Source organism: Crocodylus siamensis, chromosome 13, assembly GCF_052110815.1.
Source record: "Crocodylus siamensis isolate JL-2025a chromosome 13, ASM5211081v1, whole genome shotgun sequence".
NCBI lineage: Eukaryota > Metazoa > Chordata > Crocodylia > Crocodylidae > Crocodylus > Crocodylus siamensis.
Window position 1 is genome coordinate 15,689,543 of NC_143407.1, and position 63,182 is coordinate 15,752,724.

The window sequence follows — 63,182 nt, forward strand, 5'->3', positions numbered from 1 at the left end:
CGCCACTGTCCCATGCTCTCTGCTTGGTGTACAGGGACTATAGGGGAAATTGCAGCCCGTAGTATCTACTGTGGGAAAAGAGAGTGTGCATGTGGCCTGGCTCTGCTGTCACCACAAACTCAGGGCCATTTGGTTTTTAAAGACAAGCCTACAGCTCAGGATTTCTTTTAGATTAAATTTAGATGCAAAATTAAATGATAGTTACAGTTTCCTTAATGCTTTACCCTTCCTGGTGATCTTCATTTCCTCTTGCAGACCGGGTGTTACTGACTTTTCCCAGTGAAGCCAAAACTCAGGTTGTGACTCTATGACTTCACCTGTGCTTTACCACAAAAAGTGGCAGGAAAGTGTAAACAGCCGCCCACTACACATCAGCTGATCAGGGCACTGCTTATGTTCCCCAGGTTACAGGTGCTTGGTATGTTGGCTGCTGACAGAAGAGGCAGTCTTTTACTGCTTAGACCCTGAAGCACAAGATTAAACACTCAGCCCAGCACCTATGTGGCTACTCGTGACAGTGCAATGTAGACTCTCACCCATAGTGGCTGGGGGACCTGGATGGAGGAGGACGGAGCACAGATGCGCAGCAGGTTTTCCTGAATTTGCTGAGTTCCCCAATTTCTCCTCCAGTTTACACTCAGTGGGAATGTCTACATGTGCTATTAATGCTATAAAGGTTTACTGCACAGCCAAATACTGCTCAGTAAGCATGGGCAACTGGTGCCACCTTAGTCAGGGGGTCCCCCCATGGCTGATTGCGCCAACCGGGATGCTGCAGTGCTCCCAGAAGTGGCCGCAGCACTTTATCTGGCGCCCTTACTTCCCAGCTGGTGCTCTCACGGGGGCACTGGCACTCCTGCCTGCCCCCCCGCCCGTTGCCTAAGTGGCGAGTGTGGCCTGTCCGGGGGTGCACCAGGGCTTTCACGCACTCCCTACACATCGCCACTGGCAGTAAGCCTTGTGGGAGAAATCTGCTCCCAGCAGCCATGTCCACTGAGCTACTACACAGTCAGTGTCACCAAAAAACCATTTGGAGACATTACTGCACCGTCACTCCAGTTAGAAGAGAGAGAGTTATCAGAGCGCCGACTCTGCTTCCAAACAAATGTCATTTATTGTGCCATTCCAGTTCCCTCTGTCCTCACTCGCACTTTCCTCTGCCCTCGCTGGGCCCATTCCTTTTCTCTGTCTGCCCTGGGACCTTCTCTCCCCAGTACCTCACCCTCATTCTCCTCAGGCTCAGTCAGCCATACTTGCAACAAAAGTTACAAAACTATAGTCTTAACCATAACCCACTCAGCACAATGAAACATGAGGAACCAATCAGGGGGCAGTCTCTGTGGCCTGCTGTCATGCCTAGACTGCAGTCTGCCCCAGGGGTGAAAAGGGTAGTCTCATCTAGATCAGTGTTTCCCAACCTTTTCCAGCCCAAGCCACACTTACATTAAGAAAGCTTTCCTGCGGCACACCTGTTAAGGTATTCCCTGTCCCCATCCTCCCCAGCCTCAATTGTCGTTCATTTCCGTGGCAAAATTCCGCGGCACACCCGTTCATTTCTGACGGCACACTATTATGCTGGGGCACACTGGTTGGGAAACACTGATCTGGATGACCCAGTTAGGGAATGATTTACAAGCAGTATTTACAGCAATGGTTTTCAACCCCTGGTCCACACTTTATGTCTAAGGGGTCTGTGAAAGATGGCAAAGATCAATCAAAAGTATGTGAATACCCCCACTTACAATTCAACACGGTCTGCACCTCCATTCAAAATTTCCAAAGGGATCCGCACCTCCATTCACAATTTTTTACGGGTCTGCAAATGAAAAAAGGTTGAAAACCACTGATTTACAGTAAAGCCTGCCCACACTGAGCCTCCCAAAGGGCTTCTCACTGGAACTGTAAGCAAGAGTCCAGCTTACCTAGCCTTCTTCATCATGATAGTATATTGGATGACCTATTTTAAGGCCTCCTTGTATAATATCACCTTTCAGACATTTTACTCTGTTTAATTTGATCTCATTACAGGGTTAGCTGGATGTGGTGACTGTTTCTTTACTTTTCTGACCAAGCTAGTTGCAGCATCTGCAAAGCCTCACTCTGCAGCCATTTAGAAATGGGGCTCGGGGACTTATGCTTTTGCCACACTTTGGCAGCTTGACTTAAGCCCCTTAAAAATAGCCAAGACTGGTAGCATTGCATTGTGAAGGTGAATTTCACTTCCTAGACATGGAGCTCAGCTACTCAGGCCTGTGCAAGAAAATTTCACTTGCTGTGGCTAGGAGCCCCGGGGTCAGACTCAGGGTAAAATGGAGATAGCAAAGCCCTAAGGGATTCCACTCTCCAAGTGAAAATGCCCTAAATGTCCTTGGCTGCCTCCTACATTGGACACTTCCACGGAAGAAGACTGCCTAATTGGCACATCACAGAGGAAAACTCTCCCAAAGGACTCTCAGATTCCTAGGGGAATACACTTCAAGCCTTTATCTCCCTTGTGTAAAATGGAAGTTTATGATCTACCTAGGAGGACTTTTACAATCTTTGATTTCTCCTCAGCCTGATGAAGGGTGTGTGTGTCTGAAAGCTTGCAAAGAAAGGGATTTTTTTGCGACTGTTTAGTTGGTCCAATAAAAAATATTGCCTCTGAACCAAGAGCTTTGTGTAGCGCCAAGGCTAGAGACAGCCATTCAAAAAGCGTAAGCCTGAATTGATTCAATTTTTGCGGGTTAGTTTAATCTGGCTAGGCGAAATCAGTTTGTAACTGCACAGACATCCCAGACATGCAGGCACACGCCTGCAGTGGCTTAGGCGAGAAGACGGGGAGCAGGGGCGGTAGAGCGGCTCCCTCCCTTTCCCAGTACTGAGCTGAGAAGGCGTGGCCAGGCCCTGGCAGGATGCTCTGATTAAACCAGCAGGGAATTGATAACAGTGTTTAGCACCCCTAACTCAGTGTTTATCAGCTCATTAAGAAAACAACAGAGGGACCTTACCAGTTACCTGTTGATTCTGCCTTTGTCCCCTTCTGCCACAGTATGACCAACCCAGCATGTGGTCTGCTAGCTAATACACAGACACCTCTCAGCAAGCCAGAGGGGAGGGGGGAATTCCTGCTTAGCAGGGAGTGGTGAGGGGGAGGCAGGGAGCAGCCTGCAGTCTCTGCCAGAGCTGCAGCCAGGAAGCCGAGAGCAGGGGCCAGCCCTGCTGTGAAGCAGAGAGCCCCAACCAGCTCAGAGAGCATGCCGGGATGCTGGGGGAGTCTGGTTAAACTTAAAGCATCAAGGGGTCTTGGACAGACATTACATAAACTGGTTTGAGCCAGATCAGTTAAGTCTGATACTACATTCAACCAGGTTTATCTCAGACTGGTTTCAGCCATTTCCAAACTGGTTTATGTGCACTGAACATGTGTTCTGTTACAAGTTGAAACCAGTTTCTGATAACTGAAACTGGTTTATGTGTAATGCCTGTCCCTAACCCAAATGTCTGTGAGCAGCTGATAGAGAGGCAAGGGATCCTAGACAGGCTCAGACTGGGGCACATTGCAAGGAGGTGCTAATGAGTCTTGTCACCTTGTTTAAAAATAAGTCTGGCCCATCTTGGTTGTTTATAGGAGAGAGCAGTTCTGGTTCCCATTGTAGCGTTTGTCTCTGCTTGTCATTTATGGGGCAAGGGCTCCCTCTGGTGAGTCTGAGCAGAGCACCAGGCCTGTTGACAAGTCCAAGTGCTTACTGTACCTTCAACTCTCTTGTGAAGTATGAACTTTCATTTCTCCTTAGGAGAACGTTTACAATCTTTTCTCCTAGGCCTGGTGAAGGGTGTTTGTGCCCAAAAGCTTGCAATTAAAGATTTGCTTTTTGGTAAAAAACTAGTTGGTCTAATAAAAAAGATCACCTCTACCATGAGTTGATTCCCTGAGAGCCTATAAGTTTGTGACTTCTTGGCACTGACACATCACTGCTTAGGGAGCAAAGCTGGAGGCTGTGTATACAGGCCCTTGCATTAAGCTCCCTGACCCATTACTCTGACAGCCTGCATGGACTGCCCCGCGCAATTTCACACGCTATGGTCAGCCAGGCTGCTAATGCGGAGGTCCTACGAGATTCACCAGAGGACAGTCCTGTTTTAATCCAGTTCAGCTTTCCTTTAGGAAACATTAGCAGTCTCCAAAGCAAAACAGAGGCACTCACCACTCAGAACCAGGGTGTGTGCAAAGTCACCATGGAGTTGGATACACATGGGTGGAGGCAGAGGGGGCTCCAATGGGTGGTATATTGGGTTGGGGCAGGTGTAAGGAAGAGAAGCAGCAGAAGCATCTCAGAAGTTTCTGAAAGCCAGGCCTTTCTACAGGAGCACTAACAGTGCCACTGGGTTGGGAGAAGAGGACTGCCTGACAGAGAGTCAGTCCAAGGCCAGGATGATATAAAAGGAGACGCTGTGAGCACCAGGGAGCAAGGGACCAGAGACAGCAAACCAGGTAGTGTGCAAGTCAGTTTGCTACTCTCCTCCCTTCCCCTCCCCCGTCTTTGAAGGGGAGCCTTTAAGGTAAGTTCTTTCTTTAATTAAGAGTAACTAACCTACATATTTAGTGTAAGTAGCTAAAACTCAGCAGTCAGATCCATACTTAAGTCCCTTGTTTAACTAGAGACTGGAGTAAGTGGGGAGCTCACTTGAGATTTTGCCCAGAAACTCCTTCTCGCCGTCCTTCACTGTAAGCTTAGTGAAAGGAAGATGAGTAGGGAAAAGGGAACCTTTCAGGACCAAGGAGCAGCAAGCGGGTCATATTGCAGGGGAGTTTGCTAGGGAAGTGCTGTGTGGAGAGAACTTCCCTAGCAGGAAGAAGTAGGCTGCAGTTTTAAGAGACGCCTGGAGGATGTCTGAATGCCAGAGCCGCTGCTGCTTGCGCTTGTAAGGTGCCTGTCCAGGCAGGTCTGGCCATTGTCGGGGCTTCCACCCAGATCCTGGTTTGGTGCTGTGGGGACTGTGGCTTGCAGGGTCCTTCCACTGAGAGCCAGGTGGGGGAATGCGTGAGATGTGAGCAGTGCCTCCTGGTAGTGTCCCTAAGGGAGTAGGTAAGAGATCTACAGGAAGAAGTGGCAAGGCTCTGAAGCATCCTCAGCCATGAGTTCATTGATTCAGTTCTGGAGGAGACCTCTAGGACTGCAGAGGAAGGACAGTCAGAGGTGGCACTGGAGAAGGAAGAGGACATGGACTCCCAGGAAGGTGGAAGCTGGAAGCCTGTGACCTCTGGCAGCAAGCAGAAGCTTTCATTCCTCAGTGCAGCAGTTTTCCTCATTTATGGAGCCCTAGCAACAGAGGAGAAGGAGCACATTCTTCCTCTGTCAGTGGAAGAGGCCAGGCCAGGCCTCCAAGGTTGCTGGAAAGATCGAGATCACTGCCATCAAAAGGAAGCAATGGACAGTGGTGGTTGGTGACTCCCTTCTTCAGGGGACAGAGGCCTCCATCCACTGGCCTGACCTGTTGTCTCAGAGGGTCTGCTGCTTGTCCTCTGACTGCCCCATGCTGCTCATCCATGTGGGCACCAATGACCCTGCTGAGGGGGACCCCGAACAGATCAAAAGTGACTACAGGGCTCTGGGTGCAAAGGTGAAGGGGACGGGGGCTCAGGTGGTGTTCACCTCAATCCTTCTGGTCAAAGGGAAGGGCCTGGGCAGGAGCAGGTGCACCTGCAGATCAGTGCATGGCTGCACAGATGGTGTCGCTAGCAGGGCTTTGACTTCTTTGACCTTGGGATGTTGTTCCAAGAAGAAGGATTGCTGGGAAGAGATGGGACCCACCTGATAAAGAGAGGGAAGAGCATCTTCACAGACAGGCTTGCTAGATATGAGGAGGGCTCTAAACAAGACTGGCGGGAGGATAAGCCCTGAGGTAAGTGGGGAAGCAGGTGCCCTGGAGGAAGCACAAGCAGGAGGAGGCAACGGGGAGGTCTCCGCATTCATCCTGAGAAAGTAGGGCAATCAGCTAGTTACCTCAGGGGTCTGTACACAAACTTACAGAGTTTGGGACGCAAGCAGGAAGAACTGGAAGTCCTTGCACAGTCATGCAATCGTGCTGTGACTGGAACAACAGAGACTTAGTGGGTGTGGGCGACTGGTGCCTCTCGAGTCTGGGGGGGGCACCCGCAGGTGCTGTTGCCAGCATCGGGGCCAGAGTTGGCGAGCGCCCACAGGTGCTGCCACCAGTGTCGGTGGCAGGGCCGGACCTGGTGAGCTCCTAAAGACACCAGCACTAGCGCTGGCAGCAGGGCCAGAGCTGGAGAGCTCCCACAGGTGCCGCTGGCAGTGTTGGCAGTGCGGCTGGAGTTGGTGAGCACCCATAGGTGCCGCTGCTGGTGTCGGCAGTGGGAGCAGAGATGGCGAGCTCCCACAGGTGCCACCGTCAGTGGCAGCGGTGGCCCTGTCAAGGGGAACATGTGCCCCCCCATGCCCTGCCTACACGGTGCCTGCGTTGGTGGGGAATCTTGTGTGACAGGAGTACTGTCAGGGAGGGGTATAAATAGGGACCTACCAAAATCGTGGTGGAAGTGCACTGTGCCATAGCTCCTTTAACTTTGCTCATTTTGCCATGTGCTCCTCCACCCACTCTCCACCCTGAGTGGTGGAGGGGCCATGGTAGCCCCATGCTATGGTGCTGATCAGCCAGGAGACAAAAACTGTGGCATATGTAAAGTGCGGTTTTTGCCTCTCGGCTGAACAACAGCAAGTAGCAGGGCTGCCAGGGCCCCTCTGCCAATCAGGGTGGGGAGGGGGAGAGGGTGGCACATGGACAGATGAGCAAGACTAAAGGAGCTGCTACTCAGCGCACTTCCGGTCATGCTTGCAGTAGGTCCCTACCTGTAAGGTAAGATTAGGGCCAGCAGGGCACAGATGCTGCCACCTGGGCATGAGGAGGGTAAGAAGAGAGAGTCTGGCTAACTAAGTGAAGTGAGGCTAAGGGCAGAACCCCCAGGATCACTCCAAGTATCTGGGGCAGCCTCCCAATGCAATATAACAGTTACATGACGTTGCGGCAGGTGAAATGGCAAGGGGGTACATTGAGAAGCTGGAGTGGGGTAGGTTTAGTGTGGCACCGCTTGCCCAGGGTGGGGTGTGTGCCATGGCCACCCTCAGGGACTAGTCCTGTCCTAAAACTGTTTAGTCTTCAGCAAGCTTCTAAATGGTGAATCTCATCCGAGGCTTGGGTGCCACATCGTACGTTTGCTCCCACCAGGATGAGCTTTCTCGGTTTTGAATTTCTTTCTCACCTTCAGTATTTTGCTGTTTCCTGTGTACTAAGTGCTCAGCATCCCTTTCCACTGAAGTCTTTCTACAGGTAACTTTGCAGGAGGACGTTATATTCCAGTAAGAATGGCCTGTTTTGACATACCAGCCTATCTTTGAGTCATCATGAATGACTGGGACTGGCTGTAGGACCTTCCTGTTTATCACCTCTGTGGGGGTAGTGGAACATGACAAGGCAGCGGACAAGTGATCCCAGATTCTGCTTGTCACCTCTGGGACTTGCAAAACTTCCAAACTTCAGCTTACGCCCCCAGCCACACTGCTATACTTGCTCTGTCCAGCACCCAGTCCTGCAGCTGATTCTACAGTATTGCAGCCAGGCAAGCTTCAGATAAACTGTCACAATTTATCACTATGTAGGGATTGCCTGGATGTGCAGGGATACTCATCGGACCCCAGCTGGTTATTAGAGAGATATGCGCAACACATCCATGTGTGAGTTCGTGCCGAATTATATAAGGCCTGAATTAAGCACAGGTTGAGACCTGGATGTTCAACTTAAAACTTTTATTGTTTCACAAAGCCATAAACGAAGGGGGTCTGTTGGTTCACGAGGTTCCCAAATCAAGCCCTTGCTTTCTAACCCGAAGGCTAGGTGCGGCTGCCTGATTCAGTAGTCCCGCAACTGGTCAACAGCTCATTTAAAAGGAGTCCCTTATCTTTTTTTAGGCAAAAGATACAAAACTGTCCACACTCTGTCTGAGAGTGAGGCAACTAACATACCTTTACTATCCCTTATGTACGTTAACAGATATACATACCTATTTCTAATTCCTACTTCTATTGGTTATTACTTAACTCATCTACATCATAACATCAGGTGATACGTTCTTTATTATAATTTTTTACACTTCTTATGCTAATTCCTAGTGACCTAAATACATTATTCATCCATATGTTTTGCTGTCCTTGGCAGGGTTAAAAGGTCAAGGCTTGCAGGTTGCTAGGGCAATTTTTATCACAGTAGCATTTTCATCTCAGGGTCAGATAGCGGTCACCAGAATGTCAATCACTGACTTCTCAACCTCCTTGAAGCATTCTGGGAGTTTTAGTGCATTGTTCATTATGCTAGGCCTTGCTTAGCTTAAGCACACTCACATCACCCCTTCCTCCTTGATAAAATTTGCTACTTCTGATTAAGAAAGCAGAGCATATCCTTTTAAAGATGGATAACAAAACTTTCACAGAACTCCAACTGCAATACAGACTACGAGAATACTTAAAATGATAACAAACATCCACATGTTGTCTCCCATCTGCCAATAAGATTAGACATTCCTTCCATAACTCTGTTTGAAGTCTGCATATGTTTGATAATTGTTTCCTTAGCTTGTTGGGCAATATCAACCCAGCCGATTCAAAGGTTTACTAAGTCCTTCCAAGATTGCTCTTAAATATTCGGGAATTTGACTAGTCATTGACACAGTTTGATAGATTATAGAAATAAACCTAGTTAAATTTTCTTTTATATATTCTCCTGAAGAGAGGCACATTTCTATTTCATTGCCTAACCTTTGTAATTTTAACACATCAATTCCTTGTTTATGTAATGCCAAATGTAAATCCTTTAACAAAATTTGCCAAAATTCTGCCTGCATTAAATTAGGTCCTTGTATTATCAGATGTGCTTTTCCATGATGAACATAAATACTTTGTCCTTTATATGTAATTAAAGAACTTCCCTGAATAATAGAACAATTAAAGTCTAGGCATAGGACTGTACCCGAAGTAAATTTCCATGTACGTATCCCTCTTTGTTTTAATTTTAGAGGCATCTGACAATCTCCCACAGCTGATACGGAAGCTATATCTGCTGTCCATTTCGGATTCTGATGCACACATAATGTGTAAGTAGTGTTAATCAAACACTTGGCCTTACTATCCTGATTGCATATTACTAATAATGGTTGTATCATTTGAGGAGTAAATAATCGAAACATTATCCCATCAGGAATTAAACGTTCAGTTGTTATTCGACCTGTTGATTCTTCTAAAATACCTTCTGGCGGGGTACAAAAATCTTAATGGATTTAACCTGTCTACTTTAGGGGTTCTTGCCATAACAGCTGTTAACAATAACTTGCGAACTGTAATATTTTGAACTAATTGATGACAAGGTTGTTCCTGAATTATTTTTCGTAATGTCCTTCCATATATCGAAGTTTGATTTGCTTTATCTAAATCAATAGAAACTAATTGTTGTACCTTTCTTTTCAAGTTTTGGGTATATGTAACAATACTCTGTAATAATGCAATATTATTTTTGGTCGATGTCAATTGGCTTATTTGAGCAAGTGATCTTTTCTGCTTACAGACTACTTCTAATGTAATCTTTTGTGGGGGGTTCATAGAACTTCGATAACAATCTCCAGTTGAATATAATTCTGTCAAATTATTATGAGGCAATATTAACGTCAAGTTTAATTTCCAGTGTTGTTGAGCATAGCATAATGAAGCATTCAAAGATGTCTCATTCTGGGTAGTACTCCATCCATCGACAGCTGAATCTATCTGCCACGTATCGGGTTCTATAACATAATATCCTTCCTTTGCCTTATCCGATATGGTTGATCCGCTCCTAATACCATACCAGTGGCTCCATGTACATACGTAAAATCATTTAAATAAAAGCATGAAGAACAATTATTATATTGTGAACAGTTATCCTTATTTTCTTCCCAACAGTTAGATTTATACCAGATCCATGATGAGTCTGTACTATTTACTACTGGATAACTACCTGAATAGTTTTTATTTTGTTCATACTTAGAAGTTCCTGCGATACGAGAAAAGTTATATATCCGACACCCTTTTCCTACTGGTAGATGAACTATTTTGATAGTAATATTGGCCTGTTGACACCACTTATGAGATAATACCTGTTCAAAGGTTGAATAACAGGTTTCAGGTAATTTAACAAAAGTACCTGTAGTATTTACATAGTTACAATTAATGACATTATATGAGCATAAAGGGTTCCAAGTACTATTACAATATCTTCTTATGGGGTCATTTTTTTGTTGAATCACTGGGACTGAACGTTGATAAAATGTCCAAGGAATCTTCCAATTCTGAAGAAGTGTATCAGTCATGTTACATTGGTTCATAGTCCAAAAAACTGTAAGCTTTCCAATGGGTGTATTTAAAGTCAGTCCATCCATTCCAGTAAGATTATAAATCAGAGTTCTATTCCCATCCAACTTACAGTAGAAATGTTCAAAACATCTAGCAGGAATACCCGAATTATTAATCCATTGCGTATCGAGATCGGTAGTAAAATTAGTGCCATTCATTACTGCAAAACATGTCGTATTAACCCAACATATCGAATCTTGTGTGCAGTCTGTACAACTATCTTCAGCCTTCGTTAGGACAAACAATTCCAGGATACACAGAAATATTCTAATACTCTTTCCATAATGACAATATCTTTCTGCTTCCTGCAATTTAAACACAAGGGAAACACTCGCTTCTTGATTATTTTTGGATGAATTTACATTTTGTAATATGTGCAATATGTTCCTTTCCTTCATAATCTTTGAGCCACACAATAGTAGGTGATAGCCATTTGAAAACTTGTCCCAATTGTCTTGCCTTTGACTGAGGAATACGAAACCAAGTTTCAGTATCAGGCGGAATTTTTACCTGATTTCTATGTTTTTGTACTTTTGTCTGAAGAAAAGGTACATAATTTAAACCATAACTTAAATTATAAATAATTACACACTCTAAATAAATTTTGGTCCACCCTTTAAAATTTTCAGAATTTAATTCTTTTCGCAGTAAAGTTTTAAAGATTCCATTAGCTCTCTCTCTTACCCCATTACTTTGCGGAGTATATGATGCAAAATATTGTATCTGGATTCGAGGATAAATGTTATCACAATAATTTCAAAATTTCTTAGAAGTAAAAGCTGGCCCATTATCGCATAAAATCTGCCCAGGTTGTCCTTTACTAGCTACACACAGTTGTAATGCTTTAATAGTATTAGAGGAACTTAAATTTCTTTGAGGCACTACCATTAGGGTACGCGTAGCTAAGTCGATACATATTAAGGCATATTTATAGTCTTTTGCTCCCTGTAATGGCCCTATGTGGTCTATGTGCCATACTTCATTCCAAGTATATTTAGCTGGGTCATAAACTCCTTTTTGCCATTTATTGTGGGTTCCTTGTATATTCCGTTTATTACAAATATCACACCATTTTTAATACATTCTTTACCTGTTGGACTGTAGGTACCGGTTTTCCAGTTTCATATCTCTTTATTAAACTGTACAATCTTCCTGGTCCCAGATGCCCTAATTTTTCATGAATAGCCATAATTCTATTGGCCAATTCAATATCAGAATCCAGTGTCATCATGCTCCAGGCTGGTTCTATTACCCGATCAAAGGTTTTATCTTTGTGTGTGTCACGGAGGCACTGGGGCGCTCCGTGCCTGAGATGAAGAAGAGGTGAGCTGCCAGTCACCAGGGCAGCTCAGGTGAGGGTTGTCAGAGCTGCCAATCATCAGGGCAGGGCAGCTGTGGGTTGCCAGGCCAACCAGCCGGTCAGGTGACTTCTCAACCTCCTTGAAGCATTCTGGGAGTTTTAGTGCCTTGCTTAGCATAAGCACTATCTTACAATCCATGCCTGCACCATGGGGTCCTATGCAAAAATCCCTTAAACCAAACCTCTTGGCCTTCTCTAACACTTACCCACCTTCTCCCTAGGATGGTCAGACATGTCCTTGGATGATGCACTGGCTATACCAATATGCTGGGTGTAGTCAAGCTACTCATTAAGATGGCCCATTTGTCCCTTCCCTCCATCCTGAAGACTTGTTAAACTATCCCCGTCTGCAATGCATGCAGTCCTACTTCATGAGTTTCTCACCGTGTTGTCTTGCACTATAGCACCTAGTGTGTCTCCTATTCCTGGCATGAGTTCAGGTGGGCTGGGATATAGGACCTCTCCTCTCCGGCCCATTTGCCTCTAGTAAATATGTTCTAGAACCCGTAACCAGATCCCTGGACAATACCTCCCGTTTTTGCAAAACTACACCCCAAACCATCATCTTCTTGGGTGTGCATGTGCCCACAATGACAGCACCCCTGCTTTGACCAGTTGGACCCATTCCTTCCTAACGAGGGCTTCCACTTCATTTCCACCAAAGAAGTTCTACATTGCTTTGGAACCTGCAGCGGGGTTGCCAGCCATTTGGACTCTCTGTAAATAACCAGGGTGAAAACATCTGTCTGTAAATTTTAAACAATCCACACCATCCACAAATCAGGAAGAAAAATCAGCTCACATTTATTAAAGCACAGATAGATCAGACACCAGGTAGAGCTGGAGTGCAGCACTTTGAAGGTAGCTGTTCTCAGGGCTCTGTGGTGCTGATCCTGCTCCTGGTGTTGCCTCCCACCTGCCTATAACACTGCTGGGTGGCAGGTAGAAAGATGCTTGTCTTTCTTTAGGGGTCTGCGCTAAGATGGGGGGAGTAGGGCTGGTGGGGCATTATGGTATGAGGTGTAGTGGGGGGTACCAAGGTGTGGGAGTGAATAAGGAATCACTGGAAGGGGACAGCCCAGTGTAAAACCATTGCTGTTGTCAAGTATGGCAGCCATCACACTAGCAAAGGCTCTGACAGGTGCCCGCTATCATGAGGGACAAGTGCGTTTCTTCTCGAAGAACATCCACCAAAATGTATAGTCTCTAGCTGGAGTCTATTCAGATCATCAGACAAGCAAACCCAGTGGCTTTCAAACTCCAAGTACCTGGAGCCCTGAACACACAGCCCGTGTTCCAAATATCCCTCCTACAAGCCCCCAACTTGCCTAGATCACCACAACCACTGCTCATAATTAATCAAGGACACGAAGAGTACAGAGAAATCAGATAAACGACACATCTTGGGCAATACATTTTTGTGTATTTGAAAATTGGGACAGAGGAACAATTGTAGGATCAGATACACCAAACTGATTATGCATGGTGGCCTACAAGAAACCCCCGGAGTGATGGGGGCGCTGTCAGGAAACCTAACAGTCAGCCTCAGGCAGTCTGATTGATTGGTCAGCTCAGCCGCATGCTGTCTGGTTGGATGAACATCCATTGCGGGCTGCTCCACTTGCACTCTCCGAGTGTGCTGCTGCTTCACACCTGAAGCCTTTCCTCCTGACTTCTGTTGGCAGATTTCAGGTCCTGATTCCTGGGGTCTGTCTTCAGTCCCAAACATTTGCATTGGGACCCAGGCTCCTGACTTCAGCTTCTGGCTTCGGTTGGTGGATTTGTCTTGGTTATCCCAGTTCTCTGGATCTTGTCAATCTTCCTCCACCCCAACTCTGGGATGCTTTTGACTCTCACACCTGTAGTGACAGAAATTACAATTTAGAGAGGCTCCCTAACTGGAAACTGAGAGAGTTGAGAATTTGGGGGGTGGTCTGTCAATTAGGTAGTTAGCTAGTCAGTATAGTGTGTGTGTTGTGTACGGCTCCAAGCAAAGTCAATGAAAGGGACTGGATTTTTCCAGTGGAAGTGCAAGGAATAATGGATTTATTTAAACTGGACATTGGAACTCCGGTTAATATTTTACCAGAGGATGAATAAAGAAAATTAAAATTGAGATTAAAAGTGAGTCCAACAAACATTGGACTAACTGGCTATTCAGGAACAAATACACCAGTGAAAGGGAGATGCATTGTTAGCATCTAGTATAAAAACAGAGCATGCAAACCCATTCATTGTATTACCTAGGGGAAGTGACACCAATTTTAGGTCTGGCAGCTTGTGAAAAATTGAATCTAGTCAAGCGTGTGCTTGCAGTACAAGATGACACAACATTCGTGCCTTTTGGTCACCACAGCTCAAATGTGGAAGATGTTCTTCGGAAGAAACCAATTGTTCCAGACCACAAGAAGCAACAGTGTCCTTATGGGAAAAAATGTACTTATGGACGCAGATGGAAATACAGTCATGCAGAAAGAGGCGACCAGCCTCAGTGTTCTGTAGCTATTGTAGTTTGTTTTATGTGCAGGAGCACGGCTGCCAAGTGGAAGTCAACTGAATCCCAGGGTGTGGTCTCAAGCCTATCAAGACTTGGAAGAAAAGTTTCCTACAAAAACCATATCAGAAACTGGATATGATATTTTGTTGGTGAGAGAAGAAACTTCCTGAAAGACTCATAGAGATGTGTCAAAATAGCTGCAGGAAAGGGAGAAAATGAATGGTAAAGGCTCACTTCAGAGTGAATTGCTAGTAACCTCTCCTCTGTAGATGAGTGTGAATTGATTTTTATATTAATTGATGATTTATTGTTAAGCAAACTGAGGGAGCTGGGAATTGGAAGACGATTCCTTAATTTATAGAACAGCCAGCTAGCTAGTTAGTGAGAGAGAGAGAGAGAGAGACCAAGGGTCTAATTTTTGTATGCTTGTGTTTACTGACCCCAGTGATCACCATGCCCTCCAACCCCTTGTTCAGGCCAGCCATGTTCCAGTCACATTATGACATGCAAGAAAAGTAACAACACCTTTGATAAACAATAAACAGCAGAAGGGATTGGGAATCCCTAACTGGTAAAGTACCAATGGCTTGCCTGACCAATCCTGCTCTGGATGAAGCTTTCTTCTGAAATAAAAGAATGACATTGGCAGCTGAACTACTGTCACTACCGAGCTACTGGGTGGGGGAATTTAAACTTGTAGGGAAGCAAAGATGGCAACAGTAGTACTTGTCTGTGCTCCACGCATTTACACACACACATCCAGAGAAGACTTTTAAAATCCCTGTACTCACTTGGTAGCAAAGTAGAATAGATCAGCCAAGGACAGCACACGGGGAGGGAAAAGGTCTCTTTGCCTCTCACTGGCCCATGTTGGAGACGGGATCCTAAAATACATGGATTAGAAAGGATGAAAGAGTATCAGTGGTGTAGTTCTCTCCTTATGTGTCAAGAGAGAATTAATAATTTCCACATTAATAATGTCCACATGAATAATTTCCCATGCCACTCTTTCCCAATAGGATCCGTATTAAACCACCTGCCTATATATTCACTGATGGCCTCCATGATGGACACCTGTCCCTACTTGGGGGAGAGATTTTGGCAGGATTACCACTGTACATTCAGAGAGATGTAGATCCTTGTCTGTACTTGCACCCAAAGCCCAATATGCAGCTTGGAGCAGAAAATGAGCTGGTCCCCTGAATTACCTGTGTTGACTCACACCTCTGTAAGCTGATTTCTTTGGCAGAAAGATGGCAGCCACTAGCCAAAAGGAAGAAGCTAATTTGCTTTGGCACTTCCAGGTGTTCTGGACAGGAGCGTTCATCCTGTAAGAAATGGAAAGGATGGAGCGTCAGCATTGGAGGAGCCAATCTGTCTCTGCACACTGGAAACATAAAACGGCAGACAAACGCCTAGTGAATTTCTTAACTAAACATTGCACCAGTAAAATCACTACTGGTAATTATTAATGAACAGTGAACTAAGGAGGGCTATGAGCAGGACCAGAGCAAAAGCACTGCTGACTCCAGTGTGGAGGGGAAACCCCATCAGACAGGCCTTCCTGAGGTTCTAGAGAAATCTCCAGATACGGACATGGAAGTGAACCCAGGCTTTCGACCACGTAGCAGCAAAGGAGTCTATAAGTAGAACGAATACACTAAACAACTAAGCAGACCTGCCTGCAGGGATATCTATGAGCTGTCAGTAGCTACATGCCCACCAGCTTGTGCCACAGACCTCCCCTTCCATCCCTAACAGAAAATACACACATACATATGTGCACATCCACACGTCTTACCAGGAAGCCACTGGTGGCGCTTTGTGGCATTGGCTGTTCTGTGCCAAGGAATTATCAAATCTAAAGGAATTAAAATAGAGACAGTCCCATTAGATATTGGGGAAATCATTTAGGCAGCTCAGGAGTGATGAACTAAGTCTACTAAAGCACCAGAAGACAAAATTCCCTCTGAAACTCCAGCTGCATAATAATCCCACCCAATATCTTGTGTTCTTTACTAGCAGAAGAACTTACCTTTGGGTGGTCAGAAAAAGAAACAGAAAACAGACCAGGCTGTTACTGAGCCCAGACCCCTGTGGCACCCTCAATTCAATTCCTATCTCATAGGCAGAGATCTGTTACATGAGCCAACATTGACTTACACCTTTGTGAGGTGAGACAGCCAGAACTGCAATCCAAATGGCATTTTCCTCTCAAGATCAGAGCTCAAACTAAGTCTTGTTAAGGCAAGTCTGAGCACTGCTGTGAGCTTCGCGCCCCGCAGTATATATGCTTGGGATATGGGTGACATAATAAAGGATGATTACCATGCGTACATGGTACTGTCTCCCAAAAAAGGAAATGTGCTGCCAGCTTTGTCTGGTTCACTCAGCCTGGTCTGTCCAAGCATTTGTGATGCTCGCTGTCCTGATGGCAAGCCCCAGAAGAGGGTAAAATTGGCCATATTAAATCATTTTTCTTCAGCTAAAATGGCCACGGCCTGTGTTTTAGAATCAATGGTCCTCAGTTTTGGTTCCCATACTAAAATAGCATGGCATGTGTGGTCTTTATATATATTCAGACTTGGATTCAGTAGAAGTAGTTGCCTACATATAGGGCAGCAGATAGCTCTGAAGAGGTTAGCACCAGAGCCGAGTTCAGAGAGCAGGTTCTCTGTGCGACTCTGGGATCCTTTAACCGTGAACTGCAGAAGAACGAATCTGTTTCTCTCTCTTATAGCCTGGCAAAAATATCTTAGCCACTTTCTCTGAAGGTTTATTGTTGGGGTTGTCAAAATAGGACCTGAGCCAGGTTTGGGAGCTCTGGAAACTGGGCAGGCCCTGAAGCTAGAGCCTAAGTAGACTTTGGCAGCAGAACAGGAGCTGGAGCTGGAGCTGGAGCTGGACTGGGCAGAGGCACCAAGAACAGAGTTGGAGCCAGAACTGGAATCAGAGCTGGCCCCAGATCCAGCCCTTGGCACCAGGTGCCTGTGATTCTGTATCTTAGCCTCCAGCCCACCTTGCTTTTCTGCCCTAGAAGTCTGGGTTTGCCAACAGTGCACTGGCGGAGGCGGACAGCAAGGCAGCATGGCTGTGTCTGGGTCACTGGAGCTCCTCCCAGTCATTGGCTGCCCTGACACCCTTGCAAGCTCCTTGCTGCTGCATGTGTGTGCGGTGCCAGGCACAGGGGTGCCTCAATCCCCGAACCATTCCTCATCTTATATCACCCTCATCTCCTGTGGGGACGTCCCCAGACAGCTGTGACAGAGTACTGTGATACCAAGAGGGTGCGCTTACTCCAAGGTGAGGAGAAGCAAAGGAGCTGCCAGGCACTTGGGACCCACAGGGGAAATGGGAAACCTCCAAACAAGGAATTTTAATTACCAACACACTGGGCATGTCTTTATGAGATGCTACATCACCATAGCGATGAGCTACTGTGATGCAGCTTGTTGCTACAACGATGTAGCATTGCCAGGCAGGAACCGTGACACTGATGCTACTGCACAATAGCAATTAAAAATACTTGTGTGGCATCAGGACTGCGTAGTAACACTGGTTACCGCACAGTCATTTAATACTAGCTTAAGTAGTACATTTATTAGGGGGATGCAGCAAGGGATCGGAGATGCTGTGTTCACCAGGGCGCCTCTTGGGGTAACAAGGAACAATGTGCATCAGCACTTCTCTAGTTTGCAATTTGTCGGGTGCAGCAAAAGCTGAATTTGATCTCAATGGATCATTTATAAAATTACAAAACAAAACTAGCCCAAAGCTCCAACAGGAGACGTGGGAAAAGTTGAGCCCTCCCACTGGTTCAGCACTTCCTCATCCAAGTGCTGACTGTGTGCATAAAATAAAGATATCTCAGCCAGGGGCACAGTATTCATTTGGGGACAGAACAAGTGTGAAAATAGTAAGTGGAATCATAGAAAAGTAGAAAATCTGTGCCCCACAAGATTATGGGCAGTCATCCTTTTCCTCTGTTTCTCTCAATGGATGGATTCACGGTCAAGTGGGCAAGTCCCCTTCACATTTTGCTCTCCCCCACCCCTTTCTTCTCTGATGCACTCAGCTGAGCAGTTAGTCTTAACAGGCAAGACTACTGTGCCTGGCAGCACAGTGTGGGGAGGAGGGGAGCAGCTGGCAGTAGTAAAAGAGCAGGTTATTAGGAGGACTATTTAGAAAAGCTGGATGCATACAAATCCATGGGACTGGACATGATGCACCCAAGGGTGCTGAGGCAGATTTGACTGCAGAGCTGCTGGTCATTATCTTTGAAAAATTGTGACAATTAGGAAAGGTCCCCAGACACTTGGAAAAGGACAAATAAGGTGCCCATCTTTAAGAAAGAGAAGAAGGAGGATCCAGGGAACTCGAGACTGGTCAGACTCACCTCAGTCCCTGGAAAAATCATGGAGCGAGTCCTCAAGGAATCAATTTCTAAGCACTTGGAGGAGGAGAAGGTGATTAGGAATAGTCAATATGGATTTAGCAAAGGCAAATCATGCCTGAACAACCTGATTGGCTTCTATGATGCAATGACTGGCTCTGTAGATGTAGGGAGAGCAATGGACGTGCTATGCCTTAACTAGCAAGTCGTTCAATATGGTCTCCCACAGCATTCTTGGAAGTAAGCTAAGGAAGTATGAGTTGTATGAATGGACTGTAATGCAATCCTTCTGCTGAGCACCTGTCAGCAGCAACAAGGGCCAGGTTCAATTTCAGGGATGCTAAATATATTTTACCTTGGCTCAAGCCACCACCAAGTCTAAAAAAACTAAATGGATTACTAGCGTGTCTAATAAAACCAACAACCCTTTCTCGCAAAGCAGTAGGCCTGTGCAAAGCAGCTAGTATTTGCTTTGGATTTGGATACAGCTGATTCGGGGGGCACTGATTTGATTCAGTGATTCGAATCACTGTCCCAAATCGATTCGGCTGAATCTCCGAATCAGCCAGGCCAGGCCCATCCCCTGCCTGCTCCCCCAGCCCAGCAATGGCTGTCCTGCGCGCCCCAGCTTGGCATTTGGAAAAAAAAGCCCTGACTCACTAGGTGCCCCCCACTGCTCCATGCTGCAGGGGGGCTCTATCACAAGCCCCCCAGTCCCACCCCACTGTCCAGCCCGTCACCCCATGGCTGCCCCTTCCTGCCCCAGCTCTGGCCCTTTAAGAAACCTACCCCCTCCAAAACCCCAAGACTCACTGGTTCCTGCCTGGTGAGGGGCAATCCCTGCTGCCAGCTGCTATGTGGGGGGGCTCTGCATGAGCCACCCAAAGCCCCAAGGCGGCTGCAGAAGTCCTGGGGGGGGGGGGTTGGGGGGGTTCTTAAAGGGCCCTGGAGCCAAACAGCAGCCTCATTGCAGCACTGCAAACGCAGATGAATCAAATCAAGAGAAGGGCAGCACTCCAGGAGCGGGCCTGAGTCACTCGACTGGTTTTACATTTTCTGCTGAGGAATCTTAAGAGAAGGGATCTGGACACAATAAGAGGGGTGGGAGGTGGGTCTCTCCAGTCCTAGAAGAAACAAAATATACAGCACAAATGAGATGCACAGCAAAATAAAACCAGAGCACACTTGACCACACACAGCCCCAAAGGTGCTACAGAAAGGTAGACAGAAAACTGGCTGGAATGTCGGATTCAAAGAGTATTAATCAATGGATCGAGGTCTAGTTGGCAGCCGAAGTGGAGTGCCCCAGGGATCTGTCTTGCGGCCAAGTTTGTTCAATATCTTCATCAACGACCTGGAAGATGGGATGGAGCGCACCCTCAGCAAGTCTGCAGATAACATCAAGCTGGAGCATGTATGGCAGATGGGTTGATAACTCCCCAGAAAAGCCAACAGCTATTACATTCTTAATTGTCAGTTGTGTCCCTAGAAATCTCCTTTCTGTTGTTTAGCTTTCCAGTACCTGAATGCACTGGGCCTGCCAATTCTTTCCCATGTTCTTGCCTGCTCTGAGCTCCAGGCAGGGGCAGATTCAGAGGGTATGCAGTGCACTGGTGTACTTGCATCCCACTTTGATTCCCGGTCTACCCAAAATTTAAAACCGACTGCCTGCCAGTGGCAACAGCATTTTGAGTCAGGCAGCGTTGAAGGAGTCAATTGACTTCATGGCTCATTATAATCTACCTGATCCCTTCTAAAAACTTTATTGCGTGGGTATTAGTGACACTTTCTTTTTTTTAATGGTTTTGATGTTCCACCAAATAACTATCCTTTGTTCTGCAATTCTCCTGTCTCCCGGAAATGAAGCTCCTAGTTCATAGCCCTGCAGGTTGTTTTTAACTCATTCTAATGAAGTTGTATTCGTTTTTTGCTTCAATCTTAAACCGAATCTTACAGCCTTGGGCTCCTACAATAAAGCTTCTAGTTCATTATGAAGGCAAATATGTGTTGTTCATATGTGATGATGATGCACCTCACTGTCTGCACCCCCCTTTTCAAAATCCTGGATTCACCCATGGCTCCAAGGGTATGTTGCTGTGGGTGCTCAAAGCTCTTAGGGAGGCCAGTGGGATGTTCTGCCTGTATCTCTGCGTCTGCCCTCTCTCCTGCTCCCAGAAAATTCCTGGCAGATGTCATTTTAAAGGCCATCCTTGCCCTGTTTGGTTTTGAGGCCCCACAGTATGGCTCAGTGAGTTGATCCCTGCTTTGTGCTGAGCTGGACACCCGTTGCTATAATCTCATCTGTTTTTGTCCCTTAATCTGTATTTGTTCCCTGGGAAGTGCTGAGGGATACATTAGGGCAGAGGTGCTAGGTAAATACCATGTATTTTTCTCCCACATGTGCACACACCACTCCAGCCCCTGAGCCAAGGTAAACAGAGAAGACTGAGCTCTCTAGCTGTCAGCAAGTCCTCTTTTTGGTCTTCCCACTTGTGTGGGCTAAAGGGGATGGGAACAGGTGAGGGCTGTTTCTCTTTTAACTTTCGGTAGACTGTCATGGAAATAACATTCAGCATACTCAGTGCCACCCATCCACCCAGCTCCAGCAACACCGGCTGACATGCTGCTCGATTCCTGTGTAAAGAAGGTGGACTCCTGGCTGAGGGCTCAAGCAGGGGCGGGATTACAGGAGCAAGCCCTATAAATAGGAGTCACCGTGTGACAGCAAACTGCACGTCTAGCAGGAGGGAGCCCAGCAGAGACAGAGCCGAGCAGGGAGAAGGCGGGGCGAGCTCTGTGTTCGCGAGAGGGCGTGGTGGTTATGTATTATGCTGATGGGGACTGTGGTGTATACATTATGGTAACACAGCATCTGTGGACTCAGATGTTACACTGACAGTGGCCGCGCAGGTATCCAGGCAGGCTGGTAGGGGCCTACAGGCAGGTGGCTGTTTCTGCAACAACTCTGGGCATGATGGCTGGCGCCCAGGTGGGGTTGCCCAGTCCATTCCTGGAGCCACAGGTTGTGCCAGGCCCAGACTCAGACTCTGACTCAGACTCGGAGGATCCAGGCTCTGGCAGCGGCAGGTCAGGCTCTGGCTCTCTGAATCCATCTCAGGTCATCCACAGCGGCCACTTCATGGTGTCCTCTCCGCACAGTGACTCAATGCCCCGACGGCGCCACCACCGGGCCGAGTCAGAGGCTGCTGATCCCCGGAGCATCGACCCAACCCTTACCCGGCTCTTTGAGTGCATGAGCCTGGCATACAGGTGAGTCTGAGAACCCCTTTGCCCAGGACTCCTTTTGCTTCGATCCCTGCCTCCCCATCACCTGGATCTTAGAGGATGTAAGTTTGGCATGTGAGGCAGAATAAACGAATTCCCCTTCCCTCCTCCCCCAGGTCTGGTTCTCCTTCCACAGGAGTTCATGCACAAGTCGCAAGGGGAACCTTTCCTCATCCTTTTGCCCTACTGGACTAGGGTGCTACCTCATTTAGGAGGGACAATGCTGGGAGTTCCCAGAGCAGCAAGGATGGGGCTGGGGGAGTCTGCCCAGGAGCAGATTAGGGCCTCTCCCATATATAGTCTGAATTCTTCAGCCTTCCAACAGGACATGAAGCAGCTATGCCCATGCTTACTACCATCCAGAGAAAGCTGCCAGAGCGCTTTACAAAACCTGCCATTCCCTCTGTGCAGCACTGTAAGGGAAGTGCTATCCTCTGCATAGCTCTGATTACTGACTTAGCCAGAGTCATGGTAAGTCTGTGGCTGCCAGAAAATGATCCTAGGAGTCTTGGCTCCTAGTCCTCAGTTCGAATCCTAGAGGTGTCTTTTCCATGGCCAAGCTGGCTGCTCAGAAGCTCATGTGATAGAAGTCTCCATGGCCTTCAAGCTGGATGCTCTAGCTTGTTGCAGTTCATCTCCTGATTGGGACAACTGAGTCAGTGCTCTGCACTGCACACTGATTTTCCCAGCCTAGATCCTGCCTACATCCAGGTTCCCCCCTTCCAACTCTCTGCAGTGAATTTGGCCCTGGTTGTTTTAGCAGTTGTCACTCTCAGCACTTCAGTGAGAATGCCTTAGTCCACCAGGGTGTCCCACTGGATAGCATCTGGGAAACTCTTCCATGGAGACCCTCAGATGTCAAACTCCCTCGTACAGTGGGAAAGGATGGTTCCCAAAGTTAGAAATGGATTCAGGATCAACATCTTTGGATAGTCTACAGAACTGTCTAATGAGCAACTTCCCCCCAATAACTGGAAGGACATGCTACCTGGTGACCTAGTGATGTCCCGTAAGAACACAGCCGAAATAAAGGGAAGAAAAAGAAAATGTCCCTCTCCTTGGCACCAGGAATCATTATAGTTGGTGTTGAGACTTTACTGTGGGGTGCCCTGAAATTAAGTTGGCTGTGTACTTTTGGCCTGTAACTGTGTATCTGCGTCCAGAAGTATACACGTTTGCCTCCCATTGCTGTGCCAGTGAGGCACAGCTTAACAAAAGCCCTGGTTCGCTGCTCAGCAACAACTAATCCTGTGAGGGAATCCATCACACTTCTTTTCAAGTCCTGCCATCACCACAATTACAGATTTTTCAGCATTGGGAACGTAACATGGGATCTAGCCCTGACAAGGTTTTCCATGGTGCCTGGTTCCTATTCTTTGATTGTAGTGGTCAATCATGTTCCACAGGATTTGCAGAGTAAGACTCTAAGAGGGCAGTGACATGAATGCTACCATTATGGATCCCACCTCCGAAGGTGGGCAAGGTACTGAGCAACAGGGCTGGGGTGTTCAGGCTGAGTCTGTTACGTGAGTGGTATCAACATGCTAACTGCCTGGGTGAGGGTAGCTCTTCTACTCACTACCTCACTCCCACTTTTCTGCCCTCACACTTAGATCTTGCTCCTTGGGCCAGGAGCCAGTAGTTCAGTAGGGTCTGTGTGCTTAGCTTTGGCAGTGAAGGATCTCATGCTACACTGTAGTTCTCTGCAATTCTCTGTTCTCCTACTGTCTTGCCTGGAGGCAGCTTGCTCAGCCCTTGGGGCAGGAAGCACTAGATGTTCCTCTTGGGATATTAGCATGGATGTTTGGGGGAGGAGGTGGGGAGCAGCGGCAGGCTCTTGAATGAGCTCCGTTCACTTCCCCTTGGCAGCTGTCACCTAGGGCAGCTGTTTCCAGTTTGTGGTATGGGTACCATGAGTGGTACACAGACAACACAGTCATTGCAAGTCCCCTGGCACAACTTTACGAGCACTCGTGGTGCTCTGGTGAGGTACCGGAGGAATGGAAGAGGGCCAATGTGGTCTCCATCTTCAAAAAAGGCAGGAAGGAGGACCCGGGAAACTATAGGCCGGTTAGTCTTACCTCGATCCTAGGCAAGCTGTCTGAGAAAATTATGCTGGCATACATCCAGGAGGGGCCAGCAGGGGACTGCATGCTTAGGGGCAACCAGCACGGGTTCATCAGTGGCAGGTCCTGTCAGATGAACCTGGTGGCCTTTCACGATCAGATCACCAGATCATTAGATGCAGGGGTAGCAGTGGACATAGTCTTCCTGGACTTCTGGAAGGCTTTCGACACTGCCTCTCACCCTGTTCTCATTAAGAAACTGGGGGACTGTGGTGTCGACACCCACACAGTCAAATGGGTCGCCAACTGGCTGGAGGGCCGCACCCAGAGGGTGGTAGTGGATGGGTCCATCTCAACCTGGAAGGACGTGGGCAGTGGGGTCCCCCAGGGCTCGGTCCTCGGGCCCGCACTGTTCAACATCTCCATCAGAGATTTGGATGAGGGGGTAAAAAGCACCCTGTTCAAATTTGCTGATGACACTAAGATGTGGGGGGACGTGGGCACACTGGAAGGATGCAACAGGCTACGATCAGACCTAGACAGCTTACAAGGGTGGGCGGACGAGAATAGGATGGGTTTCAACACAGACAAGCGCAAGGTGATGCACCTCGGGAGGAACAACCGGCACCATACCTACAGGTCAGGGAACTCCCCTCTTGTCAGCACGGAGGTGGAAAAGGATCTGGGGGTCATCATTGACTCCAAGATGAACATGGGCCGGCAGTGTGGGGAGGCAGTTAGGAAGGCCAACCGCACCTTGTCATGCATCCACAGATGCATCTTGAGCAGGTCCAAAGAGGTGATCCTCCCCCTCTATGTGGCACTGGTCAGGCCGCAGTTGGAGTACTGTGTCCAGTTCTGGGCGCCGCACTTCAAGATGTTGACAGCATGGAGAGGGTCCAGAGGAGGGCCACTCGTATGATCAGGGGACAACAGGGCAGGCCTTACGAGGAGAGGCTACGGGACCTGAACCTGTTCAGCCTCCAAAAGAGAAGGCTGAGGGGGGATCTTGTGGCCTATTATAAACTAGTCGGGGGGATCAGCAGGCATTGGGGGAGTCACTGTTCCCCCAAGCACCGCCAGGAGTGACCAGGAATAACGGTCACAAGCTGGCAGAGGGTAGGTTTAGGTTAGATATCAGGAGGTGCTACTTCACGGTTAGGGCGGCTAGGGTCTGGAACCAACTTCCAAGAGAAGTGGTGCAGGCTCCTACCCTGGGGGTTTTTAAGAGGAGGTTAAATGAACATCTTCCTGGGATCGTTTGACCCTAGTACTCTTTCCTGCCATGGCAGGGGGTCAGACTAGATGATCTGCTCAGGTCTCTTCTGACCCTAGAAACTATGAAACTATGAAACCTGGCAGTGGTACGCATTAACAAATTTATCATAATTACTTTATATGATAAAAATTTGCCGGTGGTACTTAAGGTAGTATTGTTTTAAATTGGTGGTGTGCAATCTGTCAGAGTTTGGGACCCGCTGACGTAGGCTTGCCATGGCATGGACAATGCTGGAAGGCCCCCAGAGGATACTCAGGATGGAAATCTCTCTGATGCAAGAAATTCCCCAGACCTCTTGCCCACTTTTGTTTCTCTTCCAGATGCCTCCCAGCCTGCCATGCCCTTCTCCTTTAGGTAATGTCCCATGGAACACAGTGAGATCGGTAGTGGCCATGGAACAGAGCGGGGAGGGTCGGGGGGGCTGGCAGGGGTCCCCCCATGGTCTCCTCCCCCAGGTTCCCCTTCCCCCGCCCCTAGTACTTACCAGCTCGGAGTTGCCTGAATCATCCGGGGACTGCCTGAATCATTGAAGCTCTCCAAATCTTTTCTGAAGATTTGGAGAGCTTTGAATTGATTCGGACCTTTTAACTGGTCCCCTAATTCGATTCAGATTCGGAGATCAGGCCGAATCTCCTCTGAATCAAATCACCACCCGAAGCTTCATGCAGCACTAGTAGCTCTATTACACTCAGTGTCTGCTGGACCGGACTCTTTCATTAGTCTTCATCTAGAGACCTTAATTAACACAATTCTGTGATCATCTTGAGTGACTGGGGTCACCAGCCCTTACAGGGGACCAAGTGCAAGAATTATCTAGACTAAGTCGTTATTGCCTTCCATCTTGTGCAGTCTCTGCACAGTTCCCATTCTGTCCCAGTTGCATTTTATACTTTGTTTGCACTGGTGTGAGTGACTACAAAGGTGACAGGGTAATGAGAAATGAGCTTTTCATGCCTCACCAATTCTGTGGGGAGTTTCCTAGCATGATTTTATACTGTTACTCCCTTAATTCATTACCATAACAACACATATTGCCCCAAATACATGCATGTGTCACCCTTTGTACTTAAAGAGTCTGCCAGAGAGTTCTGCTTGATGACTTCCAGGAAAAAGACACAGTAAACAGTGCAGAGCTGGTTGACTCACTGTTTTGATGAAAAAAATGTTGATCAAAAATGTTCTTTTAAGCCATATAAATATTTGCCCTGAAGACCTTCACTGCAGTAGAAACCTCCTGGGTTTTTTTCCTGATTAAAAACAGGAGCAACAATTTTCAGGGGAAAGCTGGTTATCTTTTTAACATTCTATTTCCATTTTTGGATAAACACCATATTTTGACTTCAGAGACAAACACTTTTTCTTTCATTTGTTGCTAAAAATATTCCATGTACAATTATCAGCTTATTTCTCTCCCCCCACCCAATTTTCTATGAAAAATAGTCATTTTTCAACTACCCTGTAAAGAAAGGTTTACACAGGATGTTTATACCATTGCCTAGGTAGAAAGGAAATCTCGCTGACCTGTCTAAGTACTTATATGGCTTATTACGGTAATTTCTGAGTGCTTTACAATCTTGATTGCATTTAACCTCACAATCTTCAGCTCTGAGATAGGGAAGTGCTGTTATCTCCACTTTGTAGATGGAGGCAGAGAGCCCTGGTAGCTTGTCCCGGGGAACACTGGAAGTCATAGGATCATGGCATTATAGACAAGTGGGACTGGAAGGGACCCACAAAGATCATCTAGTTCAACCCCCTGCCTATCTGAACCATCCCAAGAACAAAGACAAACCCCTAAGTGATTACCAAAGTTATATCGTTAGCCCAGTCACACAACCACAAGACATAATGCTCTAACCTGCCACAGGGGGACAACAGTGGTCAGTGTCCTGCTGCTCTGAGGGTTGATAAAATATTCTTGAGCGATCCAAGGAACAAGGCCAGGCCCCCCTAATACAGAGGAAGGCAAGCCCCGCACCTACGACTGTGTCCCCATGTACATGCACGTGCGGTTTGTGGCACCTCAAACCTCTTTGTGGTGTGACAAACCACATCTGTGGAACATTAAAACATGCCCTGTGCTGCAAATTTGCAGCGTGGGGCGAAATTTGCTACCAGGATTTCTGAATAGCAAACCCCTCCCCCCCACCAGAAAAAAACAGTGTGGCGCACACAAAAATTGCATGAGTCGGAACAAATGGAGGGTTTGGTCCTCCAGTGAGATGCTCTAGTTGCTGGCCAGAGTGTCTCTAATGCTCCATTTGTGCCCCAGATGCTCCAGCACTGTGGGAGCTGGGAGGATCTGGGCAAGGGCAGTTTGCCCAAAGTGGGACAATGTGTCACACAACGAAGTGCTCGTGCACGGGCGTGCACTGCAGCACGAAGTAGTGGCACAAATCTGCGTTGCTACTATTTGTGCTGTTGCAAGCACATGCTCCTGCTCATCTGGACATGGTCATTTCAATCCATGCCATACCAATCTGATCATGAGATCAAGTCAGCAATGGAGCAGAGAACTAAACATTGGTCTTTTGAGTCCCAGGTTTGTGGTATAACCTCTGGACCATGCTTTCTCTCTCTGCAAGCTACTCAAGTTTGAGTTTTATGAAAACTTAAGAGGAAGAGTGCACAGTATTCAAGGCACAAGATAACTAGGGTTTAAGCAAGTGTTTCAGCTGTCTAAACAGAACTAAACGGCTGGAGTTTTATTCTGCTCTGGAGGGAAATGCAGCTAACAAGATGTGTAGGGATGAACTGAAGATAACCCGGCCATTGTGAGCCTAAGGTTCAGCGAAGCTGGTGTTATTAATGGCAATGCAGGATGTGAGAAGTGGAGAGGGGTTTAGGAGGAAAAATGCAAAGCATGATTGTAGCCACGCTTGCCTAGAGGTGGAGACAAGGACCCTGACAGGCACGCAGGAATGGATGCGAGAACTACCAGTGTAGAAGAGAGGATGAACATTAACATTTTATTGACATCATAATGGGGGATTTCAGTATTAGAAATGCACTAAGTCAGGAGTTCCCAAACTGTGGTACGCATACCTCTGAGGGAGAAATTGTGTAATGGTGGATTTAATTTTCATTATATTAATAATTGACATTTAAGGAGTTAAAGTATAAAACACGTGTTGGGAGGGGTATGCAGGCAGCTGGTAAATCTGGAAGGGGGTGTGCAATAAAAAAAGTTTGGGAACCTCAGTACTAAGTCATTATCAAACCTGCAGTCTCAGGGGTGAGTGAAAGGGGCCTGTTGGCATTCCATGCTACCCAGGGCAATTTGCAGAGCATTCCCCACACTGCAAGGATGCAAGAGTGTCTTTGGGTGCTTTGTTAGGTCTACAGTAGATGTTCCACATCTTGGGGCTTGCAGTTCCTTTGGGAAACTATTCTCAAGCTTCTGGATCTCATTAGCAGGAAGATTTTCTGGATATTCATCCTAACTTTCCCCTTTCTACATTTTCCTTATTTCAACTCTGTATCTCACACTCGCTTTCCCTACCATTCCTCCCCTTCAGTATTTGCAGGGGCTAGTTCTCATCCCCCGGTCCCATGTGAAGTCATTTAGCCAAACACCATAGATCTAATTTTTCATTATCTTGGCAGGCCTTCTGTTTTGTTGCTATTCTGTGGCTGTATCTCTTCCACTTTGGCAGGCTGATTTAAAGCAGCATCCTAGTCAGGGTAGCACCAGAATCACAGAGTGGCCTTTACCCTCCATGCTCTGGGAGTGCAGTACTACTTGCTCTAAGTGTTCAGCTTTACAAGCCCCCGCGGGTTGGCTGTCACTCTCACCCTTTTATCTCAGGGCAAGTCTTACGCCACCATACATTTTGTTCACTTGCGCACTGCTTTGGAAAGTGGCCAGGCTTGGCAATAGGGATGTACTTTGTGAATCTGGGGAGGAGCGCACATGTGTTAATCTGAGCTCAGCTGGGTTACATCTCAATGATATCACTCTGACTCCATCCAGAACACTGCTATCTTGAAGAGTCTCAACAAGAGCCTTCCTAGTTGGCATCTCGACAGCTACCAAGTGGAGGCACCAGAGTTAAGATCCACAGAATGAGCCCATGGCAGAGCCAGAGATAGGAGCAGAATTAGATGGCCATAAGGGCTCCTGGGCGCAACCTCTTGGTGCACAATGCTTCTCCAAAGGCTCATTCCTTTTCGTTATCTTGTATTAAATAGAGTAACTTGTGCCTGTCACTGTCAGGCGTGGCATTTTACAGTTACCAAGACAGGTTTCCTAATACATCCAGAGTGTCAAAGCGGGGTAATGCCTTGCCTGTCACTGAGCCATGGGCATTGTCAGTCTAGGAAACTGATTTTATGATTTTTTTCCTTGAAGAGAATTTTAGCCACTTTCCATCCAAGTCTTGGAATAGTCCCCCTGCTTGTCTCTTTGGCCATGAAGATGAAGCTGGTTGCAAGTGATCAGGGGCTGGGGATTTTGCTTTGAGATCCAGGTAGCAGGTTCACTGGCTTGTCTGCTTTTGCAAGTCCTGTTTCTCCACTCAGCGTTAAGATTTGCTCCACTCTCCTCCAGGATTCGTTTCTGCTAGGGGTTAGGCCAGATTCTAAGTAGATTTTAGGAGCAAAGATCAGCCTGCTGAACTTTAAAAATTGTTAAGTAATAATTAACAGGAGGAAACAACATAATTGCCACAGAGGTCTAAATTTATTTCCCACCCCACTTTGCTCCATGTCCTGCACAGTGGGAGTGTTACCACCAGCTACAGGTATGTGTGTGTGTGGGGAGCGGGATGACACTTGTTCTTTAAGAATCTATTGCAGAAGGGTGTGCAACGCTGTCTTTCAAGGGTCAAAGTTCAACACAGAGCAGCACTGACGCAGAGCAAAGCTGGGTAAACTTGGCGGGCAAGACTTGGCTAGGGGCCCAAAACTTCCTGCAACTCCATTGGCTCACCCTTGGCACTGGCCAAGTGTTTGCTTTGTACCATGGGGAAAGTTCAAAATCCCCAGAGATAGTAGAATCAAAATCCTCTGTGATCCTGAATCCTTAACTCTGTGAGGGCTTATCACCACTTGATCCTCCCCGTCATCTCGATGACCCCCAGATGAGAGCTCTGCTGGGGCATTTGGCAGCCAAACCACCTAAGCAGGAGATGGGGTTGCACCATGAATGTAATGCTGTTCTTTCAAGTGCCCCCACTGGTACTTTAGCTAGCCCGATTTATTTATCATGATACCTAAGCTCTCTGTCCACTAGTCAAATCTATGTAGTTCCTCACAGGTGTCTCTTGCACCCTGGCCTTGTGGCACTGTGATCCAGAGGCTACCACCTATGGCCCAAATGGCCCTTGTTCAAGCCTTAGGGCTTTTAATCATGACCTCAAGGGGGACTGGTGTCACCTTAGTCAGGGGGCCCATGTGCCCCCCCAGCAACCAGTCAGCAACCAGGGGTTCCCCCATTGCCAATTTTGCCAACTGTGGTGGTGGGGGGAAATCCCCCACAGCCAATCATATTGGTCAGGAAGTGGCGGCAGTGCTCCCACTCCCCAGCGCTTGCAGGGAGGGCACCAGCGCTCACACCTGCCCCCCCACCCTCCGCACCCATCACTTAAGCAGGGAGTGCAGCTTGTCAGGGCATGCACCAGTGCTCTCAGGGGGTGCACGTGCTCTATGCGCCGCCACTGCATGACCTCCTTACATCCCTATGTCCATGACCATACTGCAAGCTGTAGGCTTCCAGCCCTGGCCCTGGCCCACTGATTTGGGCCCAGCTGTCTTGGCCTCAGCCCTCTCTGGGCATTTGATATCTGAGGCCCTCAGCCCAGCCCTACACCTTGTCTCAGCCCCCCCGAGCATCCTTGGCCCAGGACAAGGCTGCTCTCACTTCTGCCCTGGAAGTACATGCCATAGCCTTGCAGTTTCCTCTCCCCACCAGTTTGAGCTGGCAGCTCCTCTCCTTCAGGCTTCGAGGCTGCACTGTCCTTCTGCCCCAGGAACCCGGGTTTATATCCCCTGGGCTCCTCCCCTCCAGCCTGGTATGCTTTTGGCCAGCTGCAGGTATGTCCCTTCACCTTAATGCTCAGCTTACTGTGCCTTCTCTCCTGCACTGAATTCCTGTTCAGCTACCTGGGGCTCTTTCTGCTGCTTTTTCTACTCTTCCTTAAAGTATCAGAAGCCCTTGGCTCCCTGTTACAAGTGGGTGCAGCAGAGAATAAAGGCAACAGCCCTTCTTTTCTGCTGTGTTGAGCAGGGGTCCCAAATGTATGTGAAAAGCTGGCAGTCTTGATCATCTAGTAGGTTTTTGTAGAGCAGCCTTGTTTCCATGGATCAGTCCAGGCCTTCCTTTGAAGATGGTCCTGATGAGTTTGCACTTTGCTTCCCTCTGGCCACAGAAGGCTGTGCCTGGGGTTCAATGACAGATGCATCTCATTAGGAGGATTATTATCCTTGTAGCAGCTGTCTTCCCTAGGACTGAAAGAACTTCTAATGGACTTGCTAGCGGACACCTCACAGATCCATGTGGCTGAACCGGGATGAGGTGGTGTAATAGCATCACAGGGAACTACACTCTTATAAAACCAGGGAAGGCTGAAGAGCACCACTGTAACCAGCTTCCAGAGAAAGTACACTCCAAGGAGCTCTTTCTCAGCTTGCTTTAAAAATCCAGTTGAAATCCTAGAGTCTCCCTGGGGAAATAATTTGGTAGTGCCCTATAACAGAGACACACCCAATAGCACTGAGCCCATTATGTGGAACTGATCATGGACTTGATCTGAGATACTACGTCCAAAGGTGTTCCACAGAAACTGGCATGCTGGAGGTATGCTGGGTGCTGCTGAGTTATTTTGAAATATGGCTCCTTGATACCAGATCATAGGTAGGGACCTACTGAAATCGCAGTGCAAGCGTGCTCTGCAGTGGCTCCTTTAATTTTGGAGTTTCCTGGGTGTGCTTCCCTGCTCTCACAGGTGATTGGCAGAAGGGCCTCGCTATTTGCTCCTGATCAATGAGGAGGAGAAAACCATAGTTTTAAATATGGGGCAGTTTTTGCCCCCTGGCCAGTCAGCAGCAAGCAGTAGGGCCGCTGGGGCCCCTCAGCCAATCAATGGCAGGAGGCAAAAACCACACCATAGTTAAAACCGTGGTTTTTGCTTCCCCGCTGATCAGGAGTGAGTGGCGAATGGTGAGCAGTGGGGCCCCTCCAGCAGTCAGGGGTAGAGACAAGGGTAGGGACACATGAGGGAAACTGCAAGATTAAAGGAGCTGCCATGCAGCACATTTCTGCCACAATTTTGGTAGGTCCCTAGTCGTAGGAAACATTTCAGGAAATGATGATACAAAATCTGGTGGGTTCTGTGTTAGAAGTATCTGTAAGTGGAAGACCTGAGCAAATAAAGGAGTGAGTGGCAGGAACACCCTGCCATCTCATTGTGTCTAGTGGCACTGCCTGCACCTGTGACAGTTACTTTGAGATACACCAGGATAGCATCATCCAAGGAAGCTGCGCTTACTGTAAAAAACTGGGACGGTGCTAAGAATAACAAGGAGGTTGGCATCATTTGACATGGCCTTCTACTATCAATACAAGGAGAGGATCCAGCCCTTACTTGTGTGTAAAGGGATTATATAACTTAGGTGTCTGTGACAGGACTGGACCCAGTGACCCAGAGAGGTTCCTTCCAATCACATGTGTCTTCTTTCCACATCTGCATCCCATACAAGGGAGGATTCTCTGGGGGAAATCAACCAGTACGCTATATGACTGGGTGTAAAATTGCAGCTGCATTGTCAAACACATTCCCTCCCCTGCTTCTAAGAAGCTCTTTCTGTGCTTGTGCCCAGCACCATGAATCACAAGCAAGAATAAAAAGGAAACCAATTCAGATCCCTTACATCACATGCTCCCAGCAGATCCCTCTGCTTAGGATCCTCAGAGGGAAATTCTAAATCGGAGATGGCACAGGGACCACAGCCATAAAGCCTACATCAGAGAGCAAAATCCCTTTGCGAAATGTCACTGGGATGGTTCTACAGCTGGGGTGGGCCAAATTTGGTCTGTGGGTCGGATCTGGGCCATGGGTGGACAACTGCCAAGTTGCCAACTCATTGGGTCTGGCCCATGGGTGACTGGCAGCTCTGACCTCTGTTTGGTGCCGAACAGGTGGGACTCCTTCCACCTGGCAGCATCAGCCCTTGATGCGGTGGCATCAGCTGTGGCCCTGGGCAGAGCTTTCACTGTGCCAGGAGGGAGGTGGTTTCAGCTGTGGATGCTGCTGGCAGGTTTGGGAGCCCCAACGCAGAACCTACCAGCGGTATCCACAGCTGATGCTGCCGCTCTCCTGGCATGGTGGAAGCTTCTGCCTGGAGCCCTGACCCAGAACCTGCTGGCGGCATCAGCTGTTGACCTAGGCAGGAGCTTCTGCTGTGCTGGGTGGATGGCAGCAGCAGCTGTGGACACCACCGGCCGGCTCCATGTCGGGGCTCCAGAACTTGCTGGCTGCACGATGGAAGTCCCTGTCTGGGACCACAGCTGAGCATCAGGGCTCCCGGTGAGCTACAACTCCAGCTGGGTTCTGGAGGGAAGGTGGGGGAAGGGAGAGACAGAGAAGAGATGAGACAAGCCAAGCCGAGAAAAGAAGAGACGAGAAGGGAGATGGATGTGGCCTTCAACAAGTCCCCAAAAGTCATTAAGAGGCCCTCCAGCTGCAATAATTGCCCACACCTGTTCCACAGGAAACTGCAGCCAAGTAAAACTCTAAACACAAATATGAATTCACTCTTTTGTCAAAGGATGGGGACAATCTCACCGATAGAGTAGAAAAAGCCCTTTCCCACCTTAGAGTCTGTGCCCACTCTCTTGCTGTGGTCCCCAAATTCTGGTTCATTTCCATCTTCTGCAGGGATAGCAGATGCTGCACATTTGGCACCTACCAGCTCTCCCTCAGGCCTTGCTTTCACTTGAAGGTTAATTCAGATGACGGTGATGTGAAGAGTGATTCCAGAGCAGGCCAGGTGCCTACTCCAGCAGACTATAGGCTCCCTAGGAAGGGGAGGCATAGCAGAGTGACAGTAGTACTGGCTGACTCTGTTGCCCACACTCAGCCTCTCCTAGAAGCCTGGAAGTCAAATGGTAGAGCAGCAGTCTTGGTCTCCAAAGCCCTCCAGGAGGGAGCAGGAAGCCACTGGAGGGTCTGGGGCTGTCACTGCAAAGGCTGATGTGTTTCATGGGCACTGGCCCCAGCTGGATCATACCCTGGAGCTGTTCCCCAGCTCCAGAACTTGCTCACAGGGTTTGCTGGTCCAAATCCCCAGCCTGTAATTCCAGGCTGGGGTGCTTTCCCTCCAACTCTGCTGAGCGCGCCATGTCCTCCCAGCTGGTGTTTACCTGCTCTTTCAGCTGGAAGGGGATGTGTTTGGAGCCTGTGTGCATGGATTAGTGTAATGAGGCTGCCAGTACTGCAAGCTCCATTAGGGGCACCGTTGCCACCACAACAAGCTGTAAAACAAACATGGGTGCTTCTGGGAGCCTGGATACAGAGAGGGAGGGTGCAGCACTGGACTTGACAGTAAGGAGATGGAGGGCAGGTAGCACTTCAGGTCTAGACCCAGGGGCAGGGGAGCAGTGCTCTGGCATATACCTGCCTCTCTCGGAGCTGAAGCAAACACCTTTGACAACCCCAATGCCCTCCATCTCCTACCTAGCCTGCCTGCCCCAGTTTCCTCTCGCAGACAAGTCCTGTCTACTGCCCATCCACTGGCCATGTCCTATACCCCTCTGATGGCTAAGGCATGCAGACTGCACCTGAAGTCTAAAGTCACATATGAAGCATGTGCAACAGGGTAAAATATTTAATAGACTCTTTTGGACTTGTAATAGACTCATTTAATAGACTCATCTTCCGATGATTTTCACAGTGTCATGCAAAGAGCAGCACAGGCGTTGGTAGTTCTGAGCCAGCTCCCAAGAGCCCATGCCCCCTTCACTTCCAAAGTAGCCCAGTCTTCACCTCACTGTGCAGCCTTCACCAGGTGGCTACACATCGCATCTTCCTTTCATAAACTGCCTTAATATAGCTAGAGACTGTTTGGTTGCTGCACTCCACCCCAGAAGTGGCTGCAATTCAGGACAGGATATGATTTCTATATACCCCTCACCTAGCTCATGTGGGGTGCAGGGTGGGGGGAAGGGGTGGGGGAGGCGTGTCTCTGCTGCTGATTGTAAAGCACTGTAAGATCTTTGGCTGGAAGTTCCTGCCAGGAAGTGCTTTCTCCCAGGTCCTGTCCCATCCGCTTGTCCTGTGTTTGTTATTTCAGTGGCAAGCTGGTATCTCCAAAGTGGAAGAATTTCAAGGGTCTGAGGTTGCTTTGCCGAGATAAAATCCGCCTCAATAATGCCATCTGGAGAGCCTGGTATATTCAGTGTGAGTACAAGGGTTTAGGCCCTTGGAGGGCACTGAATCCTCTCCAAAGTTGTCTCATTTCAGCAGGGAGATTGAGGGGTGGGATTCATGGACACGAAGAGGTTCTCTCTTGAAGGGCTGATGGACAAATTCTCATCCCACAAGAGGGACTCCTGAAGGGGGACTGTTTGGGTGCCGTGGAGGGGTCCTCTCCCAGGATGGAGTGGGGGAAGGAGGGCATTGCTGTGGCACATAAACTGTGACTCTGCTCTTTGGTGTGGTAGATGTAGAGCGAAGGAAGAACCCTGTGTGCGGGTTTGTGACTCCCCTGGAAGGCTCTGAGGCTGATGAGCACCGAAAACCAGAGGTATGTGCCTGGTGGCTCTTCCTAGCCACCTGGAGAGGGGCCTACACCTGGAGCAGCCAATGGATTGTGGGCTGAGAGCCAACAGCTCCTGGGGCAGTGTGTGTCGATGGGATGAGAGCTCCTCCACTACACCCACGTTCCAGTTTCCAATACATTTCTTACATGAAAATGGTCTCTGTTCTGATCCAGGACAGCCAGCCCTGGATCCTGAGCAACCAGATGGAGCCATGCTGTGCTCCAGGCACAGGACAGGCAGGGATGTCTGGATCAAGCTTCTCCTAGCTGAGAGCATTGTAGTGGGCAGAGCAGGAGCCCTGGGTGTGGGGGAGCTCCCAGCTACTCCAGCCCCTGCCTCTCCCAGCAGTGGGTGCTGTAGGAAAGGATGCACTGGAGGGAGCTCTCAGCCTCTGCTGTGCTGGCCTTTCTACTAGGCAGGAGTGTGTTATGATGTGTGTGTCGGTTGTGTCCCACTAGGCTGTTGTGCTGGAAGGGAATTACTGGAAGCGCCGGATTGAGGTGGTGATGAAGGAGTATCACAAGTGGAGGATTTACTACAAGAAACGGGTCAGCTGCTCCCTTCTTTGTTGTGCCCCTGGTTCTGCTTGGACTGTAAAGGCAGCGATGGGCCCTTGCAGGTTGGGGCACAGCCCGTATAGCCATGGGATGTGCCAGAAGTGTCTGAAGCCAGAGCTGATCCCTCAGACAGAGCTCTTGGCCACCTCAAGCCCTTTGCCACGGTAAAGTCTAATGGCAGACTAGAGAGCTAGGACAACGCATAACTGACACTGAGCAGAGCAGATGGCAGAAGCCCCATTGCTGCAGATGCAGAGGGAAAGTCCCTGGAGGCCACAGTTTTCCACAGTCTGCTTGCCCTACAGAGTCAGCTTTATCTAGCCTCCCCAAGTCTGCCTGCAATATAGTCACCAGGGCTGTGCTGGGGCCTGCAGCTGCACTTCAACCACTCACCCCATGAGCGGAAATCGGCTCCCCCAGAAACTGCCTTGTGCTATGTGAAGTCCTGGTGCCACCTAGTGCTTATGTTGGGTTACGGTGCCCATTTGTCTGACCCTCCCGCTTGGATGCGGTACGGCTGGCAGGAGCTGGGGGACGAGCCTTGTTCCCTTCTGCTTCCTGGCTGCAGTGTTTGGTCTAGTACAGCCAGAACTGCTGCCAAAGGAGGGCACGGTGTGGCTGTGATCTGTGATGGCCCCCATCCATTCCCTAGGCATACCAGTTGTGTTCCCATTGGAGCCCATGGGAGTTTGCCATTAGCATCCAAGGGGAAAGAATCAATCCCTCTTAGAGGATAAGAACAAATAAAGAATTACACCATGGTACAACTCCACAGTGTGAGGGGCTTGGGATCACAGTGTGGTTGGTAACGCCTAGGGTTAACCACTGAGATGAGGGTGGTAATGCCTGGGGTTAGCCAATGAGATGAGGGTGACCAAAGGGCTTGTCATGAGAGTGATGGCTCAGTCTCCATCTAGCTGCATGATGGCTCTCAGCAGACCTGAGCCTGAATTTAGCTCTGCCCAGAGGCTCTCTTGCCCTGGGTGCATTCCCACACTGCGGGCTGCTTAGGATGCACTGCCCAGGTGGGTGCTCCCTGTATGATTCATGTACCGTTCACACCAGCCCTGAGGAGGGCCTAACAGACAGTGTTTCCTTCCAGCTCCGAAAGTCCAGCCGGGAGGGTGAGCTCTTCAGTCCTAAGCAGGTGAGTGTCCCGTGGCACTGGCCTGTGCAGGAGGGAGGAATATGAAGTGAGGGCTGGGTTGCAGTGGGTGAAGTGGCTCTTTGCTTTAGATCTGCCGTGTTACCAACTCCCATGATTTGATCACTGATCATTTGTGAAATAGCTGGTGGCTTCTTAAAACTTGCCCTCCCAGAAGCAGGGGCCCAGCTTTGTTTAATTTTATAAAATAGTTTGTAGCCTTGTGGTTGTGGAGGAATGCCGGAAAATGCGATTCCACAAGGTGCAAACAGTCCCAACCAACGATTACATTTTGAATCATCTCATGGTTGTTCAGCCAGCCTCATGATTTAGGGAGATCTAGCTCTTGACTTTTGAACTTTTAATTGGTGATGCTGGATCCTTGCTCTGAGGAGTGGTCAGGGTTACAAAGGGTTAAAGTTCAAGATGTTCAAACCACTTGATTGGCTAAGTCCCATACACAGCACATTGGTGCTGGTAGGGGAGGCATTTCTCCAGCTTCCTGGGATTGTCTCTAGGAATGGTTTGAAGTCTAGACAGATCCATGGGGGATCTGGGGACAGGGACAGACTAGGCACTTGGTCTCCCTGCTTGCTCTCCACTTGGTCTGTGGAAAAATGGCATCTGAAAGTCCTCAGAGGGATTTACTTACGGAGGGTCCAACCCCTCTGCCACTACCCTGTACTGCAGTGGTCTCCAACCTTTTAAAGTAAGAGATCACCTTTGGCATTTAAAAGCAACAGCAACATCGACAGTAACAAGGACAGGGAATGAACTGAGAATGTAAGCCCCAAATTGGGGCTTGGACTAAGGGGCTGCATTTGGTTTAGGGAAGGGCAGTGGGTGGGTGTGCGGGGGTGCAGGGGTGTGGGTGCGTTTATTGTAACAGGTGCGCGAGTTTCTTAATGCAGTTTAAGGGCACAATGGACAGTTTATGATAGAAGGTGTGTGTGTGTGTATACACACACACAATATATATATTAGGGCTGTGCAAAATTTCGCTGGCAGTTTCATTTTGACTTGTTTCAAGCTCAGAACAGCAAAATCAAAATGAAACAGAGAGCTTTGAAACAGCTTTGAAACAAAACGAGGCAAGTCAAAATAGGGTCTGGAACCAGCTTCCAAGAGAAGTGGTGCAGGCTCCTACCCTGGGGGTTTTTAAGAGGAGGTTAGACGAACACCTTGCTGGGGTCGTTTGACTGCAGTACTCTTTCCTGCCATCGCAGGGGGTCGGACTAGATGATCTGCTCATGTCCCTTCCGACCCTAGAAACTATGAAACTACGAAATGTTTAAAAAATTTCAAAACATTTTGAGTTCGGAAGCTCAAGCTGAGCTTGCCTGCAGAGAAACAGAAACTGATGTAAAGAGAGGGAGGGGGAAGGTGGGGAAGGGGTGCTCTTACTATTGACTGTGTAGCTGGCCAGTGACTGTCATTGTTTCCTGTGGTCTCTTCTAATCCCAGTGCTCTGGGGGAGGGATGGAAAAGCTGCATAAAAGGCAGCATTGTTTGACCTGCCCTGCCTTCTGCCTTGATGTCAGTTGGGTGAGGGCGCACCTGAACACACACACAGTGTCACCCACCCCCACCCATGTTACGAGTTTTGCCCATCAGCAGCTAGAGGTGCAGGGCCCCAGAACCCAGACTCCCCCCGCACCCATCTCCTTGACAGCTGGCAGGCTTTGTGGCTGCAGCAGGGCCTAGCAGGCCTGCAGTTTTCACCCCCCTGTGCCCCAAGACAGATGGAGTCCCACAAGCACCCATGTCACGAGTTTTACCTGTTAGCAGCCAGAGGTGCAGGGCCCCAGAACCCCCTTGCACTTATCTCCTTGAAAACTGGCAGGCTTCATGGCCTCATCAGGGGCTAGCAAGCCTGCAGCTTTCCCCGTGCTGTGCCATAACACACACAGAGTGTCACCAATGTCAAGAGTTTTGTTTGTCCACAGCTTGAGGTGCAGTTTTCCCCAAACCCCTAAATCAGGCCAGAAATGACAAAGTTATAGGCTGTTTTGAGCTCCCCTCCTATAGCCTATGAGCGAAACGTCGAAACAGCATCAAAACAGTGAAACTCTTTCAACGAAACAAAACAGAACAGCAGTTTCGAATCGAAACGAAATTTGAAATGAAAAGCTGTTCCATAGAAATGTCGAAATGCAAGCTGAAACAGAACGGTGCCATTTTGCACAGCCCTAATATATATATATATATATATATATATATATATATATACATTAATTAAAAGCAACCCAAGACCTACCATGCACCACACTACCCCCTGCCCCTCTGCCCAGCAGGTAAGTCTGTGGGGAAGAAAAGGAGGGGGGGCAGATCAAGGCAGAGGGAGAAAAAATTATTTGGGGGTATGCCACCCCAGCAGGTAAGTCCCACCTGGCCAGGGCCCTATTCAATTTACCTCTGCGGCATTGTTCCTCACTGCGGTGGCCTTGATCTAGCCCCCAGCCCTTCTCTCCTTCGTGGACTTACCTGCTGGGCTGGGGTGTGCGCGTGCATGCATGCAGGCACTCAGCTCCCCATCCCAGCCTTGGATCAACACCAAGAGGCACTGAGATCTACTGATGGATCGAGATCCACTGGTTGGTGACCACTGCTGTGTTGTGTTTCCTGGCACACCCTGCTTGCCAAAAGGTACAGGGAAAACACATTCATGCCTTATCATAAAATTAGCAGCACCAGCCCCTCAGCACAATAAGGGCACCAGGAAGCATGAGGAGTATCTGGGGAGAGGTATCCAGGGGCCCCTTTGACCAACTGTCTCTTGTGCAGGATGAGGTTGCCTGGAAGCCAACAGAAAAATGGTGCAACCAGCTATTCTCCAATGTGGTACCCATGCTGCTGGGGGATGAAGAGGAGGAGGCTGAAGGGCGGCAGCACTTTGACCTGGACAGCTTTCTCTCAGACATCTCGGACACGCTCTTCACCATGACACAGACCCCCAGCTCCCACCAGATGCTCCCAGAGGACGGTACTTTGCCTCAGCCCACTGTTCCCTCAGTGATACTCACTGAGGGCTGAGGGCCCCCGGGGTGCCAGCCTAGGCCCATGTTATAATTGCTGTTAGACTCTTAGCCCTTTTTAAGCTCCCCACCAGAGTCAGTGAGGACCAGTTGCCTGAGCCTAGCATTCAGTCAGCCTGTGCCCTTCTATGTCCCTTGTCCCTTCTTGGCTGCTTCTGCCCAGAGCTGATGCTGGCCCAACTCACTCTGTGATTTGTGGATGAGAAGTTCTGGTTATTAATATTAATGTACCCTCCTTCAGCTCTGCTCTTCACTGTCTGTTCCTGGACCCCTCCTTACCTGGGAGGTCCTGCCACTTCCTCACCTTCCAGGAGACAGGGCATCTATTGACCCCTCCTGTGCCCTCCCACGTCCTCAGCCAGCAGGGAGGGGGCATCAGTCCCCCAGGGTGGACAAGTGCCAGCTTTCCTTATGGAACAGATGGAGGCCTCAGGCCTCTGAGAGCTCCAGTGTAGGGGTAAAGGGACAGGTGGGATTATACCTAGATGATCCTGGGCGTGGGAGTGGAGTCTACCCAGTGCTGGCAATAAAACAGACAGGTCTCTCCAGAAAGGGCCTAGGATGCTCCTTTTTCATTGTCTAACGGCACAAGGCCTCATCAGAGGCCTCATGCAAGCACTCTTCCATGACAGCCAGATAACAGGTGTGGGGCACTGGGATCTGGCAAGACTAAGGAGCTTGCAGCAGCAAGCCAGGGACACTAGAAGCAGATGGAGTTGAAGGGGGAGCCCCAGGAACTGGAACAGGGCCAGGGGAACTCAAGAAATGATGGTTTGGCTCTGCCCTTTTGCAGCCTACACTGGCAATGCTGACATGATCCAGCCTGGCTTGACCCCACTGCAGCCCAACCTGGATGATTTCATGGAAATCTCAGGTAGGAACCAGGCCTGGCTGCAGCCCCTGGAGATGATAATGCTGGTGTGTAACCTGGATGTGTGGAGCACGGATGGGGAAAGCAGTCCCATGGGCACAGCTCCCAATGCAACTCCAAGTGGGCTGGAATTGAGTCCTTCCCTGTGACCTGAAATAGAGTTGGCTGACACAAAGGGCTGTATGGTGCTGTGCAGAGCTTGTGGGTGCTGCAGGGGCCCTGGCTTGTAACAGTAATGAACTGAAGGAGGAAGAACTGGTATACAGCTGAAATGCACAGATGCTAATCTGGGAGGAGGGTCCAAAAGGAGCAAAGACAGACAGACAGTGGCCCAGTTACACAGGGAAGAGATAGGGCCTAGAGCGGCCCAGAGGAGGAGAGCTTCTGGGTAAGGCGGTGGAGGGTCTTTGGGGTAGTCTCTGGAAGATGAGTTGATGGAGTGGAGGAGGGTGCTCAAAGGAGGACTTGTGAAAACCAACCTTCTCCAAATGTAGCCTTCTTTACAGGAATGTGAAACCACAAGAGGGTTTGGCTGCAGACAGAGGAAGGAAAACTCTCCCCACAAGAAAGAGGAAATCTCTAGGGGAAGAGAGCAGCTTTCCACTGTATTGGTGGACTCAGCAAGTGGGATGGGGGCAGGAGGCGGCTAGGGAAAGTCACCTTCACCGTTATGGCCCATAGAGTACTCCAAGGTATGCAGCCCCTACACTCCTTGGCTTTTAGAACAGCCCGTGTCTGCCTCTTTGGCCAGGGAGGAATAGAGACCCCAGAAGGACCTGATCTTGGGGAATGAGGGTTCCTTAGGGAACACAGATCTCACTGATTACCCATGAATGGCTCAGGGCCCAAGCAGATAGGGAGCTCTGTAATGGCTTCTCCGTAAGTCTGATAGGAAGGGGAGCAGAGCTGCAATGATGATGACAGCTCCCAAGGCCCCTGTGGGAGCTAGTCCTGGGTAGATGGGTGGGGAGGGCTAGTCAGCACCACCTAGGAGCTTTAAGGTGGGTTCCCAGTCCCAGATGCTGTTCCTCCCCATCCTGGGCAATGCCTTCCTGCCCAGTGCTGCCAATTTAACATACCCCTCAACAGAGCTTCCAGCTCACTGGGCTGTTTCTGCTGAGAGAGAGAGAAGGGATAAATCCACTGAGTGCCATAAATCTCTGGATCCCTAAAGCAGCTCACCCCCAGCCTTTACTGGGGGGAGAAGGGAGGACACAAGGCTTGACCGGGATGGTCTATAGGGCAACAATGAGTGCTGGCCCTTGCCCCGCAGTGCTCATGCTACATGCTCTGGAGTAGAAGAAGCCTTTCTATGAGTCCAGCCGGAAAGCAGAGGGGCAAAGAAGGGTAGGAAGCATCAGCTGCCGCATCCAGGGGGCGTGTAAGTATGTGCCTTAGGCCTCCTCTCTCCATAAGGAGTGTGGCCTGGCTGTGGGTCATGTGAAGGAGAGAACCTGCAGTGCCGGGGGCATGAGGAGATGGAAAGAGCTTCAAAGCAAGAGCCTGGCAAAAGAGGGAGCTGAAAAAGGTGGGAGGGAAAAGAGTCAGAGAAAGAACTGGGATGAAGGAGACACCAAAACTAGCAATGGGCCAGGAGGGAAGGGTCTGCACTTGGATGGCACTGACCATACTGAGGGGCAGAGACAAGGAGGGTATATCTGGGGTGTAATGGCAGAAGTGGCTGCAGTGTAGAGCAAAGATATGCATGCTTGGAACTGCTGAGGCCAGACTCCAACTAATCCCTGAGCTATCTAGGTTCAGACTAGTCACATCTGTGTAGACATGTCCTGGCAAACACTGAGTGAAGGGGCTGAGGGAAGGGAGGGAGGAAAAAGGACAAAAGCAGGAATAACTCAGCCTGGTTCCATCTACACTGCCCTGTACCCTGCTGTGTCCTGGGCCAAGCAACATGTGGCATCCCCACACTGAGCTCTGCCAGCTGGGAGTCCCCTCCTACTTGAATGGTGGAGACACCTCCAGAACATGTGCCTGCAGGAGGCACTCTGTGCTCCGTGTGAGCTTAGAGCGGACCACGGCTGGCAAAGGCTGCCGTAGGAGCTGGTTGGACTGGGCCTCTTGGATCTCCGCTGCCAGTATCCACTTCCTATTTTCCTCCTTCAGAGGAAACAAGTGATCTGTCATCATCCGACTGCTGGATGATGCAAGACCAGATGCTGGCAGAAGACTCGGGTGGGGGCAGCAGATTTGCCCTTGCTTGCAGGTGCAGTTTGGGGCACTCCCTGGATGAGGTGGACCGCAAGGGGGTAAGAACACTAAGGAAGTCCTGAAGTGTCTGCCTTCTTCCACCATGCCCAACAGCACCACCACCGGCTGGAAATACCGGAGGGAGGCTCATGGAGACCTCATCAAAGAAAACTCCCCTAAATTCACTCTTTACAGTGCCCCTGAGCAAGGGATGCCAGGTAGTTAGGAGCTAGGCACAGCCTGTACTTCAGCGTTGTTCCCTATTGGGATCCCTGCTGGGGGCAGCTATGGTCAGATCGGCTGGGAGCTAGGGCTGCTCAACAATTTCCTGCTGAAACTATTTTTAGTGGGTTTTGGAGGAAATGGCATTTTCCCTGAAACTGTCTGTTTTGCACGGCAAATACTAATATGATGTTCAAAATGGTGCTCCAGTCCTTCCTGGGAGTGGCAGTCCAGAGGCTTCTTGACTCTGCCGTCCCTTTGGCGGGAATGCATCTCTCAAGGAACAGGCGGCCACGTCTCCTGCCACCAGCCTGTCCTTACCCTGAGAGGAGAATGATGGGCACAGTGCAGCTGTGGGCCTGCCAATAGAGCCATAGGATCCCAAGCCACCATCCCCGTGAGGCACCTTGGTGCCAGCTTGAACCAAATTATGCTGGTTTTCATCCCAAACCTTCTGCAAAAACTCAGCGTCTTCTGTGAAAAAATCACCCCCTCTCCCACAAGCGTGACCCCTCAGCTGGTCCTTCCTGTCACAGCCATTGCTCAGCTGTGTGCCACGCAGTGTGTCATGGCCTGCTGGAACATGACAGCTCTTATTTCTAGCCACTAAATTGCCTTAAGTGAAGCAAAACCTCCCTTCCCTCTTCCATGTGTGCAATTGATGTGGTTTCTGCATCAGTACCATGAGAGTGCCCCAGGGGGATGGTTGGAAGTGAAGGCTCCATGGGATGCTCTTCTATTACAATAGTCCACACTGTGGAAATGCCTGGGAGCCCCCTGCTTCCCAGGCCTCTCAGTGGGAATAGGGTGTGCTGGATGGAAGGGGTGACCAGTCAGCAAGTCTGGACCTGAAGGAGCAGTTCATCTCAGTTGCTTGTGTCTCTCCGTGGGCTTGTGCTGCTGCCTCTTTTGTACAGAGGCTGTCAAAAGCTGAAGTATTTTTGCTGACCACAGCCACAGAAAACAATATTCTTCTGTCAAGAAGCAGAAATGAGCTTTTTGGGGTCTGGAGGGACAGCTCTTACTTGACCAGGGCTCCAGGGCCTGGGAGGACTTGAGGAGTATATAGTGGTATTGTAGGAAATTGCTCAGTGCATGCAAGTAGGTTGATTATTATACTGAGCCTTGCCCCAAAGATTGTATGAAGTAAGCGCAGAGCCTCTGAAAGCAACCGAGCCCCATGTATGTGTCGGGCATGTATGGGGTGTCTTCTGAGAACACTGCAACAAAATTGTTTCCAGGAGGGCTGCAGCAGTCCCATTCTCCACAGCATCTGGTGGATATGAACACACTTGAGAGTCTGTCCGCTTGGCTTACATGACCAAGAGCTAGGCTCCACTGAAAAGATAGTGCTTGTTGGTTTCTGGATGCTCTGGAGGATGCCTTCCCAGGATGGAAGACAGAAACATACTGTCTGCCATGGGGTTTGGAGAAATGGCTGTGAGCAGGCTTGGACATGAGCGCTGAGGCCCAAAGGGTCTTGTTGACCCCATCACTAATATCAACTGAGGCAGTTCTTCTCTGCTGCCAGAAAACCCCAAGACAGAGACCTGACGCTTGAGTCCATGATGACATGGGCTGTGTCATGTTGTCTTCCCCCTGTCAGTCAAAGAGCAGAAGCCAATCCCAAATAAGGAACCACTTTGTGCCCTTTGTGTGTTTGTGTGTGAGAGGAGTCTGAGCCAGATGGAGAAGTCCTGATGGCAGATGCAAGGGAGCAGCTGGGTCTGGTTTCGGAGTGCTGCTGGCACCCTGTGTCAGGTAGGACACTGCTCTTTACCCCAGGGACTGGGTTGGGCTAGTCACTACCCAAAGGACAGCATTGCCGTCCCCCAGGACTTAGGGAGTGGCTTTCTAATGCCCGGAGGTGACGATGAAGTGTCTTCAGTTTGGGAGCAAGGTGGACAAGAGATGAGCTGCACCCCCACAGTGTGTAACTGCCCCAACGTTCTCCTGAGGACAGCCCCAGAGCCCTTCCCACATGGACAAAACGCTTGAGAGCTTGGGTGCGCACTGCCAGCATGAGCTTCTTTGAGCTCGATCCCCAGCTCACGCTGGCTGGGGTCACTATCATGGAGCTGGTGCCATGAGTCCTGTGGCAGGACCCAGGGAGGAGGTTTGTGCAGTGCAGACAGACAGGTGTCATTGGACTGGTCAAGGTGGAGAGGGTGCAGGGTACACCAGAGCTTACAGCCTACATGCAAGGGAGCAACTGGGCAGTGCTCACTGCCAATCTCTACAGTGCAGTGGGAGAGGTCACAAGAGGAATCGAATCTGCAGTGCTGAGCACCATAGGAATGCCTATAAATACATGCAGAGCCCTGCGATGCCAACTGCTTGGGCCCGTCACAGAGTGCAGTGCAGGTGGAGAGGTTTGCTCTGCGCATGAAGAATGTGCTTAGCACTTTTTATGGCTGAGATGTAGTGCACTGATTAACAAAACAGGCCACCCTGAATGTATCCCAAAGTGTTTGGAAACATGGCTGAGTGTACCAGAGATGGCCAGAAAGCAGCTGATGGGACAACTGGGTGATTGCTCCTGCCCTACCTTGTCTGTAGTATCTGGGGGCATCTGAACCCCAAGACCTCCTGGCTTGGGCCTGCGTGTAAGATGCCTGCCAATGGATTTGGGAGTACCTGAAGTCCCAGGGTGAGAGATCTGGGATGGAGGATGCTCACATGGTGTTTGCTTAATCAATATGATTTGGAACTGATTTGGCTACTTTGACCTGGAACTCAAAATATATTATAAAACAAAAAAAAAATCTGGCCCTTGGGAGTTCACAAAGAAGTTTCACTTCTTTGCCCACTGGGTATAAAATACTAACTAAAATAGCCAGTCTGGGAGGTGCGCACACCTAACACAATTGCAGATAGCCCCAAGGCAGAGCAAGAATGAATATATTTGGAGCTAATGCCACACACTGCAGGGTAGAAGTGAGGCCTCCTAAGGCTAGGATTGGGTGGCTTTAAACATGGGGAATGTGGAGCTGTGGGGCCTCCAGGGGTTACCTGTTATTGAAATAAGGGAAGTATTTTCTTATGAATCATGCAAGCTTGCTGCCCCAGATGGTCCTATTCCCCCAGGCTTGCTGCAAGTGAGAAGATTTCAGGGTGAGGGGAGCTGCCTTTGCTCAGTGACACCAGGTACCCTAGGGTGGGATTGTTTTTATAGCCCTCTCAGCACCACAGGCTGCTTTTCAACAGGGCTCAGCTGCTGGGTCCTCACGTCAGCCACTGAACCTCCAAGAGTATTTACCCATTTGTTTTGCAGCGGGAGGTGCTAGTTCCTGAGCTCTTTGGCCAGTCTGGCCCATAGAGACCTGGACTTACTTTCCTGAGGGATTCCCCATGGACATATAAGGATCAATCAGTGGGGCTGAGCAGGGCAACCTAGTGGTAGGATTTGCTTCTGTGTGGAGCTGGCCAAAACCAGGACAGACAGATCCTCAGTCCTTTAGTGGAGTCATTCTTGCACTTCAGGTAACACAGTGCCCTGGCGAGGGTTTCTCTCAGATTTGGCCTCTAGGGTGAGAGGAGTCCATGTGGCCATGCACTTGCTCAGGATGGTGGGACTGAAACGAGCAGAGTTCAGGCTCCTGGTGAAGGGCTCACTCTAGGAGCCCATTGCTTTCACCAGCCCTCACTAAACAGTGGAAAGGAAAGCAGAGGACTAGCAGACAGGCCCTGTAGGCTCCCTGCACTCTCTCTGCTCTGTGGCACATGCACTTGTTTCCTGTGGACTGAATGCCAGGGATGGTGGTAGCTGTCAGTATATGGGAAAGAGGGGGAGGAAAGCCCCTTGTTGGTGCAGCATTGGCTGTGGGCCATGCCAGCTGTCAGTCAGCTCCTGGGATGGCAGTGACTTCATCTATAGCACTGAGGCATGGGCTGTATTACTGTCCCAGCACGACAAACCCCTCTCCAGGGAGACTAATCATATTGAGACTCCTTACCACTGCTAGAGCAATGCGTGTATGTGCCCTGAGTGATTCCTTTCATGCAGTTCACTGTCCTTATGCTCATAGGTTCCTACATGGTTTGAGACCACCTTCCTTCCAGAAAATACCACCAGCGGTTCCCAGTCTGTGGTATGGGTGCCACTGGTGGTACACAGACCTGTCTGTGATATGTGTTGACAGATTTATTATATTTTGTTTATGGGACAAAAAATTGCTGGTGTTACTTAAGGTTGAACTGAACAATTTGCTGGTGGTACTTAAGGTTACATCATTTTAAATTAGTGGTGTGCAATCTGTCAGAGTTTGGGAACTACTGCACTAGACCACAACCCACCACTGAAGGCCTTGTAGCACCCTCAGCTGCGTGTGTGCGTCCAACTCATTCTAAGCTCCCACTCCCATGCCCTGCCTTCAGTGAAGCCTCTCAGAGGGGCAGGTGGCACAGCAGTTGTGGGCAAAGACCTGGCTGCATGCCCCTTCCCAAAAGGCTGTGACTGTGGCAAGATCAGCCTGGCCTGGAGCTTCTCAGACAGGCTTACTGTGCAGTCACAAGGAGCTCTACACACTGGCCGGAAGGGAGGGTTGAAGTGGCTGGGTTGAAGCTCGCTTCCCCCAGGGAGGCAGCTGGCCAAAAACTGTTAGGCCAGCATTTTGTGCCATGGCCTGTCTGTGCCTGCGGAAGAAGCAGGGTTGTGGAAAGGAGACAGGAAGGGAGAGTGGAGTCATGGCAGGGTCACGGGGCTTGGCTTCGGGAAGACCATAGGATGTGGTTAGCCACAGGCCACACACAAGGGAGAACTTGGGGGTGACTGTGGGGGCACTGGCAGCCTGAAACAAAAATAAGGGCCTATCCAGGCACCTGGTGGGGCTGCCTGATGCATTAACTGAGCCTCCACTGCACTCATGCTAGGGGCTTCACAGGGGCTACAAGAAAATGGGTGCAATGGGAATGCCCTGCAGGAGTTAACAGCCCACCCAGCATGGGGAAGCTGAACAGCTGAGCTGCGGGAGAGTAATGCTCCAGAGCCTCCAAGGCCCATTTGACTTGTGACACCCCACCCTGTACATACTGGCCCCATGACAGCCCTTCCATACCAGGTGGTGGGGCTGCAGAGCTGGGTGAAATGTCTTTTCCATCCCTGGGGCTCCTAGGCCAATGCAGGCTGGAGGTGGGGAATAGGTGGTGCCACATTATTCCACTAATTTGAATAATGGGTACAAACTAGTGGAGAGTAGATTCAGGTTTGACATTAGAAAGAAATTTTTCACAGTAAGGGTGGCCAGAATCTGGAATGGGCTGCCAAGAGAGGTGGTACTATCAACTAACTTGGAGATCTTCAAGAGGAGGCTAGTTAGGCACCTGGCTGGGGTCGTTTGACCGCGGTCCTCTTTCCTGCCTGGGGCAGGGGGTCAGACACGATGATCCTTCATGGTCCCTTCCGACTCTACAATCTATGAATCTATGAATCACGGTCTGACCTCGCCCCAAAGCAGGTGAAAGGGGAAAGGAGGGTCATGACCTGCCTTCAGCGGTAGCTGTTCCAAGGGCAGGGAGGATTTTCCTGTCACTCTCCCTGTGGCAGCGGGACTGGGCCCCCAGCCCACAGACTGCAGGGAGCTGCCCCTTTCCTTTTTGCATGAGAAACTCCAGCATTTCACAATTGCTGCCGCCACACAGCACAGAGCTGGGAGCCTCCCATCTCATTCCACTGCCCTGAGCCCTGAAGCCCAAGATGAACAGAGAAGATCCCTGCTGCTTAGCTCCAAGCATGAGACCCAGAGGCCCCTTAGTCCCAGCTAGTTCCAGAACCATTATTGAGCAAGTCACTGTCTCCCCAGCACATCCTAGCCCCAAACTTGCAGCCATCTTCAGCCTCCTCCATGCCCAAAGAGGCCACTAGATCTCCCACCCTCTGCCATGGAATGGGATGGTCCCTCTCAGGGAAGAAGCTGCTTCTCAGTTTGAAAAGGATACCTGGATTGGGTGACAAGAACCAGGCTTGCATTCCTCTGTCCAAGGCAATGGGGTGGCAATAAGGGAATGGTCCAGGGTGCCTGGGCGCCATGGTGGGCTCAGAAAGACCTGTGCATATGGCAGGAGGGCATATGCACGAGTCTTCTTCATGCAGGTCCCTGCACAGCAAACCAGGTGTGTAACAAGTTTCCCCTGACAACTTCTGAAGCCCCAGGGATAGGCTGCTACCTCGGCAGACTATCAGGCTGGGTGTCCATTGGTCTGGCCTGGCCAGAGCTGTGAAGGCAAAGCCTGTGCCTGCCCCGGTGTCCCTGCTGGCCTGGGCAAGGGCTGCTGCTGGAGCTGTATTACTATCTCTGTCCTGCTCTGCAGATCTCTTCTCTAGCCACCGCCCACTGCTTTCGCAGATGCAGCTGGGCTACCAGGAGCACCCTTGCTTTACAACAATTGGTGAAACTCTGTACAGCAGCAGCAGTGCTTTGCCTACCACCCATGCCAACATGATGACCCCCAGGGTCCTGCCTGCCAGCCATGCGGATGTCCCCATCTCACCCAATGGCCTTCTCCAGGTGAGCAAGCATTTGGAAGGGAGGGAGGGGAAGTAGCATATAGATGTTAGATGTTAGGGGCTGGAAGGGACCTCACAAGATCATTGGGTCCAGCCCCCCTGCACTTGGGCAGGAAAGACTGATGGGGTCAGATGAGCCCAGCAAGGTGCACCTCAAGACGTTTTTTTAAAAATCTCCAGGGCATGTCTGCTGTGCTTCCCCTGCCCCTGTGATTGTTCTACTGGGGGACTACATCTGCCCACATCTGCTTGGGTTCCATGACAACCTTCTATGGCAATGCTATGAGATAACTTGCTGCCATACAGTGGGCTCCATCTGTGTCTCACTGTCTTTCTCCCCTAACGTGGTGGTCCCAGTTTGATTCAACCTTGGGGAGTGAGCACTCTGTAATCTGTCTCTCTCTGTCCCTTGCAGTCCAGCAGCAACTGCACCTCCCAGCTCGGCCTGCACAGCTCCTTCCTTAGCTCCAACTTCCGTCCAGCACCTCTGCCCCTGGATTCCTCCAGCGGGAGTCACAGCAGCCTGGGCACTGACCTCAAGCCCAAAACCCTGTTCCAGTATGGGTTCCCCAGCAAGTGCCTCAGCATGGAGCCCTTCAGCCCTCCCTACTCCACCCCAGCATCCCCACCTCATGCACCTCTGCTGGGCCAGGACCCCCTGTACCCACCTGCGTCAACACCAAGGTCCAAGTTCCATTACTCTGGCTCCACTGGTGGCTCCTCACTCATCCCCCACCCGTCCTCATCTCTCTCCATGCCATGCTTCACCCAGCATGGACCAGGCCTAGGCTACACCATGGATCTCCTGCCCACAGGATACTCCACTCCATCCAGTGCCCCACATCTTCCCCCTGTGATGCTGAGTGGCCCCAGGTTTGCCCCCCACAAGGGGCAGGCCCAGAGTGGGGGTGGCCGGCCAAAAGGGAAGCCAGAGAACACCAAGACAAAGAGAGCCACAGCACTCCCAGTGCCACCGCTCCTGACAGCACCCAACCCCTGCCTGACCCAGCTCCTCACTGCAGGTATGAGCTGAGGGGCTGTTTTGCCATGTCCTGTTTCCGCAAGGGTTCCCATTTGTCTCTGGCTCAGAGCAGGCGGTGAAGGCAAAGGACCAGAGGTGGCAGGGTGGCTGCTGACCAGCTATGGTTCAGAAATAGGAGAACCAGTCAATAGTCCAAGAGAACTGTGCCGTGGTCAGGAGCTGCAGGGCAGGCACAGCAGTCCCTCAGTACTGCCTAACCCTTGGCTGGCAGGAGAGGTTCCTCATATCCCTCCTCAAAATGTTCCCATCCTATAATGCACTATGAGTAGGTGTCCTCACCTCTTCCGGATAACAGTCCAGAGGGTTACAATTCACTACCTGCCCCTTACTAGTTTGCAAGGAAACAGCACTAAACCCTGTTTCCAACCCAGCCCTAGCCCACAGGGCACAGCTGTGGGCAGAGGGGGTATATCACCCAGCTCTGCAGACTCACAGGCTAAAATCACATGACTGAATCTTATTGGAGTTGGGGCCATTGGGGGCTGTTCTGCGTGAGGTACAGGGGGTTAGGTCAGAGCCTGACCTGAGCCAACAGCCTGGTTCCCAGGAGCACTGGAGCAGCAGGCAGCCTGTGCTGGGGGCTGTACTTGCTGCTTGTGCTGTTGAGGGGGAGGTCACCTGAGTATCAACCTGGCTCTGCCATCATGCCACATCCTTCTCTCCTGCTCCTTTCTCTCTTGCAGCTAAACAAGAGCCAGCTCTGGACCCTTCATGCACTTCCAGCTCTGGGCTCATCCCCACATCACCGGTATGAGCTCAGGGCCAAGTCACCTTGCAGCAGGTGCAGGGATGTACATCAAGTGTCTCAGTTGTGCGCAGTCAGCACAGCTGAGGGGAAGGGACTTGGGGCTGGCATATGGCGGAGTGCATGGGAAAAGGGTGGAGATATGGGGCTACCAGCCTGGAATAGAGGGTCTGTCAAGGTAGGGCTGGGCATTGGCAGAGCTTGGGGGGCACTGGCCTGGACTAGTGGGGTCTGTCAGAGGAGGGCTTGCCATCAGCAAAGCATGTTGAGTTCATGGTGGTTTTTACATCCTGTATTTTAAAAGGAGGAGCATTTGATCAGGTAAAAGAAACCCCCTGTTCCTGCTGTCCTGCCCATTGCTAGCAAACAGGTCCCCTTGGCCGTGCAGAAGCCCTTCATGGGCGGCCTTCTTTGGGGAGTGCTTCAGCAACAGGAACCAACTTTTTGAGCAGGAGATCTTGGCCTGGTCCATGTCCAGCCACTGTGCTTGTACAGTGCTGCTGATACTTTCTGGGAAGGGTGGGGCTCTTTCTCTTCTATTTGCCCTTTATGGCTTGGTGTAGTTTCACTGCAGGCTTCTGGAGGGACAGGGACTGGGTCTACCTGTCTGTTAGAGCTAGGCTACAGCTCATGCTTGAGAGCATATCCAGCAGGCCTTTGTACAGGTGTGCGGGTACAGTTTTCTGTAATGGGACTGGTTTAACATTTTAGGGATGTAATATATTAGAAAGAAGATATATATAACCTTATATATATTTTTAGAAAAAAAAAATATGAACACCTGTGCATTGGTGTAAGGCCCCAGCCCCCCACACCCTCTCTGCCTTCTTGGGCAGTGCACTCTTCTCAGGTCCCCAAATGGCTCATTCAAATTGCTTTTTCTCCCTGGCTTCTCTTTGCAGCAAGCTGCCATTTCTGAAGGCCCCACTAGCTTCCTGTCCAGAATGGTCCAGCTGAGTCCTGGTCTTTCTCCAGGCTCCAGTCCCTCCCAGTCTGTCCCTGTCACATTGACTGGTGCCCAAGCAGGGTCCCTGCTCATCCCCAAGGCAGAGCGACTGTCCCCCACAATGCCATGTGGTGAGTCTCTTATACCTCTTCTATGGTCAGAGTGAACAGCCTTTCAGATGGGAAATCTTCCACAGAGAAGGGATCCTCAGATCCTGAGTTGAGCTGGATGCTGGTGTCACACACCTGAGATCCAGCTGATAAGGTTCCCTCTCTCTCCCCCCTACCAGCCCTTGTGATGCCCTTGAAGGAAATGGATGACTCCATTCCTATGATGTCCTGTCCAGCCTGTAGGGCTCACTGCTGCTGGCCATTACTGAGGCACTGACCTTTTGTGAGGTTCAGCATCAGTTAGATCATTATCTGGGTGAGACTAGCACTGCCAAGGCACATACTTGGCATGAACTGAGCTCTAGAGAACAGGCTTCTCCCTGGCCTAGAGGGAATGCCCATGACCCCAAGGTCAACCATGCTCCATGCATTGCTTTCTGAGAAGCTGGTGCCTTTCTCAGCAGTCCTGACATTATCAGTGACTGTCCTTCTGCTTCAGTGACAGAGCTGGGCTTGCCGCCTCATTCTCACTTGATTGCAAAGGGGCAGAAAAGGCAATGCATGCAATAACTGGCCCTATGTGGGCAATAATCTTCCCAGTCTGCCCCAGACCCAGTCCCGCATGCTGCTGCCTCCTCAGCCCCTGGCTCCCAGAAGCCTTCCAAGAGTTTCTCATTTCCTTTTGCAGGCAGTGACTGGCCAAAGCCTGGGCGAGCCTCCCCAGTGCTGACTGCAGGGCTGAGTCCTGGGATCTTGCCACATCACAGTATGCCCAGCCGGAGTAGGCCAGAGTCTAGCAAGGTATGGATGGGTACGGTGTTCATCAGGTGGCTGGCCCCAGTAGGAAACAGGAATCACACACCTGCCCTCTTGTCTTCCCACTCCCATACCTGTCCCATCACCACTCCGTGACTGTGATGGTGACAGGCCTGCCCTGAACCTGTCTCCAAGAAGGAAGACAGGTCACTCTCCCTGCATGGTGCATGACCCTGACCTTGTCCTGCAGACTGAGAGCCGCCGTATCACACACATCTCTGCTGAGCAGAAGAGACGCTTCAACATCAAGCTGGGCTTTGACACACTGCACAGCCTGGTGAGCACCTTAAGTGCCCAGCCCAGCATCAAGGTGAGTGAGCAGGGCCAGAGTGGGTACCGGGGCAAGTACTGGCAGCTCTCTAGCACCAGCTGCCATGCAGAGGGAAGCAATAAACATCCACAGAAAGCTGTGCCTCAGTTCCCCAGAGTTTCCCCCGGGGTGGGATCCCCAGTGTCAGACACTGTCACTTGATTCTGGCCTTGCTGGGCAGGTCTGGAGGGCTGTGCTTGGTGCCTCTGGGTATTCAAAGGGGCATGGAGCTGGGGCTGGGCCCTGAACACCATGTGTCTGTAACCTAGCTGTTGTGTGGGCTGCAGAGGAGATGACAGTCCCTGGGCTCTGGCCAAAGGCCTCTGAAATGGTATTGCATCTCAGGCCTCAGGCTGTATGGCTGTGGCCTTGGCAAACATGCAGCTCTTCAAGGACTGGCATGGAAGAGAAAGCCATAAGTTTGGTTGGGGGCTTGTACTCTGCTTGGCTTGTGGGCTTTCTGCAGTAAAGCAGGACCACAGCCTGGTACTGGGGCACATGATTTCATGTACAGCAGGGACACAAAGCGTGCACTGCCATACCAACCCCAGGTGGCTGTGGATGCTCACCCTGCCAACAACATGACAGTGGAAAGGGCTTATGAATATCCTCATCACTCAGTCCCCTGCCTGGCTCCACAGGTCAGCAAGGCCACCACACTGCAGAAGACGGCGGAGTATATCTGCAAACTGCAGCAAGAGAGGGCTGCCCTGCAGGATGAGGCGCAGCGGCTACGAGAGCAGATCGAGGAGCTGAATGCTGCAATCAAGTAGGAGAAAAGGGAGTGGGAGGGCAGGGCAGCAATCACGACAAGGCAGAGGATGTAGTTATCAGATGTCCTGAGCTACTAGAGTCAGGCTTGATCAGCACATTGAATGGGAGAGCTAGAAAGCCAAGTGCATTATGGGAGCTGATTGCTCAGTCAGGGACACTTTCCCCTCTGCTCTAGTGCTGCCCTTGGGGCCCTGCATGGTGCCAGGGAGTTCTGTGCTGCTGCAGGTCCTACCTTTTGATTGACCCATCTCAGCTGAAAGAGTGCTTCCTGTCCTAAATGGTTTTGCTCTGTTGCTGTTGAACAGGAGGGGTGCAGACATCAATGCCTCCCCTTCTCCAGCCCTGAGACCCTCCACGCGTGACACAGACTGAACCTGAGGCTCGTCCCCCAACAGCTTTGGGAAGAGCAGGGCAGGGCCAACCTCAGCCTCAGTGCTGACCCCCCCCTTGTGAGTGCCCATCAACCAAAGCAGATAGACAACATCTTCTTGTGTCCTTGCAGCCTGTGCCAGCAGCAGCTGCCTGCCACAGGGGTGCCCATCACCCGCCAGCGCTTTGACCAGATGCGCAGCATGTTTGACGAGTATGTCCGCTCCTCCACCCTGCAGAACTGGAAGTTCTGGATTGTATCCTTCAGAGACAAGCTCCTGCCCCTTCCCTTGCACAAGCACTGCCCACCTGCCACCCACTCTCCAAATATGGGGGCCCTGCAGAAAGTGTACAGAAGCCTTTAGGGAGGGGGCAAAGAAGTCTCCACTGTGATACAGCGCATCGTGGAGGCAGACCTCTCCCTCCTGCCCCTTCCCTCTTCCTTCAGCTCCTAGAGGGGGGACACACCTGGCTGGGACTTCCACAGCTCCAGATGCTGCCTCGTGCTGAGACGCCAGGACCCCAGGCTTGTTCTGGAGCTCAGTCCATTTCTCTGAGTCCATGGCTTCTGTGCCAGGCACATTCATACCCTCACACATGGGAAACTCAGGTTCCCTGCCCTGTGTCAGTCCCCAGATCTTCCCTGAATGCTCCAGCTCCTGCTGTCCTCACCCTTTGTAGCCCCCATGCCCTGATACTGGTCTACGGACTATCTAGCAATCCTACTTGGTTCATCCCAGATGAGCCAGGGTCTAGCATCTATCTATAGGGTGTCCATGCAAGGCAAAGCACAAGGCCCTAGGGATGGCCCTGCTTCTGGCAGCTGAAGCAATGGCTGTGTGCTGCCTGTAGGGTGGAACCAGCTTTACACCCCAGCAGTGTCATTTCCTGAGGAGCCAGTGGGGAACAAGGGGGAAAAGGTGAGAGCAGCCTTTGCGGGGGAAGGGCAGGACATGGGGGCTGCCGTGCCTGGTCATAGAAGTGAAGGTCTGGTCCTTAACTGTTGTGCCCATTCAGTTCAGCATCATCATCCGACCTCTCTTTGAGTCCTTCAATGGCATGGTCTCCACAGCTAGTATGGACAGCCTCACCCATACATCTCTTGCTTGGTTGGACCAGTACTGTTCCCTCCCCACGCTTCGGCCTAGTATGTAGCTTCACTTTTTTCTTTAGCTGCCATGAGAAGGGCTGGGATTAGCTCTGTAGCCAGGGTTTAGGGCTGTGATCAAGAGAGCAGTCATACTGGGTTGTGGTTCTGGCAACCATGTTAAAAGTGGAAGACTGATTTGGGGGTGCTCCTTGGATGTTGCTGTGGTTCAGAGACATCAATGGCCCTTTTTCCCTGTCTCACTCCACAGCTAGAGGTAAAAGCAGTTCAGCTCATTGCACACCACAGAAGGAAATACTTTTCACACAGCACGATCAGCCTGTGGACTTCACTGCCACTAGAAAGATCATACCAAAGCCAAGTGTAGCAGGATTTGTTAAAAGGTTTAGTCATGGGAAGATCTGTGAACATGTTAGAATCCAAATCCTCCTGTCCTGCCACGGGTTAGAGAGACACCCTCTTCAAGGGCAGCTTATCCCAGAGCAGCCTGTTGATGGGGGATTCTGGCACTGTCCTGTGCAGCAATGGGCACTGGGTGCTGTCAGGATGTGGGGCTAGATGCCCCAGTTGGTAGTGCCTATGCCCATGGCAAGCACACTGGCCTTCAGTAGTGTGTCAGGCAGAGCAGGCTGACTTGTCCCATTTGGCTTTGTTTCCTCAGCTGTCCTGAGCTCTCTACGTGAGCTAAGCATTTCCACCTCCATCCTGACAGACCCTGCATGCATACCAGAGCAGGCTACCCAGGCAGTGACGGGGGCCAACCCCAGCAACAGCTCATCCTAGTTACACAGCAGGGGACTTCACAGCCTAGAACAGCGTTGGCAAGATGATTCATTTTTGCAGAACAACAACCCCTGGCCTTCAGCAGGGAGGGTGGAGGTCCTGCCAACTCAGAAGAGCATGGAAACCCCTCAAGGGGAGAGTACTTTCTATAGCTTCCCACTTGGCTATGAGCCAGCAGCTGGTGACTATGGTAGAAAGCCATTTGGGCAGCCCTGGATCTCTCTAGGAAGGATATGAGCCTTCACTCTCCCTGCAGCCTCATCTTCTGAAGCAATACATGAAATCTGGTGCCAGAGGCACTGTAAAATGGAGTCTAGGAGAGCTGCAGGAGAACCAGCACAAGTCAGTGGCACTTCATCCCCTATCTGCCAAGAAACAGAAGTCACCAATGACAAGTCTGGCATTGGAAACTCTGTGTTCCTATAGAAAGAATTGTACCTCAAAAGATGGTCAGCAATTCTCAGCATCCAAGCCTTCTACAGCAGACGCAGCTATGTTCAGTTTGTGTTCAGCCCTAGGCTCTGCATAACCAGCTCTCTCCAGACTCTGAGTATTTTTGATTGTCATCTGTGGCCACGGAGAAAGGGCTCCTACAGCAAAAATGTTCATTTCTGCAATAGTCTGGAATGCTTACTTAGGCTACTGCATATCAGATCCTAAGCAGTAGTTGTTCTGTTCACATCTCAGGTGCAATCGCCATGCTCTTTGAGTCTCATTCAAACTCAGAAGCTGGCTTCTGGAGTGAAGAATACTCTACAGACTCAAAACAGTCTCCCTTTCATATTGTTTATGTGTTCAGTTGAATGATCAGGCTGCTCAGTAATGTCTCCTGTTGTATTTTGTTGCTTTATTCCCTATATTATGTGAAATATGTTTTCTTGCCCTTGATCTTTGGACCAGCTGCTGGACTTCCCCTTCATGACAGTATCCCAAACAAACATTCTCTGTTAGGTTGGTAAGTTCTTGAATGCAGAAGTTTTCCTATGAGCATTGTCTATATAGGATGTTATGTGCTAAACCTGTTTCTGTATGCAAGGACAGTTTCTGTGTGATAAACAGACTGGTTTTTTTTTCACCTTATACAATGTGGTTTTTAATGTTTCTCACCCGAGGAACAAATCGTTCCCCTCAGATCAGTATGTGCAATGGTCTCCTTTTACCTAAAACATGTGTTGAAGGACTCATTCCTCTCCTGCAGGGGTAGGCAACCTTTTCTGACTGTGGGCCAGAATGACATGCTCTAGGTCAGAGGTAATAAGGTGGGTGCTAGCTGCCACTGTTGCTTGTGTCTTACACCCGGGGGGGTAGGCAGAAGGGAATGGAGAGTGCCTGCAGGCAGCACTTCTTCCTTTGGTGGTATGGGGAAAACAGCCAGAGCCAGTATTCATCCTCACTGTGGCATGAGAAGCACACCAGCAAAGACACATCTGCCACCGAGTGCCACCAAAGCCCTGAATCTGCAGGCTAGATCCAAAGGTTTTAGGGGCCAGACCTGGCCTGTGGGCCATAGATTGTCTACCCCTGCTCCACTGGGTTCTGTATTAATCATGTCATAAGCAGAACACGTTATGTAAATGGATGGTTTGAAAAGACAAACTCCACACCAGAGGTGCAGGAACTATAAGGGGCATTGCTCACTGGGAAAAAAAAAACCTCTCGTGTTATACAGTTGCAGAGAAAGTGCCATAAAGAAGAACTATGGAGAACTATCACCACCCTGGGAGGAAAGGAGATAAGAGCCCTATGCACATGGGTACAACAAGGGCAATCCCTGACCACAGGGGTGACACCTCCCCATAGTGACACCCCTGTACCTGCCTCTATGCCTTTCCCTTCACTTGTCTCCAGCCTCCTCTCCACAGCTCCTGTGCTCTCCCAGTCCATGCTGGAGCCCTAAGGGCTCCTTGTTCTTCCCCAGACACTGTTAAATCCTCCTCCCAGGGACCAGGGCCCAGTCTGCATGGGGCTTCTGCAACAACCCCTGAGAGCTGGCCAGAGCTGGTGGAGCCAGAAGACAAGATGTGACAGGCTGAGCTGTGGTCACCACAGAGGCCTTGTGGAATAAGCCCTGCCCTGGGCACAGGGGCTGTGGGCTCTGTGCCTGACTCCATGGCCAATCACATCACTGCACGCCTTGATTTCCCTGTCTCTATATGGAGAATAAAGACACTAACTTCCTGAGCTTTTTATGCTGGATGGAGAGAGGCCACCTTGCCAAGGGTGGCAATCCCTCAGTTCAAGGATTAGCTCTACCATGGCTCATTGATAGGTTTTGAGGTGACTTAAGAGTCAATCCCTGAACCACAGATCCATCCACAGAAGTTGCAGGTCATTCCACAGGGGAGAGAAGCCATAGGCTGGGAATTCTCTCCTCTTCCTTCCTCCCCTTTCTCTTCTCTGCTTCAAGGGCAAGACACTTTACCTGCCACTTGGTTGAGGTTGAAGTGTTATTGAAGTCAGTTAGCAGTCAGCTCCTCCCAGCTCTTGATGTCAGCACCCATTTTCTTGAGATATGCCTTCAATGTGTACTTGTAGCATTTCCTTTAGCTGCCATGAGATTTCAGGCTGTAGGTAAGCTGGCAGTAGAGCGCTTGTTTGGGGAGTCAAGAGTTGGTCATCTGCACATAATATCCAGTCCAGTGAAGTTGGTGCTGGAGGATCAATTCAATGCTGGTAACATTGGTATCCTGAAGGATGATAGTGTTTGTGAGGCGATTTTCCCATCTGATGTGGAAGATTTTCTGGAGGCATTGTTAGTGATACTTCCCCAGGCTCTTAAGATGACAATGTTAGGTCACCCATGATTCAAATCTGTAGAGAGTGGAGATGATGACTGCATTGTAGACCTGAATCTTGGTGTCTTTCTGGAGCTTATGATCATTATAAACATGCTGAAACAATTTCCTGAAGGAAGCGCTTAGGCACTGGGTCCTATGATAGATTTCCTCATCAATGTTCTCTCTCTGAAAAAGATGTCTATCAAAGTAAGGGCAGGGCTTGATTACCTCTGGGTTCTTCCCCTCAATGGTAATTTGAGGACGGGGGTCACATTCATGGCTGGGAGCAGGTTGATAGAGCACTTCAGTCTTCTTGATGTTGAAAGAGCCCCGAAGTTCAGAAGGCTTCTGCAAAGAAATCCAGTATGGTTTGGAGGTTTTCCTCAGTGTGCGCAAGAATGGTGTAGTCAGCATATTGGAGGTCAAGGATAGTTGTTTTGAATACTTTGGTCTTTAAGCAAAAGCATCCCATATTGAAAAGTCCTCCATCTACTGGGTATTCATTGTTGATTGGGGAAGAGAGGTGGTCCTTAGCAAGAACCAGGATGATAGTAAAAAAAGGAGAGCAGAATTGAGCTGATGATCCATCCTCGCTTGACCCATTTGGATGACAAATGGATCTGTCTCTGATCCTCTACAAAGAACAGTTGCAGTCATCTGGTTATAGAAAAGCGTCAGGACCTTGATGTATTTTGCAGGGCATCCAAAACCTGCCAGTACTTTTTACAAGGTTTGGTGATTGATGGAGTCTAAGGTCTTAGTCAGATCAATGAAGGCCACATACACGTCCTGGTGGTGTTCCCAACACATTTTTTAGACCTGGCGGGCAACAAAGATTATGTCAATTGCTCTGCAATCACAGGAAAGTGGGACCATAGGAGATTGGACCATAGATGGTTTTTGTTGCCTAGAAGAAACCATGTATGTCATGTTTGTCAGCATAGAGCTGAATCTCCTTGGCTTTATCTTGCTACTACTGGTTTTTGATTTCCCAGATCCTCTTTGAACTTGGGCTTTGAGCAGGTGATGTCTCCTTCTGCTGGGATGAGGTGTTATCTTTCCAGTTAGAATGAGCCCTTCTCTTCTGGTTGAGGAGGGCTTGGATCTCAGTCACTCTCCTCGAACAAGTCTTGGTGGCAATCAGTGGTATAGACAGTAGATTCAGCACAGGCCAGATGGACAGTGTTTTTAAATCCCTTCCAGGGTTCCTTAATTTTGCCTTCAGTTATGGGCAGGGCAGAGCTTTTTGTGAAGACATTGGAGATATTTACAGCCCTTTGGGTCTGGAGTTGTGTGTGTAGTTCTGGGCTTCACATTTTAAAAAGGACATGGAGAAGATGATAAAGGGCTTGGAAAGCAAGTCATATGAGAAGAGGCTGAAAGGCAGGCATATTCTGCTTCCGTAAAAGATGCTTAGGAGGGGACATGATAGCAATTTTCAAATACCTGAAGGGCTATCATAAAGAAGAGGGAGAACACTTTTTTCTCTTGCTGCAGAGAAGAGGACACAGTCCAATGGCTGGAAGTTGCAGCAAAATGTTTAGATTGGATTTCCAGAAAAACTTCTTCACGGCTATAACAGTGAGGCAGTGGAACAAACTGCCTAGGAAAGTTGTGGACTCTTTATTCCTGGAGGTGTTTAAGAAGAGGTTGGACAGCTACTGCTCAGGGATGATCTAAGCATAGCTATACCTGTGGGTATTTCCCATACTTCTGGTCTTAGTGGTTGCCCCTGGTATCCCTCCCACCCCTTTTCTGCTACATCAGGGGTGTTTTAAGCCTTCCTCACAGGCATTGGGTGTTGGGGATTTTGACAGGGGTGGGACAAGGCTCCAGCTGGGATCAAAACTGGAGGTTTCTGGCTAGGTCTTTCCCCTCTGCTCAGCGTTAGACCAATCACCATATTTGGGGTCAGGAAGGAATTTTACCCCATCACCAGATTGGTATAGACCATGGGGGTTTTTGCCTTCCTCTGGGGTGGCAGGCGTGGTCTTCTACCCAGGATCTCTTAGACAGATATTGATAAACTTTTATAGAAGTGATTCCCTGCTTTACCTGTGACAGATTAGGGTGTTAGGTTTGTCTTGTGTTAGGACTGATGGTAGTCTTATGTAGAGTTTAGATTATAGTTTGTATAGGATGGTTTAGATAGGGATGATCCTGTCTCAGGCAGTGGGCTGGACTAAATGAACTCTGGGGGTCCCTTTCAGTCCTGCTTCTGTATGCTGATTCTATGATTCTTCAAGAGATTTGAAGCTGAAAAACTTTTGCATTGCTTTTGACTGGTTTGGGGCAAGCTTGATGCTCATAATGGATCTGAGAAAATGATAATCTGTCTAGCACTCATCAGCTCCTTGCATGAGTGTGAAGACATCTTATTATGCTCCTTGCATCTGATCATGGGCTCTAACAATAACATAGCTTAGGACGTGCAAGTGCTAAGAGCGGGGATGTCTCCAGATAGTCTTGTATTTGTTACTGTCTGAAGATGGCATTCGTAATGACAAGACCCATACTCTGCACATTTGCTTAGAAGAAGCATGCCTTTGGAGCTAGCTTTACTTACTTCTTCCTTCCCAACAGTGCCACTCCAGAGTTCCAGGTCATGCCTGACTCTGGCACTAAAGTCACCTTATCCTTGGGAATATTAATCAGAACACGATCGAGGTTGGAATAAAAGTGTTCTTTGACATCATAGTCAGTACTGAGCATTGAGGCAAAGCACTGATGACAGTGGTATACTGGTTATGGCTGAGCTTAAGATAGAGGGACATAAGATGTTCACTGACGC

At 49.7% G+C, this 63,182-nt stretch overlaps 1 protein-coding gene and 1 long non-coding RNA gene across 2 annotated transcripts; one reads left to right on the forward strand and one right to left on the reverse strand.

The window, feature by feature from the left end:
* Positions 1-12,446: 12,446 nt before the first annotated feature.
* Positions 12,447-17,960, reverse strand: LOC149853990 (uncharacterized). Its single transcript, XR_016438892.1, has 4 exons — positions 16,092-17,960; positions 15,499-15,618; positions 15,082-15,174; positions 12,447-13,652 (listed from the first exon to the last, which is right to left on the reverse strand). It is a non-coding gene; the product is annotated as an uncharacterized LOC149853990 (long non-coding RNA).
* A 3,235-nt stretch (positions 17,961-21,195) lies between these two features.
* On the forward strand, positions 21,196-57,632 carry MLXIPL (MLX interacting protein like). Its single transcript, XM_090026675.1, has 17 exons — positions 21,196-21,953; positions 35,604-35,710; positions 35,974-36,056; positions 36,531-36,620; positions 37,732-37,776; positions 40,558-40,756; positions 41,602-41,682; positions 50,416-50,612; positions 51,027-51,633; positions 52,337-52,401; positions 53,301-53,475; positions 54,143-54,255; positions 54,461-54,580; positions 55,222-55,349; positions 55,857-55,980; positions 56,741-56,870; positions 57,493-57,632. The coding sequence occupies exons 1-17, from the start codon at positions 21,655-21,657 to the stop codon at positions 57,612-57,614; spliced, it is 2,685 nt and encodes an 894-aa protein (XP_089882801.1). The 5' UTR covers positions 21,196-21,654; the 3' UTR covers positions 57,615-57,632.
* Positions 57,633-63,182: the final 5,550 nt, after the last annotated feature.

Excerpts from the sequence above, each read along its gene's own strand:
- MLXIPL (XM_090026675.1), top strand. The coding sequence starts at position 21,655 with ATGATGGCTGGCGCCCAGGTGGGGTTGCCCAGTCCATTCCTGGAGCCA. Across the intron at positions 40,757-41,601 it reads CCAGATGCTCCCAGAGGACG|CCTACACTGGCAATGCTGAC; the intron begins GTACTTTGCCTC and ends GCCCTTTTGCAG. Across the intron at positions 54,581-55,221 it reads GTGCCCAGCCCAGCATCAAG|GTCAGCAAGGCCACCACACT; the intron begins GTGAGTGAGCAG and ends CTGGCTCCACAG.